The following is a 72,089-nucleotide window of genomic DNA, read 5'->3' on the forward strand; positions in this document are numbered from 1 at the left end:
GCGCGCGTACGTACCACTGGGACGTGACGGACGACGGACCGGCCGGTGCCGGTCAAAGAAAAGGATCGACCGGCCGGAGGGCCGCCGCATGAGCTAGCGCATCCATCGTCGATCGCACGCGTCCCATCACCATCGCCCATCGGTTACGTCGTCCATCGTCCTCGTCTACACGCACCTTTTTGGTTGTTCGTGGTTGTAGTTGTAGCTTGTACTTGTACGAGATGATCTGGAATCTGTATGATGCATGTCTGATGGATGGCGCGCGGCTGCTGGCCGGCCGTGCAGTGCGCACAACAGGATCAGCCGCAGACCTAGCTATTGGTTGTACTTAACCTACAGCGCGCAGACAAGGACCGTGCACTCGTGCAGTGCGTGCTTATGGTACGTACACAGTGCTCCCTCACTCTGCTGGTCATCGACTGCTTTTCGGACGCTGGCCTGGTTCCTTTACCTTTACGGAGTGTTCCGCTGGACTAAAATGGATATTGTTCATACTGGATTTTACTGTTGATAGCAAAATTTTATGAGAGAAAAATACTGTTTTGACCGGAAAAAAGAACGACCAGCCGAGTACAGAGTGTGCGGCTTGGCTGAAACGGGCACTGTTCACGCTGGATTTTACTGTTTATGTTGAAATTTTGCGATGGAAAAAATCTGCTCCGGCTAGAAACTACCAGCCGAACACACCTTTAGCTGTTACTCCTATATACTCCTATATGTCTATGATTTGCCGACAGTTGCCATGCATGCATCAGAAGTGGCCATCCGGCCAGCCGGGAGATCGATCTCAGTAGCAGTAGTAGTACGTGGTAACAAGTTGGCCAGCAGGTCGATCGGTGGCATGCATCGTTCGTGCGTCCACGTACGGCTCCGCGCACGTCTCTGCGTCCAGGCCACCAGGTAGGTCGTTGCACCGCGAGTGACAGCTACAAGCCATGACGAAAGAGATGCTCGAACAGCGCGAGCCGGCCGTTCGATCATGATTGCATGGTCCCATATATATGGCCATATGCATTATGTACGCATACATAAACAGCACGGTCGACCCGTCGCTTTGGCCAGCTGTTGATGATTTTGATTTGGAGGAGGGGCTAGCAGCCTGAGCGCGATTGACGAAATTGAAGGAGCCTCGATGGCATAGTGTGTTGTTTGTGTCAGGTTAGTAAAAGTTTGGTTTGGCACGGAACGGACACACAGATTCTGGTGGAGTGGACGTGGAAGAATTATCCTCCCCGTGAAACCTATGGCAATCCTAGAAATTTCTGACTTGCGGGGTACGGCACTCGGCACAACGGCGCCGCGGACGTGACGGGTCCCCAACCAAGAGGCTGTTGTTTTTAATTTGTTTGGGAAGTAGCCCATCCGGCATCATCAGCACGTCCACTACTATCTGAGGGATGAGTCAATGATGTGATTATGCTCGTGGAAGATACGATCTAATGAAGGGCGGGTTAGTTCAGTGCGTCAAACCAGAGTGGGTCTGTATTAGAGGTTATGCAGCATATTCTTTGTCTGGACAAGGCAATGTAACTTGGTATTATTTTTTTTAAAGGTCACCAGGGATGAACTATCCTCACCTGAAATTTCATTCCACAGATGCCGGACAAGCCGGGAGGTGGAAGGGCGTGACGCCAATCCAGATACAATGAGTCCAAAGAAGTACAATGGGGGAAGGAGAGATTACAACAACGACGACGACAACAACGACAACAACGACACCCCTTAACATAAAACAACGAGAAGAACCAACATGAGGGCGCAAGCCGAAAGACCCAACCGATGGTAGATTTGTGCCACCGCCGAACAGCATACTCGCCGGTTTCGCCATGGCCATTGTGCCCTGCACCACTCCTCGTAGCTACGCCACTCCGCTGCCGCCCTCCATCTGAGCACCAACCAATGGAATGGAGACTAAGAGTGGTGACGGACACACAAGCCCAAGATCACCGGACACGACGACCTCCCTTGAAGTTGATGGTGACACCTACAGCACATCCGGGCTCACGTACCACCATTCAACGCCGTCCACAGGAAGGAAATCTTGGAGGGGAATGGCAGCAGTAGTGGAAACACCACTCGGCATTAGATTTTCTGGCACCATCAAGGAGAGCGCCGACGGAGCAGAGACGCCAGAGGAGGACACTCGTCAAAACATCGGCAACGACTGACAGCCAGGGCGAGTCTCACCCAAGAGGGGAGCAAGGAACAAGGAGGCACAAAGGGTGGGGGAGCAACAAGAGAGAGCACAAGGTCGTGCTTGTATCGATGCCTTCAAGAAGAGAAATGATGTCCACGGACACCATCATTAATAACCGAAGCACTAGGCTAGTAAGGGCTTCCGCCACGAGACCTACAGACGACGAGTTGAAGCCAGAGTTGAGCAGTGGAGCCGAAGCTTTTGGGGCAGGACATGGCAGCTTGAGCATTCCAGTGACGCCTTCAGCAAGGGACTGACATCCGTAGACACTATCGTCATTGTAAGAGCACTTAAGAAGGATTTTAATCCCAGAATGCTACCCGTGCACCCACGGCCCCGGCCGCGACTGCAGCGTCTGTCGCCGGTGTCGTGGACGCACCCAAACGCGACACGCTCCTGGCGCTGCCCGTTGCGGCGTTGGCCGTGCGCTCGCGCGGTTGCCTACTGTATCGTCACCGCCTGTCACCAGAGCAGCAGCTCCCGCAGCAGTGGCCAGGGACACACACGCCAGCGGTCCTACTGCCAGCAGCTAGTGCCCAACAGCTGGGAGCCACCATAGGGATGCGGCACGTCACGCACAGCACGTGCCACAACCGAGCTCCGGGTCACCACTGTCCAAGCCCCGTGGGCGAGCCCTGCAGTTGCGCTTGGACCCACGAAGAAGCCCCGTAGCTAGAGCCCCATGCACGCATGCTGCCTGGCCCAGCCTGCCGACTGTCGGCGCAACAGGAGGAGCCGCGCACTGCCGTTCCTCAGCCACCTCAGCGGCGGCCGCCGTCGCCGCGACGCCAACAACACCGTTGCCTGCTCCTGGCAAGGGCAAGCCACCTCCAGGTGAGCCGCGCGCGTCGTGCAGCCGCATCCATGGCCGGGGGCGCGGGATCCGAGCCTAGAGTACTTGGATCCGATGGCCTTCCAAGCGTGGGAGCCTAGCGCCATGGCCGCTTTGGCGGCAGCGGTGCAACCATCCTCCACCGGTCACCACACTGCCACGGCCGTTCGAGGATGGGAACCAGTAGATCTAGTCATGTAGACACCAGATCCGCCCTCAGAGGTCGCTAGATTTGGCTCGTCCCCAGCCATGTCGGCCACCTTGGGGGTAGAGAAAAGGTCGAGGAAGATGCGGAGAGGGAGGAAGACGATGCGGCCGCGGACCTTTTTTAGTGTGACCACGGGCCGCCGTCACCACTCGTCGTGAGCAGCAGCGGCGCCCAGGAGGCTGACCTGCACTGGGGGCCTCCGATGGCGGAGCGGTGTGTCACCCCCGAGCCGCCTGGGAGACGACGTGGAGGCTGGCCACACAAGCTGGACTCTTTTAGTGTTTGCAACTTGATACTCCCTCTGTCCAGTAAAGATTGCAAATGGAGGGTGGGAGAGTTGTCCGTGAAAGAATGCAAACGGAGGGGTGACAGGTCTATGAATATGACCCGAGTAGCTGTCGTTTGTGTCTCTTGATCCCACCATCCAAAAAAATCTCCTTCCTTGCCCTTAAAAAAAATCTCCTTCCTTAGCACTTTCCTCACTACCACATGTTATACCTCGCATGTCATCCTCATCCACTCGACTCTCCTCCACCGCCCGCAACTCCATTGACCGCGTCGCCTCCCTGTACCAACGCGACCGATCTGAGTCTCCTGCGCTCTCACTACCTGTGCGTCGTGCTAGGGCTAGCCGTACGCCTCCCTTCTGCTGCTACCGCTCGCCAGCGTCGGAGCCACGTGCCCACCATCAAACCTCCATTGTCGTGCCGTGTCTCTCCCTGTGTTGGAGATTGTGAGACCAAAGCGCCCGCTGCCGCCGAGCCCTTCATGGTCCGATAGCCGAGCACACGTGAGCCTGCTTGCCGCAGCGCGACGACGCACGGCAGCCAGACCCGTGAAACCATGAAGCCTCCATCGAAACAATCTTTCGATGCATCTCCCTTAGCTTGCTTGACTGCACCACCTCCTCCATCTTCTGTTCCATCTCCCTCTTCCCCTTCTCCATCCTTAGGCCTCACTGTCTCAATAGGGATGGTTAGATCTTGACGTCGCCCTTTCCGCACTCGTGGGAGCTAGATCCAGCGGGTTAGGCGCTCCACGCATTGAGGTACGAAGCTAGCTAGCAGCAACAGCGATGGGATCCCCGAGTGCCCAATTAAGGTGTTGGTCGTCGATGCCAATGCGGGCGGCGGCGCTAATGGGAGCCCCATGTGCGTCCCTGTGTTTGGGGGTCGGCGATGGAATCCCAAGATCCATCGGCAAGATTGGGGAAGGCGATGTCTCCAACATGTGCTGATGGGATTGGGAAGGAGGCGCGAGCTCCGTGCCTATCCCCAAGATGTGCGATGGTGGTACAAGACAGAAGGAACCCATGAAGCTGGGGGCCGGTGGTGGTGACGGGAGCCCGGAGCACGTCCTCAATATTGGGCGTAGTCGCCTTCGCGTCGATCACCTCGGCCAGTTGTATGTCCTTGACACCGAAGATGAAGGCATCGGCATGGAGGCGGGACTTTATGTCCCTGATTCGGAGGAGGAAGATGGACATGGCTGTGGTTGTGAGCGTCGATAGCTTCGTCGATGTGCTGGGCTTCCCAGAGGTGATGTTGGTGGGCGCTACAACTATGCACGTGCAGTAGGTGGCGTCTACAGCCAGCAACAAGTCCGAGAAGATGACCATGGCCACAAATCTGGTCATCAAGGCTGCCTCTGTCCAGGCTGCTGTGGATGTCCCTATGGGGGGATGTCGCCACCGTCGCTGACGAACTACACTAGAGATGGTTCAACACTTGAAGGTACAACTTGCCAGGGATGGAACCCCTCTTCCACGAGACCTTTCTCAGTATCCTTAAAATTTATTTGCCTACATGCTTCCAACAGTAGTGAAATGTGCATATTTGTGACGATCAAGTGTTGCTTTTGGGTTGATCTGTTGGTCATGTGCATATTTGTGATGATGAAGTAAGTGCCACTTTGTGTTAATCAGTAGGTCATGTGTGACGATGAAATGATATGTAGGTATGCTGGTGTGCATGGTTTGGTTTGAACTTGCTAGAAAAAATGTTGGCTTTTGGGTAGGAGTAATGCTACTGATCTAGTATGTGGTGACCAACCTTGTGGATTTAGTTGTAATTATGATGGGGTTGTTTCCTTGTGAACTATGCTACTAAATTAACTACCTTAATTTCAGCTTTAGTTTGTGGTGACTAGCCTTGTGGCATTAATTAATTGTATTTGTGACGAGCTGTTCTGTTTCAAATCATTCTACGACATTAACTACTTTGATGTTGGATTATGGTGAACGCACATTGCAATTTAACACCTTTGTACATGCAACCTAGTAGTAGCAAACACATTTGTACATGCAGCACACTACCAACAAACACCTTTGTACATGTAGCACACTAACACTACATTCAGCAAAATGTTGAGTTCTAAACACTAAGAAACTAGGCATTTAGGGACTCTATCACACTCTCATATAGTTGACGGTCACAATTGAGGCTCTTTGGAAGCATGCCTAGGGCCTCCAGCCTATCTTTGTTCATGTGAGGGATCTTGTATTTGTTCCCTCCATCGGCCTTCATCACCTCAATCATGCAACCTTGCAGTGTTAGGAAGACATTTCTAATTGCTCTGTGGTCATAGTTTTCATATTTATTCTTAACATTGGCAATTAAGTCATTCATATTGTTAGAGATCGTTGTATATGTCAACGACTGTAGAGATGCAAAGAACCCTAGATCTAAGACATTCATATTAGGGGAGTTAGGGGGTTGGTTCATGAGGCGAATATCAAGCCCAAGGTGGGCTACTGCTCGTGCAAATTCCTCATCATTAACTGGGATATGAGTCCTAGCATTGTCCTACTGAATCCAAATAGTTTGGTGGCATTGATCTCGAGGCCAACGATCTCTAATTGCTGGTAGGAGTTTAGTAATCATATAGGACCTTATTATGACTCTATCAACCTTCATTGTCTTGTTGATTGGTGTCCCCCTTGGTCTGTTACCACTTCTTCTTTTTGCTGGTTCCTACACCAATTGACAAACATGTTAGCTTCCAAAGCAAACCATAGAAACTAATTGAAGAAAAAAACACATAAGTTCAGGTACCTCTCTTATAAAAGGCCATATGCCTAGTTTACCATCAAAGGTGAAGTTCCCTTCATCATCATACTAACAATCTGGGCACAAAAAACCGAAAACCAAGAACTGAACTGAACTAACCGGAACCAAAACCAAAGTAACCGAAATCGAACTATTTGGTTCCAGGTTCGGTTCCAGATTCCTAGGAACCGAAATTATTATGGTTAATTCGATTCCAGCACTCGATTAACCGAATTGACCTGAAAGAACCGAATTGAAGCTAAAGGTAGCTCTGCCTCTGCGCTAGTTGATGGCCCCTAGAAAGAATACAGCCCAGCCCAAGGTAAACCCTAAGTCCTCAGCGGTCACTCACTCACTCTCCTCAAGTCCTCAGTCACTCTCCTCAGTCCTCACCGGTCACCACCCTCGACCCCACCACGCCGATCCGCCGTCCGGTCTCTAGCCCTCCCCTCTGATCTCTGGCCCTCCCCTCCCCTCTGTGACCCCGACAGGCCGACATGGCCAGCCCCTAGCCTGGCTAGGCATAGGCGGCTAGCAGTCCAGCACTAGCACAGGAGGCAGGACGCACCCTGCACCCACCCTGACCGCCGGCCCTAAGCCACCGTCGCCCGCTGCCACTTCTTGTGATCTACTCCACAACGGCTACATCAATTGCATCCTACAATGTGACTGATTTGTAGTTGATAACTTAACTACATTTCTTCAGATGTCTGACGAGGACATGGACCAAGACTTGAGGGATTAGGAAGAGACCTATGGTGGTAAGTGATGGGAATTTCAAGGATGATAGTGATGCAGAGAAGGATGGTGCTATTACTGGGGCTGATGGTGATGCAGAGAAGGATGGTGCTGCTACTAGGGCTAATGGTGATGCAGAGAAGGAGAAGGAGGTCATTGATGTAGAAGCTGAGGAGGAAAAGAAGAGAAAGCCGATGGCAACTAGATCTAGCATGTGGGATCACTTCACCAAAATCTACCATAAAGGTCAGTTGGTCATGGGAAAATGCAATTATTGTAGTAATGAAATTGCAGCACATCTAGTGCTCAATGGTACATCTGCTATGCGTAAGCATTTTAACACTTGCAAGTGTAATCCTCATAGAGTTAGTGATGATGCAAAACAAGGTGTTTTGTTAGTAAATCAAGACACTAGTGTAGGAACTTGGAAGTTTGATCCTAAATTGCTTAGGTCTGCTTTTGCTGAAATGATCATAGAAGATGAGGAGCCATTTGGATTTGGTGAGAAGCCTAGTTTTAGAAAGTTCATGTCTCTTGCGTGCCCTAGGTTCATTATCCCTTCTAGAAAGACATGTACTAGGGACACTGTGCAGTTGTACTTTGTGCAGAAAGCAAAACTTAAAATTTTCTTTCAAGAACAATGCAATAGAGTTTGCCTCACAACCGATGGTTGGACATCACAGCAACAAGATAATTACATGACTGTGACAGCTCACTTTATAGACAAAGATTGGTGCCTGCATAAAAAGATAATTAGTTTTTTCAAGGTAAAAGGTAAAAAGGGGGATGATATTGGAAAACACCTGCATAAAGTATTTGCTTGATTGGGGGTTGGACAAAGTAATGACAGTAACAATAGATAATGCTAGTGCAAATGATAGTGGTGTTAGTTATTTGAGAAGACAAATGAACAGTGTGAAAACTAGCATAGCAGGGAGCAAATACCTTCACATGAGATGTGCTGCACATATACTTAATTCGATTGTCCAAGATGGTTTGAAAGAAGTAGACCAGTCTATCAAGCGTGTACGAGCTGCGATTAGATTTGTTAGGAATGGTTCATCAAGATTGTCCAAATTTAAAGAGATTGCACAATGGGAGAAAATGGACAGCAAGGCATTCTTGAACCTTGATGTGTGCACTAGGTGGAACTCGACATATGATATGCTAAAAGCAGCTTGCACATATGAAAATGTGTTCGTAAGGTATCTAGATGAAGATCCATACTATACAATTGAATTGCTTAGTGACATTAAGCCAGGTGTTCCCGGTATAGGAGTTCCTGATGAGCATGATTGGGATAATGCAAGAAAACTAGCTGAGTTTCTAGGGCATTTTGCTGAAGTAACGAAACATGTTTCAACATCATTAAGTGTGACTGCTCACACTTACTTTCATGAGATTGGAGAGGTCAATGAATTGGTGAATGAATGGATGAGTAGTTCTAATTCTGTCTAGCAAGAAATGGGGAGAAGAATGAAAGACAAGTATGATAAGTATTGGGGGAAGTGTCATGAACATTTAGAAATGCAAAATGACAAGGCAAAGGGAAAGGATAAGGAGAAGGAAAATATTAACTTGCTGATTTTTGTTGCTGCTGTACTTGATCCTAGATACAAGCTTTCACAATATACAGAAATGGTAAATGAAGAGACGTATGGTGACGGTGTTGGACAGAAAGTTTGGGCTGCAATTACCAAATGCTTGCAAAACCTTTTTGAAGAATACAGGAACAATAGTTCTCCAAGTGATGTGCAGCCCCAACCAAGTGAATCACTCCCATGTAAGCAAGGTGTAGAGGGTGCTAGAAAGTTGAAGACTAAGCTGACAAAGAAGATTAAGCTAAACAATGGAACAAACAGTTGTAGCAAGGACTGAACTAGATAAGTACTTGGCTGAAGAGTGTGAAGAAGATACCAAAATGTTTGATATTCTTGCTTGGTGGAAGGGGCAGTCCACTAGATTTCCCATATTGTGTACATTGGCCCGTGATGTGCTCGCCATTCCAATATCCACAGTTACTAATGAATCGGCCTTTAGCACTAGTGGGCGTATTCTAGATGATTTTAGGAGTTCACTCACTCCATTTACGGTTGAAGCTCTTGTTTGCACTCAAGATTGGCTTAGAAGAGCAACTCCCATCAACTTAGTAGAGAATACAGAAGAATTGACCAAACTAGATGAAGGTGACCATTTATTGTACCATTTCTTTACTGTTTTTAACAATGAAAAAATATTTAATGTTTTCTTTGTTTGCAGTTTTCTATTTTTAGAATTTATTAAAGAATTCAAGGACAAAGCCATTGTTAATGCCCATGCTGCCAAGTCACAAATCCAAGGCAGCAAAAAGAAGATGGTTACATCCACCAACATCAGCTCATCACAGCCAAGCAAGTCCTCCAATCTAAGCAAATCCTCAAAGGAAAGCAAGAACAAGAAATAGTCTAAAGATAAATGACCACGTGAGCTATATTGTGGTATGCATGTTTCTCCTTGGCGTAATCTTATTTTTTTTCCAATCTGCATGTTTCAATTGTGATTTGTGTTCTAACTAGGCCAAGGTTAGAATGAACTTAATTATTTTTACAAGAAACTAGGTCACTTGTCAATCTCACTTATCATTTTGTAAGGTTGCGACTCTGCTAGTTGGTAATTAGAGGACGTGATTATTGTGGTATTTGGAATTGTAATTTATGACCAACAACGAATTCGATACACATTGTGGTGTAAACTTCATCACTGAGGTTCCATTGTATGCGGTTTTAGCCTTTTAGGACTCAAAATGTCCCTTATTGATGATACAGTGTCAGTTCTAATAATTTGTGACCAACAACGAATTCGATACACATTGTGGTGTAAACTTTATCGCTGCAGTTCCATTGTATGCGGTTTTAGCCTTTTAGGAATAAAAATGTCCCTTCTTGATGATACCGTGTCAGTTCTAATTTCTAGGTTTAATGTGTTATTTTGATGTGATGCATTTATAGTAGTATTGTCACTCTCTAATTATTTCAGAGCATAGTACTTACTGCATTTGTCTGCCAAGTTTTTACTTGTTCATGTGTATAAGCAAGTCCAATAGTTTCCAGCTAGTTGCAAAGTAGTTATAATGCTTTCTATCTATCTATTTTCCAGACTGAGAAGGCTTTCCTCAAGCAGCCTAAGGTTTTCCTCAGGTGAGACTGTGAGAGCTTCTTGCCTCTTCCATGCTTTCTATTCTCTATGAGCAATATACATTTCTTGACCGTAGATTTCTTCTTAATTTTATAGCTCGAAGAAATCTGGCAAGGGTAAGAAGCCTGGCAAGGGAGGCAACTGGTTCTGGAAGAGCATTGGCCTTGGCTTCAAGACTCCCAGGGAAGCAATTGAAGCAGGCAAAATGGTGGACTTCTTGTTTCACTTGTGCTGTTGGACTTGGACCTCTTGTTTTTTCATTGCTCTATATGCTTAAATATGTGTGTGTGTGTGACTTTGTGGTGCTGGACACCTAGAGGCTAGAGCTATGGAGCATTGCTATGCTGTTGCCTGTTGGACCTCTTGGCTCTTGTTTTCTTACTACAGTCTGTAGGCTTGAATATGCTTGACTATTTGAGAGAACAATAATATATATGTGTTGTAATGTTGTTTTATGCTGCATTGCTGTTTAAATTGTCCCTTTTGATTGCATGAAAATCAGACAAAATGCTGCTGAAATTTGTAATTGAATGGGGTGTTTCCTGGTTCCTGAAAATTCGGTTCCATCGGTTAGAACCGAAACCGAACCGAATTACCCGAAACCAAAATTCCTCGGTTCCATATTTTCAAAGTAACTGATCGGTTTCTTCTTCTCAGGTAACCGAATTATCCGAAGAACCGAACTGATCAGTTTCGCTTAACCGAACACCTAGGCTGAATAATGAGGATTGGCTACTGCACAGAAGAACATTACCTTTTCAATGTAATTCTTGTTCCGCACAGTCCTATGTGGGTCCTCTTCATCTTGAGTCATGTAGTAGGTCACATCTTTTCTTGTTCCGTTGAACCACTTCTCATCTTGGTGTATGATGTTCTTCATTTCCTTGAACTTTGGCTGAGTTTGCAATGTATGCTGCTCTAACATTGAAATACACCACCACAACCTTTCTTTTTTGTTTTCCTCCTTTAAATATGGCTTCAATGAGTTGGAGTGCCGTCTAGGAACCCATCTTTGAACATATGATGTACTGTGGTTTTTTCATACCTAGAGCTTGAGCTAGAGACCTTATGGTACACCTTCTATGCAATGGAATGGTCTCTACTTATGAGGTGTCGATTTCAACCTTTTTGCGGCCACAATTCTTGGGCTTTCTTGAACTAACATCAACCTGGCACTCCATTAGCAGGACATTGATGTGCTTGTCGCCAAATACGCCACACTGCTTGTTGATTGACATGAAATAATTCAGCAACCTTAGTTGTAGTGTTTCTCTTTAGTTTTCCTCGGTTGCTTTTCTCTAGTAGTGCTTCATATATCTGTTGCCTTTGAGCTGTAGTAAGATCCTTTGACCTTGTCCTAAAATTCCCATTTACTGGTTCATAATCTTTGTCACTGGAGTCAGATAACTCTTCCTGATCAAAGACGATGTCCACCTCATTGGCATAGACACCATACTCATGCATTTCCTCCATGGTTGAGATGTAGTCATCATTAACTACAAAAAAATATAGGTGTTGATTGTGTTCATCTGAAACTAAACAAATGCACATCCATTTATTGTTTGATGGCTTAGTTTAACTTGTTTTTAATCATTGTAATCTACATTTGTGGAATGTGAAATTTATTAACAACTAATAGCTAAATGTACATTATTCGTATATTTTGCAGGAACTTCTCTACTGGACATGGTACTACATGCAGTGTGGACACTGGTTGGAGGTTCTATGTACGTAATTCTTCATTCTAAAGTCTTTATTGGACATGGTACCACATTGATCCACTAATTCATCAACAAATAAACCTTGAATATGAGATAAATTATGTCTAGTCCAATCTGATTATGTGCTATAGCTTTCAATACAATGTCATATAGTCCTTTGATTAAGTAACTCTACATTGAATTTATTCCTGAGCATGCATGTATGTACCCAATGGCTCAGAAAGGATCTTAACTTGTAAGCCATTGTATTTTCTATTAAGCACTAATAAAAAAGCATGTAGGCAAACTATAGAAGAAAATACATACAGACAAAAACACTTACAATGGTCTAGATCTAGTTGATAGGAAGCATGTAAGTTGAGATCGAAAAGATCACCATAAATATCAAAGTTTCCATTTTCATCTGCACTAATACCTTCTGTAGCTATGTCATCATCTCCAACAAAAACATGGAAAGGCTCTTCATCATGTGTAGGCTGCATATTAAGGTCTGGTATGGCTTCTTCTCCCCCATCTGGTAGGTGGTGTTCATCAAGAGCAGGTGAGTTTTGTGAGGTTGGAGTACTTCAATAACTTAGATAAGTGAAGAGACAAGTACCTGGGCTGATTATTTGGTTTTGCCCTCCAGTAATCTCAACTCCAACAAGATCATCTTGATGTGCATCATGGATCTAGAATAGATCATCCTCATCTTCAGGCTGCTTCTCATTGAGGTCTGGTAAGGTCTCTCCCTCGTCAAGTGGTGGATTGTTCAAATCTAAAGCCATGGGTTCAAGGAAAGGGGTGAAGAAAGATGGTGAGGCAGTCATCGCCAGGCTTTTATAAGCCAAGGAGGAGTAAATGATGGCATCTAAAATTTTGTAATCTTTGCTTTCAGTCACTTGAAAATGGCGCCAGCTGAAATGGCGCTGCAGAGAATTTGTACTTGCTGTAAAAGAAATGAGCTGCCCACTTGTTGGTGTGATTCTATCCACACGTTGCTCTCTCCCCATCCGTCTGCACTCCTCATGGCAGGCTGCAGGCTTTTTCACTGTCAACACCACTAGGGGTACATGCATAATCGTCCAATCCTGTTGAGTTCACACTGGGAAGCTAGAATAGCTTCCTTTCCCAGACAGAGGGAGTATTATTTTAGTTTGTCTGGACAGGAAGTCGTATAGTGTGGGGGTATTAACCCCTATACCCTTATGGCTAGGCTTGGGCCGGCCCGGATCAGTGGGTCCGGTCCACCAAAAGACGACGCGTAGCCCGGCCAACCTGATTGGAGTCCCGCGCAAGGAGTCAAGGCAGATTTGGCGATCAAGCAAGATCCTGGTCGGTTAGAATAGGAATCCTTATCCGGCCACATATGGCAATTGTAACTGGCTAGGATTAGTTTTCAGATCTATAACCCTGCCCCCCAAACTATATAAGGTGGGCAGGGGACCCCTCTAAAAAACATCTCTCATTGATATACAGTAATACAAATTAGACGCAGGACGTAGGTATTACGCCTTCTTGGCGGCCGAACCTGGATAAAACCTCATGTCTGTCTTGCGTCACTATCTTGTTTGAGGCTTGCGCATTTGTCTATCGACAATCTACTACCTTGGGCATACCCCTAGGTAGACTACCGACCATATTTCATCAACAGTGGCGTGCCAGGTAGGGGGTGTGCGTACTGCTCTCCAAGCAAACAAGATGGTCATCATCTCTAGCTCCATGGCTACGCTGAACGGCCTCACGTTCACCATTGGCTAGATCACCTGGACCATCGGCTCCGACGACTTCATCGCCATGACCCCGAAGGAGGCGTGGATTCAGTCTGCGCCGACCACTGCTTCACCTGCATCGGCTACGGCTCCGACCACGGCAGATATGGCTCCAACCATGGTGGATATGGCTCTGACCACAATGGATACAGCTTCGACCACGATGGATCTGGCTCCGACCATAGTACATCTGGCTCCGACCATGCCTGCATCATCTTCAGCCACGCCGACAACTCATCATCCGCTTCCCCGCTACAAAGGGAAGCAGATCAACAACACTGACCTGCTCGACTCCATTGATCGAGTCAGCACCAAACTCGCTGAAACCCTAGCTCTGGTAAGTATGATTCAAAGTCAACCTAATGAGCAGGTAATCGCTCCCCACAACAGATCTACCCTGACCAGCTCAGACCAGTCATCCTGCATGACTTGGTACAGATCTCGTGGTCCTATCTACTCCTGAAGGGCGCTCCGCTCATCGCCGGCCAGCCTTCGCGATGGGTCTTTGGCTCTCCAAGTACGAAGCCTCGATGGAGAACCACTAGGTCCAACCCTATGGCCTACAAAACGTTGTATCTAGCTACACGTATAACCTACAACGCCGCTTAGATCTATGTTTTATGCACCGATCTCGGCCGAAGCCACGCAACTTCATCAACATGATCCGGATTGAAGATTATCAAGAAGGATCCATCCACACAGTCCAAGAGGGTGACTCCAGCTCCTCGTCTGGCATCGCATCTAATGCATCTGTCCACACTGAGCTTCAGCATCACAAAGATGAAGGCGTCAAATACGATCTACATATCCCAGACCACGCCCTGGGGTTCTCACAATTCCCGTCTTTCCCGCCAAGACGAGGGGATTTGATCCATGTTGTCAGCAATGATGAACCGCCAGCAGTTGGCGAAACAGAACAAGAAAGGACTGCACACGAAGCACGCAATATTGACCGATTTAATCACTGACAAATCAAAGCCGAAGCAGACCAGGAGGCATGACACATAAGGGTCCAGCCATGTGACCTCAATGATGCTTTTGATAGGGTGGGGGACAAACAGGTCTTTAGGACTCCAAGCGCCAACGTAGCCGTCGCCATGGCGACAATGCAACGGCTACCCAACACCCCGGAAACCCAAGCAGTTTGCGATGAAATACAAGCCTATCTGATGGCTGCTATGGCCTAGACCGCAGAGATTGTAAATCAAGCCCGGGCTCCATCCGTCTCAGTCGAGTCAAGCCACAGCTGCCAGCACCCAAGTCGCTCATAGCCACTCAACCAACGTGGCTCGTGCAACAATGACCCATCAGACAACCGTCAAGGCAAAAACGGTGGCCATGATGGTGGCCAGGATGACAACCGCCGTCGGGACAACAACCGCCGTGACGTCTGGGACGATAACTGCCGAGACAACCGCGACAATCGCCGTGATAACCACGGTCACAGGGCTAATCCAGATGGCAATCGAGATCACCGCGATGGCAATAATGATCTCCACCATTACCTCGGTGGACGCGATCTGCACGCTCGCATCAACCAGAGAGCCAACGATCGAGCATCCCACGAAAGTTATCGTCGTATGGAATATGACACTACCCACGGCCCGTCGGGTTTGAAGCAGTTTACTCCACACCTTCGCCAAGTCATATGGCCCAAGAATTTCAAGCTCGAGAAACTTTAGAAGTATGACAGCAAGGAAAACCCTGAATTATGGATCATGCTCTACGAAACTACATGCAGATCAGCCATGGCTAATGAGCACGTCATGTCTAACTATTTCCCAGTCGCTGTTGGCCATGTAGGTCACCAATGGCTGGTCAGCTTGCCGGCGAACTACTTTGACTCTTGGCAGGAGCTCAAGCAAGCCTTCATCGACAACTTCATTGCTACTTGTGAACAACCAGGCAACAAATACGATCTGTAATGGATTCGAGATCGAAAAGATGAGCCACTGCGCGAGTACGTCTGACGTTTCTTGGAGATGCGCATCAAGGTCCCATCAATCTCTAACAACGAGGCAATCGAGGCTTTCATCACTGGCCTTCGCTTCCACGACGCCCTAAGGGACAAGCTCCTCTGCAAGAGACCTGAATTGATCATAGCGCTCCTGACCACCGCTAAGAAATATGCGGACGCCAACGACGCTAAAAAGACAATTATTGAAGAAGCAGCAAGGGTTCCATGATCCGACCACCCCCCACACCGCGACGACTACTGTAGCAACCATGGTCGGAACGATAATTTTGATCGCCGCAACCAGCGCAACAACTCCCACGACCACCATGACCAACGTAATCAGCGGCGTAACCGCCATGACGATTATAGGAGCAAGCGTGCTCGGGAAGACGATGGCAAGGTCAACACCGTTAAAAAGGGTGGCAAACATCATAACTACGAAGATGACTACGCCAAAGCATTGAAAGGGCCCTACCAGCTCCATCCTAAGTCAAACCATACCATGAAGAATTGTCGCATTCTCAAGTCTATCTACACGCGTCAACAGGCTCTGGATACATCCGACAAGCCTAACGACGCAGGGGAACAGCGCAACGAGGATAACGACGACGACGATGCAGACCCTCATCACAAGTACGTCAAGCCAATCGATCGTGTACACACCATCATCGGAGGCAAAGTGTCCATCGAGACCAAATGAGAACGCAAGCTGCTCGCCCGTGCTTGCTTGAACGTGGCCAACACCGATAACCTCCTCACCGATCCGTGGCTCTCTCCATGGTCTCACCGCGAAATCTCCTTCAGTAGAAAGGACCAATGGGCTACAATACCTAAGCCAGGGCATTTTCCCCTAGTCCTCAATCCTTGTATCAATAAGGTTCAGTTCGATAGAGTACTGATCAACAGCGGTAGCTCCATTGATATACTGTTCAAGAACAGTCTGCCCGCCCTAAAGATAGCTCAGGCGGACCTCAAGCCATATGAGGCATAGTTCTGGGGTGTTCTCCCTGGATAGAGCTCTACACCTCTTGGGCAGATCACGCTACCTATGCAGTTTGGGACCCCGAACCACTTCCGCATCGACTACGTCAACTTTGTGGTCGCTGACTTCGACAGCACCTACCATACTATTCTTGGTCGACCGTTGCTCACCAAGTTCATGGCCATACCTCATTACATGTATCTGGTGCTCAAGATGCCTACCGAGAAAGGAGTTCTAACCCTCTGAGGCAATGTGTACACAGCTTATACCTATGAAGACGACAGTTTCAAAATAGCAGAGGCTCACGACCTCTCTATTCACATGGCCGAGACCATGCTCGACGCCAAGAAGACCTTGACCGACCACCTAGAGATCCTGGAGCTCGAGGCTCCACGCAAGAACATCAAGTCCAAGGAGCACAAGGTGATCCAGCTGGTCGACGATGATCCCAGCAAAACGGCCCTTATCGGGGCCAACCTGGATCCCAAATAGGAAGATGCGCTTGTCAGGTTCTTGAGGAGCAATATGGATGTGTTCGCATGGAAACCTGCTGACATGCCCGGTGTACCTCGGAACTTGATCGAGCACTCCTTGAATGTCAACAGCAAGGCCAAACCTATCAAGTAGAAGCTACGACGGTTTGCTCGCGACAAAAAGGAGGCAATTAGGGTAGAAGTTACACGGCTTTTGGCAGCTGGATTTATCAAAGAAGTGTATCATCTGGAGTGGTTAGCCAACCCGGTTCTTGTACGCAAAAAGAATAATGAATAGAGAATGTGCGTTGATTACACTGATCTCAACAAACACTACCCTAAGGACCCCTTTGGCTTACCTCGTATAGACGAGGTCATAGATTCAACTGCCGGTTGCGAGCTGCTTTCCTTTCTCGATTGCTACTCTAGTTATCACCAGATCGCTCTAAAAAAGGATGACCAGATCAAGACATCTTTTATCATGCCCTTCGGCGCCTACTGCTACATGACCATGTCGTTCGGGCTCAAGAACACCGGAGCTACCTACCAACGCGCTATATAAGCTTGCCTCAAAGACGAGATAAAAGATGACCTCATCGAGGCTTATATTGATGATATAGTTGTCAAAACCAAGGAAGCACATACCCCTGTTGACAACCTAGAACGCACCTTTGCAGCCCTTAACACATTCTAGTGGAAGTTAAACCCAAAGAAGTGCATCTTTGGTGTTCCTTCTGGCATACTACTCGGCAACGTCGTCAGTCATGATGGCATACGTCCTAACCCAGAGAAAGTCAAAGCTGTCTTGGACATGAAGCCACCCAAAAAGGTGAAGGATGTTCAGAAGCTTACCGGATGCATGGCCGCCCTCAGCCGTTTCATATCAAGATTAGGCGAAAAAGGATTACCGTTCTTTAAACTACTCAAAGCATCCAAAAAGTTTGAGTGGTCGAAGGAAGCAGACGCTGCCTTCACATAGCTGAAACAATACCTTACGTCACCTCCGGTCCTCACTGCTCCAAGAGAAGATGAAACACTCCTGCTTTACATTGCGGCTACTAATCGAGTGGTCTCCACGGCCATGGTGGTCGAGCGAGACAAGCCCGGCCACGTCTACAAGGTACAACAACCAATCTATTTCATCAGTGAGGTACTTAATGAGTCCAAGACCAGATACCCACAGATTTAGAAGTTGATCTATGCCATACTGATAACATCTCGAAAGTTGAAACACTACTTCGACAGATATCATGTGGTGGTCATGACTGAGTACCCTCTGCGAGACATCATTAGCAACAAGGATGCAAATGGGCGCATTGTCAAATGGGCAATGGAGCTATGCCCCTTCTCCTTGGAGTTTGCAAGCCGCACTACAATCAAGTCTCAGGCACTCGTCGATTTCATCGTCGAGTGGACAGACTTAAGCACACCTGCCTCTCCCGAATCTGACGAGTATTGGACGATATACTTCGATGGCTCTCTCAACATTGATGGTGCGGGAGCAGGAGTCCTTTTCGTGTCACCATCCAAGGAGCAGCTTCGGTACGTCCTCAGGATTTATTTCCCAGCATCTAATAATGCCGCTGAATACGAAGCATGCCTACATGGTTTGTGCATTGCGGTTGAGCTTGGCGTTAAACGTCTCTATGTCTATGGAGACTCTACTCTGGTCATCAACCAACTCAACAAGGACTATGACACAACCAGCGAAAAGATGGATGCATACTGCAAATCGATCAGAAAGCTAGAAGGTAGGTTCTATGGCATCGAGTACATACACGTGGTTTGGGACAAGAATCAAGCAGCGGATGCACTGTCAAAGTTAGGATCATCCCGAGCAAAAATCCCACATGGCGTATTCGTCCAAGACCTGCTCACGCCTTCCATCGAAGAGGAAGATTCCACGGCAGACAAGCCTCTAGACCAGCAATTGGTGGCTACGGTTCCGGCGTCAAGCACCACCGAGCCACCTCCGACCACTCATGAGCACGACTGGAGAATACCTTTCATCAAGTACCTAACAGATGGCAGCGGTTACACTAATCGGATAGAAAACGAGCGCCTGATGCGTCGCAGTAAGCAGTACCTACTCATCGATGGCAAGCTATGGCGCAAGAACGCAAAGGAGGAAATCTTGATGAAGTGTATAACCTAGGAGGATGGCGAACATCTCCTGGACCAAATCCACTCTGGCTCCTATGGCAACCACATGGCCTCAAGAATGCTGGTCGGTAAGGCTTTCCGAGCAGGGTTCTATTGGGCGTCAGCAGTAGCCGACGCAGAGAAGCTAGTCCACCACTATGAGGGTTGTCAGTTCTTCACCAAGAGAATCCACGTACCAGCACATGAGATCTAGACAATACCAGCCTCCTGGCCCTTCGCATGCTAGGGACTAGATATGATCGGGCCCTTCAATCCGGCTCTAGGGAAATTTACATGCGTCTTTGTGCTGATCGACAAATTTTCTAAGTGGATAGAATACATGCCTTTGGTATAGGCATCCTCAGAAAAGGCTATCACATTCCTCGACTAGGTCATCCACCATTTTGGCATACCCAACAACATCATCACTGATCTGGGTACTCAATTCACCGGGAACGCTTTTTGGGACTTCTACGATGAAAGGAGCATAGTAGTAAAATATGTCTCAGTGGCGCACCCTAGAGCTAATGGACAAGTCGAGCGGGCAAATGGCATGATCTTGGACGCATTGAAGAAGATGTATAGAGAAAATGACAAAGCTCTCGGAAGATGGCTCAAAGAGTTACCAGCCATGGTCTAGGGCCTCAGAACTCAGCCTAGTCGTAACACCAGCGTCTCGACATACTTTATGGTTTATGGCGCTGAGGCAGTCCTCCCTATAGATATAGCTTTCAGATCAGCACGGGTAGAGAACTTTGATGAAGGCAAGGTCAATGAAGTACGGGAGCTAGAAGTGAATAGCGCAGAAGAGAAGCGGCTCGATTCTTGTGTACATACGGCCAAATATCTTGCTGTTTTGCATAGGTACTACAATAAGAACGTTAAAGAGCGGTTCTTTGTGGTCGGGGACCTGGTCCTAAAGTGAAAGACGAACCAGGCTGGTGTCTATAAACTCGCAACCCCATGGGAGGGGCCCTTCATGATCAAGGAAGTCACACGACCAACGTCTTACAGGTTAGCTCACCTGGACGGTACGGACGTACCAAACTCGTGGCACATCGACAAGCTTAGACGTTTATATGCTTAACTATTGAGATATGTACTCCTCTTGTACTTTCAATTTACTTCAATAAATCTATTATGATTCCTCCGACCACTCTAATGTGCCACTTTGAATTTTATGGTTATTCTAACTTAGCCAGTAAAAGCCGACTACCACTCCTTCTACGGTTTTTGGAGCAGGCCCTGTCTCCGGTTCCTCCCAACACGTGCATGGGATCCGCTCTCTACGTTACGGGTGATCAGCAGGTCCCCCTTGGTTTGACTTGTCCACGTCTACGTGTGCACAGGTCATGCACCTCACACTCTGACCACATGGCAAACTAGGGCTGCACAAACTTTTCGGGATGATGTGTCGAGCAAAATGGTACAACTAAACAGAACGTTAACATGTTCTCACTTAGTTACACCAACATTAGTCTCAAGCTTAAATACGTTTTATACAAAGCAAACAAGCTTATGATGATATACAGTTACGTTATTACAAGCTTGCCTGAAGAGGCCCAAGTTTACAATAACACAACTATGTCCTCCTTCTACAGCTCTAAGTCTATTACATTGGCTGGTCGGGGCGCGCGACACCTACTGCTCGCTGCTTCTGATATCCTACTCGAGTCTCGGGGACTCTTGTGCTGGTCGAGCTAAAGGGGATGGCCCTGTCGATGCCTAGCTGGTCGAGACCGCAGGCTTCGTTGTTTGGTTTGCAACTGATGGCGTTTCCAGTTGACTTGTCGATGGCGTACCCTATACAGGTGCCGTCCCACCTCCACATAGGTTAATGTTGCCAATTATCTTTGATGACAGGTCCAGCTGGGCCATCCGAAGCTCCTTAGCCTTGTCTGGGTCTACCTCCTTTGGGTATCTAGCCTCTAGGCGCTTGAGATCGATTAGGGGGTAGTGGGCACGCACCATGCTTAGCACATGGGCACCCATGTACTCACCTGCCTCCTTCACAAACTCTTAGAACCATCCCCATGCTTTTCTGCATCTCTCGACCAGTCCGAGCTGGGGCGTCCTTGGCTCTTTCTTTGTGAGCGCCGGGTCAATAAGGTCGAGGACGGGCAAAATGCCAGTTGCCACTTCTTGGCACTGGTTCTTCCATGTATCCCGATCCTCGATGGTCTCTAGGCATCGTGCCTTCCAGCCATCATGATCTTTCATCATGGCTTCTAGATGTTTCTTGGCATTGACTTTTAAAACTGCAAACCATACAAGACATCAAAATGTAACAGCACAACAAGATAAGGCGGGCAACAAAATGAGAAAGGTGGTCTGGAACACTTACTTTTTAGTTCCTCCTTCATCTTGGTTGTGCGGTCCTAGAGTTGAGACTGGTTGCGCGCCAGTTTCTCATTGTCCTACTTCAGGCGACCACACTCTGCGATCACACGGCTATTCTCCTCCTGGAGGCGGGTTACTTTGGCTTCTAAGCCTGCACTATAGCTGTCACTACCAACAATACAACAACACGTGTCTTGCACTTGCTATGATAAGATGAAAACTTACTTGTTTTTTCCTGCTCTTTGTTACTGAGCTGGCCGACCAGGTTCTGGTTCTGTGCCTCTTGCTCCATCCTCTCCTGGTCGGCGGCTTCAAGTTGGCGGCGCAAGCGTTCCACCTCGGCCGCCAGTTCTCTATTGTTGGCCGTGAATCCCTCAATCTGGTCGAAGCACCTCTTTCGATACTTTGCGGTCTTCATCAAGTCCTGTATATAAACAAACTAAGTTAGACAGTTCGACTAAATAACAGGATCAAGTGGTCAAGCCAAACATACCTGGACTTCTGTCACTAGACGCTTTGCCGCTCGTTCAACTTTTAGGGTCTCTTCGACCTCTGGGATTTCTTCATGCATAACCCACTCGTCGTTCCGCCAGCGCGACACATATACATGTTGTCGTTTGTCTTGGGGATGGCCCAGGATCTCTTCTACTTCGTCCTCTTCGGCCTCTTGTTCAGGAGGTGGCACTGGTCTAGAGTCTGTAGTCTCTGCGACCACTATGGCTTTCCCACGAGCCGTAGCATCGGCAAGCGTGCTCTGTGCCACCTCCAGCTGCTGTTCCTTGGCTTGGTCTGGCCCCCTTGGCGCCAAAGTGTCCCCCTTAGCAGGGTTAGTGCTCAGAGCACTTGTACTTGGCTCAGCTCTCTTCTCGACCAGTTGCTCGGGGACTGTCGCCTGGCCACTCGTCTGCTGAGGTGCCATTGGATTTTCTTCCATAGGTTCCTCCATGGCTGGCTACTGGCCAGTTTTTTCCACCATTGCTGGCAATGTCGTACCACACCCGGCTAGCTGGTCAGGATTTTCGGTGGACGCCGACCTAATATATCAGAGAAAAGTTCAGAAGACATTATTATTCAATACAAATTGTAAGCTTACATCAAGGTTACAAATACTTACAGCTTGGAAGCACGGAATGACATGGCAAAGGAGCGTCTCTTCGGCCACGCTTGCTCCACGTGCTCGGAGGGTTCCACCGGGTCTTTTTCCACGACCAGTACTGGCGCCGGGGTTTGGTGTTCGACACTTCCTCCGCTTGTCCTCTGTGTTGTAGTGGTCGGTGATGCGATCCCTGCTGGCATAGAGGAGCCACCCTGCTCTGTCGACTCCATTTGTCTCCTCCTCTTTCGAGGGACTGAGTCAGAAGATGTCCGTATCCTCTAGTTTCATCGTCTGAAAGGGGGAAGATGGCCTGACGACGTTTGCTGGCCGCCGGCCGCTTGCCAGCAGCCCTGGCCGTTGCCTCCACCCCAACCTCGAGTATCGCCCAGTCGACGTCTTCGGTCTTGGCACTGGTCTGGGCGGTTGGGTCGGCAACTTGCAGCCAATCCACACTAGGGGGTGGAGACACGAACACTGCTGCCCGATCACGACCATTACTCTTGGAAACATAAAGGCGAAAACACAGTCAAATTTTGTTACAACATAACTCTATAGGTACAAGGAAGTATCATTTACCTTTGGGGGAGGTCGGACCAGCTTGAAGGCGTGCTCGATGTCGCTTAACCTGACATAATTGGGATCAGCTAAGTTGAATAGCTCCCCAATCATGGCCTTGACTTCGATCTTGTCAAGCGCCTCTTTCCTAGTCCTAGTTGGATCTGCGCTCCCCTAGTATTTGTATCCAGGATGTACCCTCTTCTAGCAGGGCTGGATCCTTTGGCTGATGAAGTTTCCGACCATGCTTGGACCGTCTAGCTTTTCCCATAGGATCATCCCAAGCAGTTCTGCGATCTGCTCCAAGTGCTTGGGCTTCTCTAACTAGCTGTTCTTCTTCTCTGGAATCAACCCCACATCGCACAGGGTGGTCGTGTTCGGCTCTTCGTGGATGTAGAACCACTTCTTGTACCATTCGTCTAGTGAGGTGTTCTAGGGGCAGTGCAAGTACTGGGCCTTCATACCGTCACATAGATTGAAGTATACGCCTCTGGCTATCTTCGAGTCACCGCTCCCTTTCTTCCGCAGACAGAACAGATGGCGAAAGAGGTCGAAATGGGGCTGGAAGCCACCATAGGTTTCACAAAGATGGATGAAGGTGGAGACAAGAAGAATCGAGTTGGGATGCAGATTACAAATCCCAATCTCGTAATACAAGCAGAGCCCCTAAAGGAAAGGGTGCACTAGAACCCCAAAACCTCGCTTGAAGAAATCCTCGAAAACCACAATCTCACCTGGTTGTGGATCGGGGAAGTTTTCTCCTTCCGGCGCATGCCATCCCGCGAGTGCCTTGTTGTGGAGCACTCCCATGGTGACGAGGTCTTCGATGGTCTGCTCATTGCTCCTTGACTTCCACCACTCCTTCACCATGACTCTGCCTTTCTTCTAGGTGTCTCTCTTTGCCATTAATCTGCCCTTGCTAAAGGGGTGGATGCGGTGGAGGGGGGATTGGTGATGATTTTTGGAGGAATAGGGTTCGGCAAGAGGAAGAAGAAGGTTGCGGCGGCGAATGATAATGGGGATCGGTAAAAAGTAACTTACCAGTTCTATATTATAAATAACCAAGAGCTCTGTCGTTTTGTCCGCCCGAGATTCTTGGGAGACGTGCGCACGCGCCGTAGACGGTTGTTTTCACAACCTCAAGATCTACACCAATAAACGCGCCCCTTCGTTACCAGTGTACGCGCCCCTTCGTTGATAGTGTGAGAGGGCCCACACTGACACACCTCCATACAGGTGCCAAGCGACTGTTTGCCAGAAAGAGCAAGAAGACAGAGTGACGTGTTATACCCGTCTGCTTTTTTGACCAGACGTGTCAGATTGGACTTGACAGAGTAAGGAGATAAATAAATACACCAAATAATAATACAAGCGGCGTTTGTTTTTTCGCTGCATGTCTTGTGCTCAAGGATGGACTAGACCACTGCCGTGATCGAGGACTGCCCAGACCACTGCCGTGCTCGGGGACTGCTCAGACCACTGCCATGCTCGGGGACTACTCCGACCACTGCCGTGCTCGAGGACTGCTCCGGCTACTAATGTGCTTGGGGACTGTCCCGACCACTGCTCGGAGATCGCTTTCCTCGGCTACATGTGATTTGTACTCACATACAGTTGAGAGACATTTATTTAGACCTTGCTACAAGGCTCATACTTCGTCTTCCAGCAAGCTCGGGGACTACATCGGTACGATGCACCTGCCGGTGCATCTCGTATCGTCTGCACGACGATTGGATTCTTAACTTCAATAGAAATTCTTTTTTTAGACCCTGGCACCACGTGCCTACGTCACCTACTACCAGGCTCGGGGACTAAGTGGGCACACTTCACCTTGCGGTGAACGTGTTTATTTAATCGACCCTTATGCTTTGACTGATTATAAGGATTACTATCGTGCTCGGGGACTGTCCCGACCACTGCTCGGAGATCGTTTTTCTCGGCTACATGTGATTTGTACTCACATACAGTTGAGAGACATTTATTTGGACCTTGCTACAAGGCTCATACTTCGACTTTTAGCAAGCTCGGGGACTACATCGGTACGATGCACCTACCGGTGCATCTCGTATTGCCTGTACGACAATTGGGTCCTCAACTTAACTGGGAATTCTTTTTAGACCCTGGCACCACGTGCCTACGTCACCTACTGCCAGGCTCGGGGACTAAGTGGGCACACTTCACCTTGCGGTGAATGTGTTTGCTTTTCGACCACTACACCTCTGATGATCAAGGATGCTACGCTTCAAGATTCACTTACATTTTTTTCACAAATACAAGTGGGCACACTTCACAGGATGGAAATCTTTTTCTTTTTTCTTAAGAGCGCCATATATTCTTCGGACAACCTACTTCTCCGGCGACAATGGTGGTTAGGGATGTCAAGGACTCAAACCTTACTTGTCGGAAAAGGTAAAAATAGCGTGTCGCAGCATAATACATGGTGCTCGGGGACTAGCTGTGGAGGATATTAACCCCTATACCCTTACGGCTAGGCTTGAGCCGGCCCGGATCAGTGGGTCCGGTCCACCAAAAGACGACGCGCGGCCCGGCCAACCTGATCGGAGTCCCGCGCAAGGAGTCAAGGCAGATTTGGCAGGTCAAGCAAGATTCTGGTCGGTTAGAATAGGAATCCTTATCCGGCCACATATAGCAATTGTAACTGGCTAGGATTAATTTCCAGATCTGTAACCCTGCCCCCCGGACTATATAAGGCGGACAGGGGACCCCTCTAAAAAACATCTCTCATTGACATACAGTAATACAAATCAGACGCAGGACGTAGGTATTACGTCTTCTTGGCGGCCGAACCTGGATAAAACATCGTGTCTGTCTTGCGTCACTATCTTGTTTGAGGCTTGCGCATCTTTCTGCCGACAATCTACTACCTTGGGCATACCCCTAGGTAGACTGCCGACCATATTTCAGTCGACATATAGTGTTATGTGTGTGATTGATTTCTCGTATAAGTTGCTAGAAAGGGTGTAGTATGAATGGTGCATAGCTGGATACGCATGATTTAGTTGAATAGTAAGATGTAGACTGATCTTGCTTTGAGGACAGTGCTAGCCTTCCATATGAGCCTGTGCGGTGGTCTGAATAAGGCAACAGACAAACCCAGTGTGTTTAGGATCGTATGGCTCGGTACAGTGCCATTACGTCACCAAACACGCTTCTCTCAAGTCTGAACTCTGATCAGCTGCAGCCTCGCAGCGTCGCTCGCCCGCGGTCGGGTATCCTGGGCCGCCGATTATAATCTAAGCAACCAAAAAGCCCATCGCGCTGGTCCGTGAGGGGGCCACGACGACTTAGTGGCCCGGCCCACAGAGGCCATTCGATCCCAGACCGGCAGCTGAACGCCTGAACCGCCCGTCCGCCTCCCGCGACGGCCACCACACGCCGGTGTCAGTGGTCACGCTCACGCACGCCGACTCCCAGCTCCAGGGCGCCGTTCTAACCGGCGCTGGCTGCCATGCTGCCGCTCGCACACCCCGCCGGCCACCGCCATCTCCACCTCCCTCCCGCAGCGCTGCAGCGCGCTCCGGCTCCGGGTCGAGCTTACCTTCCCAGTCGCCGCGGCGCCCGAACCCTCGCCGGAGCGCGCCCTCCCAGTCCCAGCGCGGGCGCGGCCGAAACTGAAACCACCTCGACGACTAGCGGCAGCGTGTTGTCGTTCCTGTGCCCGCTCCTCAAGCTCCTCGGGGTAACTAGTTAACGTCGGATTTGTCGGTTGCCCAACTTCGGGCTTGGTTAGGCTGGGAGATTGCTAAAACTGGCGTTGCTTTGTGTGAGTTTGTGTGCAGGGAGGAGATCCTTCGCAGCAACGGAACGACGTTGTTGAGGTAAATCTCATGGCTGAGCAATTACGAACCCTGAACTGATAATACTAACTTGGATTAGAATTCGGAGTTCTGAACCCAATTGGATGCTGAATCAGATGGCTAGATTAAGTACACTCTGCGTAATAAATTCACAAAAGGGAACCTGTGACCAGTCCCATTATTTGCTGCTTCAGACATCGTATTCATTAGTTTTCATTTCATTTTTACTCTGGGTCATTTTTTTGATAAGTACGCTGGGTCATCTACTAACAATGCAAGTCTTTCTGATCATGCTGGCTGTTCCTTTATAGCGTAATCTTTCTTTTTGGTTGCCCTCCATGTCTTGTGCATATGTGGCTACTTTTTGTTCCCCAGGTCACGACATCTTCAATTTCAAGTTTAGCTAGACTGCCATGGGGATCAAAAGTGGCTACTAGCAGCGGGGAGAACATAGATTTGGCAATAGGCACTCCAACTCTTCAATTGTATGAGTTTGGTAAAACGATAAATTCTGTTACCTATGGTTGGAGGCTGGTACTTCTGGTTTCTGCAATGTACTGATTGAATCCCTTGTTATTGTTCCAAAGAGGCATGTCCCTTCTGTAGGAGAGTTCGGGAGGCCATGACTGAGCTTGATCTTTCTGCAGAGGTGCTGAACCTTGTCTAACAATGCTCCTTCAGTTCTGCAATTGAAGCATGATACTGTGAATTACTAGTACTTAGGAAAACCATGCAACCATTTTAACTGCACCGGCTCTACTTGCATTATAGTTAGTGCTGGCTATTGATGTAACATTCTGATGCTGTCTTCTCAATGGCACCAATTTTTGTTCCTAATGTTTCAGGTTTATCCTTGTCCAAAAGGGTCACTAAGGCACAGAGATGTGGTCAAGAAAATTGGAGGGAAGGAGCAGTATGTCTTTGCCTACTAAATATTACTATTTACTAATAGATGTGGTAATGCTTCAAGTGAATATATCTAGGAAAGTTTCTGAATTCTGTGTTTGTTCATTAAACATTGTTGGCATTACTTCACAGAGTCATAAACATAAATCTTCTGATACACTGCTTACTGTCACTGAACTGTAGTATCTGTACGCAGGTTTCCACTGCTTGTTGACACTAGTACTGGTATCTCAATGTATGAAAGTGGTAAGTTCCGATTAGTTCTTTTGGTTTGAAGGGAATCCAAGCACACTTTGTTCATGCTGTTCTAGTTTGCTATCCGCTACAATTCCATGACTCGGAGTATCTGAAACTTTTTGGTCTGCGGTCAGAAAGACAGCTATAAGATAAGATTTAGATTTAGGGTCTGTTTGGATCCATTAGCACTAAAAATTAGCTGCTAAAATTAGTACTAGTGGATCCAAACAGACCTTGCTAATAATTCTGCTAATTATTAGCTAGAGGGCTGCTAACTATTAGTTCCATTAGCAGGTTTGAAGTTGCTAATTGAAAGGTCCTAATGGCTAGAGGGGGGTGAATAGCCTATTTAAAAATTTCTACAACAACACTTAACAAACCGGTTAGACAATTATGAAGCGAAGCGAGTGTTGCGCTAGCCTACTAAAAATTCAAGCCATCTACCACAATTCTAGTTTATGTAGTTTCTATCCACACAATAACTATGTCACTACATTAAGTTAGCGTGCTCTCAAAGGCTAACTAAAGAGTCACACTAACCAAACTAACAAGCTCTCACAACTAACTACACTAAAGAGTTTGACAACTAGTTTGCGGTAATGTAAAGAGAGAGAGCAAGATAGTTGTACCGCCGTGTCGAGGAGTGAACCAATCAATCACAAGGATGAATACCAATGAAAACCAATCACCTCGGAATCAAATGATGGACACAATGATTTTTTACCGAGGTTCACTTGCTTGCCGGCAAGCTACTTCTCGTTGTGGCGATTCACTCACTTGGAGGTTCACGCGCTAATTGGCATCACACGTCAAACCCTTAATAGGGTGCCGCACAACCAACACAAGATGAGGATCACACAAGCCACGAGCAATCCACTAGAGTACCTTTTGGCTCTCCGCCGGGGAATGATCAAGAATCCCTCACAATCACCACGATCGGAGCCGGAGACAATCACCACCCTCTGCTCGACGATCCTCGCTGCTCCAAGCCGTCTAGGTGGCGGCAACCACCAAGAGTAACAAGCGAATCCCGCAGCGAAACACGAACACCAAGTGCCTCTAGATGCAAACACTGAAGCAATGCACTTGGATTCTCTCCCAATCTCACAAATATGATGCATCAATGATGGAGATGAGTGGGAAGACTTTGGCTAAGCTCACAAGGTTGCTATGTCAATGCAAATGGCCAAGGGGGTGAGCTTGAGCCGGCCATGGGGCTTAAATAGAAGCCCCCACGAAATAGAGCCGTTGTACCCCTTCACTGGGCACAACACGGGGTGATCGGACGCTCCGGTCATATTGACTGGACGCTGGACCTCAGCGTCCGGTCACGCGATGCGTGCCACATGTCCCCTCTCTTCAAATGTTGATCGCCCGATCTCAATGGTCAAGTGACGACCGGACGCAGCAGCTTAAACTGACCGGATGCTGAACCCCAGCGTCCGATCGTTTCCATTAAGCATCCAGAGACGACTTTTCACGACCGGACGCGTCCGGTCATGCTTGACCGGACACACCCAGCGTCCGGTCACACGGTGACTCCCCTGTGCGCTGCCACGTCAGCGGGACCGGACGCACCCTGTCAGCGTCCGGTCACCAAGTGACCCAGCGTCCGGTCAGAGACCGACGCCAGCGTCTTTGTAGCTTCTACTTGACCGGACGCGCCGATCCAACCGAGGCCAGCGTCCGGTCACTTCCAGTGACCTCCGTCTTTTCTGTATAGGGCGGACACTCCGCCGGTGAAGTTCCTAACCCTTGCTCAAATGTGCCAACCACCAAGTGTATCACCTTGTGCACATGTGTTAGCATATTTTCACAAATATTTTCAAGGGTGTTAGCACTCCACTAGATCCTAAATGCATATGCAATGAGTTAGAGCATCTAGTAGCACTTTGATAACCGCATTCCGATACGAGTTTCTCCCCTCTTAATAGTACGGCTATTGAACCTAAATGTGATCACATTCTCTAAGTGTCTTAACCACCAAAACAAAATAGTTCCTACTATTTATACCTTTGTCTTGAGCCTTTTGTTTTTCTCTTTCTTCTTTTCAAGTCCAAGCACTTGATCATCACCATGACATCACCGTCATCATGTCATGATCTTCATTTGCTTCACTACTTGAAATGTGCTACCTATCTCATGATCACTCGATAAATTAGGTTAGCACTTAAGGTTTCATCAATTCACCAAAACCAAACTAGAGCTTTCATTAATATGTGCTAATAGTTCATATATATCTTCCACTCACTATCCAACCACCTATTAGCAGGTGGATCCAAACAACCTCCTGCTAAAAATTAGCTAGCTAAAAACTAGTAGCTATTAGCTAGCTATTTTTTAGTGCTAATGGATCCAAACAGGCCTTTAGTTCTTTTCTAGTCCTAAAAAAAGATTTTGTTCTTGTCTGTAACTCTGTATAGTGCAGTGCAAGTTCACTACTCTAATGGCCTAATAAATTTGGATGCTAATATGCTCTTGGATGTGCAGGAGATATTGTGAAGTACCTGTTCAGGAATTATGGACAAGGAAAGAGCCCTTCTCCTGGACTTCTTGAGAGGTATCCAGCTTTGCTTGTTTTGAGAAGCTTATGTTACCTACCTTATGTAACTGTGGTGATATGCTTCGTACTTGATGATGTTGAAATTATTTTCCAAGGAAGTATGATACAGGCCTTACGGGGATGAGTAAAATGAAAATACTTTCTGTAACGGGTCTGGACAAATTTCTTTTCAATGTGTGTGATTCTCAAGCCTTCCCTCTCCATCTCTGCAGTACAATTTTCACAGGATGGGTGCCCACTCTTCTTAGAGCTGGAAGAGGAATGACACTGTGGAACAAAGCTGGTGCTGTACCTGCAGAGAAGTTGGAGCTCTTCTCATATGAGAATAATTCTGTGAGAAATCGCTGCTCTCATTGTTGTCATGTTACAAGGTAGTTGTATTTTCTGTCTCTGATGGTGGTGCCCTCTCCCTTGGAACGTTATGGATTCAGTATGCCAGGATAGTTCGAGAGGCTCTCTGTGAATTAGAGCTTCCTTATGTTCTCCAGAACGTTGGAGAGGGATCATCAAAGACGGATTTGCTTCTAAGGAAGTCGGGCTCTAAGCAGGTAATTATGCTAGGCATATGGCGCAGCATGAGAAGTAGCAACTGACCATTTTCATGATAGGATCTGAATGGCTGATACTCAGAAATGTTGTCTGTCTACCTCTATTATTATAGATATGCTTTCTTAGGTATATCAGCGTGGCTATTATTTGGTTATACCAGCAAATTGTCTTTGGTATCAGATTTTCTCTAGTTACCGGTGCATTATCTAACTTAGCAAGGCAATTTTCTCTTCCTTTTATTTTCTTTACGGGGAACATTATCTACCTGTATCAGATTTTTTCTAGTTACCGGTGCATATGTACCTGTTTAACTGCATCTATTCTTGATAACTTTACCTCTCCAACAGAAAAAGGGTGAGGCAAGGGTAACTTCTAACTCACGAATAACCATGGTGTTGCAGGTGCCATATCTGATTGACCCTAACACTGGATTCCAGTCGAGCGACCATAAGAAGATACTAGCTTACTTATTCCAGCAGTACTCAATTAGTAGCTAGTAGCTAGTAGAAAGCAGACGTCCACAACTTAACTGTATGTTTGATATGATCTTACATATGTGCTGGTACAATGTATCAGACGTGGTTTGTACATATACTTTGGCTGCTGCATTTGTGTTCCTCACATGACACTACATTTCTTTCCCAGCTAAAGCCCCAAAGCAACGTTGTTCGTACTAGTACTTTGGGGAGCAGAAAGCTACACTTCGCTTGCGGGCCCATAGTCTCTGGCAGGCCAGGGGCGTGTGCACGTGCCGCGAGCGGCCGGTGCGGCGCGCCCGTGAATCCCTGTCATCTCATAAAAAAACTTGAGAGAGAAGGGAGCAGTCCGATGTCACGACGCTGCGGAGTTCGATAAAAACAAATGCATCACCGGATCGGTTGCTAGTTTATACACCTGCGGTTTCTCGAGGTGCGTGAGAGAGGCGACTTCTGCATCTTCTCCCACGAGTCCTCACCTTCCCCTCGCAGAAGCATCTCCATTCTTCACTCCTCTAGTCCTCTTCTCTCCTCCGCATTGTTCTTGGAATCCAAGGTTGGAAGAGCAATGAGCAACGAATTGTAAGTTTGTCCCCCTTTCTTCTTTCCTCTCTTATTTTCGCTTTCTTCAGTGTACCAAAATTTTGGTCCTGTTTGCTTGTCCTTCGACAGCGATTACCTGTTCAAGCTTCTCTTGATCGGCGATTCCTCGGTGGGCAAGTCCTGCTTCCTCCTCCGTTTCGCTGTGAGTCAGGCAGTGCCGACTGATGCCCCACCATTTGCTGCAGACTAGTACTCCGTAGATCATACGGTTCTGTGGTCATTCACCCCTTATTCTCTTCCCTTTGTGTTCATCTAGGACGACTCCTATGTGGACAGCTACATCAGCACGATTGGTGTTGACTTTGTGAGTTGGTTCCTCTTGGAATGTTGCATGCATTCTTGGTGTTTTTTCTCCCACCTGAACTTCAGCGCATTTGGGGTGTTCTTTGATCTACTGACGATCCCATTTTTCTGGTTCTGCTTGTGCAGAAAATCCGCACGATCGAGATGGAGGGCAAGACCATAAAGCTGCAGATTGTAAGCGGATTCCTCAACGCTTTTATAAGTACCACCTGTGACAATGTTTGGGAGCAATGGAACACGTTAGAGCATCTCCAAGATTTCCCAAAATATTCCTCCTAAAAACTCCCATGTTTTCCAACTCCTGGAGATGCTCTTACTTGTTGTCAATGTTTGGTACACGGAAGTCACATAGAAAAAGCTGGATGCAATCCAGTCTACAGTTCGTTTTCCCGGAGCCAATTCAATTTGGTTGAGAACACACAATGCCATGGTGGTAAGGGACATAACGGCCCATGATGTAAAAAAATGCCTAAAATCATTTAGGTCGATACAATTTCTTGTTCTTGAGCAAATTAATGATGATAAAAGGGTTGAGATTTAACTCTCTGAGTCTCTATTGAACAACATGTATCGGCTAATTCCTGGCATGAAAGAAAAGCTTAAGACTGAAAATGTCACTGCTGATTCGTCTTGGCTTCTGATCTTTTTATTTGGGATTTTTTTTATTCAAAGCAGCAACTGTAATATGCAATTTGGTCAGATGTTAGTTGCACCTGATGACTGATGCTGCATGTTTCAACAGTGGGACACAGCAGGGCAGGAGCGGTTCAGGACCATTACAAGCAGCTACTACCGAGGAGCTCACGGGATAATTGTAAACAAATTACTCAACCTTCAAATAAATTTCCTAAAGTTTTAGACCTGCATTTCAATGAACACATCTTTGTTGCCCAAATGTCCCCAGATCGTTTATGACATCACAGACATGGAGAGCTTCAACAATGTGAAGCAGTGGCTTAGTGAGATTGACCGATATGCAAATGACAGCGTATGCAAGCTTCTTGTTGGCAACAAATGTGATCTGGCTGAGAGCAGGACTGTCAAGACTTCAGTAGCACAGGTCAAAACTTCCAAGTAGCCTATAAACTCATTAATACTGTAGTAGTTTAGCAAACAATGGTTGACCTTTGTAAACTTTCTTGAGCTAAATTGGCAACAGAAATAAGTGCAGGCTTATGCTGAAGAGATAGGCATCCCAGTTCCTCGAAACGAGTGCTAAAGACTCGATCAATGTCGAGGAGGCGTTCTTGGCAATGTCTGCTGCAATTAAGAAAAGGTATGTCAAAGCGGTTTTCTGGTTTCACTCAAAGGGATTATCCTGAGCTGGAAAATTCCTTGTCTCATCTGCAGTAAAGCAGGGAGTCAGGAGGCCCTGGAGAGGAAGCCCTCCAATGTAATTCAGATGAAAGGGCAGCCAATTCAACAAGAGCAGCAGAAGAGTAGATGCTGTTCAGCATGAGGCACAACAATGTCTGTCTTTCAAGAATCAGTAAAATGATATCTGCTACATATGTTTCTCTGCCTTCGTTTGTTTTGAAACACATATATAGTTGCAAAAATGTGGTGGTCAGAAACTCGAAATGAATCTGAGCCAGAACTCAGACTGCCAAATTTCATCATTATATTCACAAAGCTCTACCATATTGAACAGAGAGATAATTCAATCTTAAAAAGTAGTTTATTTACACATGCAGAGCTTGCATAGACACAAATACTAATTTTTTCCAAGATGGAGTGGCAGTCAGGATCTGATTATGATGTCCTCGCATGGTAGCCTAGTTGAACTGGAAACATAGCTTATGAGTTACTATATCGTTGTGTTTAGTTTTGTCCCAAGTCAAACTTTTCGAATTTTGACCAAGTTTGTACAAAAATGCACCAACAGCTACAACATCAAATTAGTTAATTAAATCCACCATTAAATATGTCTCAATAGTGCATTTATTTCATATTGTAGATTTTAGTATATTTTTCTACAAACTTGGTCAAGAAGTTTGACTTGGAACAAAATTGAAACACCATACAGTTTTGGAACTGAGGGTAAATCCATAGGATGGCAGCTTTGCCTACAAATAGTAGTTTCTCTCCATGGTTAGCGGGAACGGTGCTTGCGGTGTCATCGCCGTGTTGCTGAAATTTATAATCCCATTCTGCTCAATTATCTGCATCCACAAGATTAAGTCAGCGATGTGCTGTACCCGACCGTATGTCTGTTATGGTTGGCCAGAGGACCAGCGCATCTATCCTTCACACCAAGAAATAAAGATTATAAGAGAGATTATATCAATTATGATAGTTTAGGGTTGTTATCTTCTAGATATGGTTTGCTAGAATTTGGTTGGATATTACCTAGGGGTCAAGTAATCATGTCTTTATAAAGGAAGGCAGTATCTCAATCAAGAATCAAGCAACTAGGAAGAATTAATCCCAAGTCTCCTAAAAGTCTAGTTTGCATCCAAGCCACTTCGGTCCGGCTATCTTCTTGGCAGTGTTCATCCCTAATGACCTATGGCTCATAACAATGTCTGGCACTCTGGCCTTTGTACAGATAAAGGGGCAGCCAGGTAGGCCTATTGTCAATTCCTAGATCGGTAGATCCTAATGTGATCTTTCAGAGAGAGTGTGCTTTAATCTTTATATATATTAAAAGAAAGGACATCCAGATTTGCAGTACCCTTTCCTGAAGCACGCCATTGACGGTCTGCAGCATGGCTTCCTGCAAAACAGAAACGCAAAGAACCATTGGCGACGGAAATTGCTAAACTTGAGTTTGTTGCAGGAACAGAGCGACAAATACTGAACCAACCTTGTTCCTGAGCATCTCAATCTCCCTAGAGATGATCTGCATCTGTTCAACATATGAGAGCAGTACATCAAAATACTATTTTTCTTTTTGGAAAAGATTTCATCTGTGTGTATCAAGAAGCCTATGAACCTTACCTTCTGGGAGCGAATGTTATTTACCCACATTTCAAGATTATTTTCAAGGGTTTGGAGCTTGTCAAGATTCATGTGGTTTATATCATTCTCTCCATTCTCTCCATGCATGTACCTGCATGGATGTGCTTAGATCTTTCATGAGTCCTGCAATCAATACTATAATTGTTTACCAAACACGGAATAGTCTGGCACTTTTTTGTGATTTGCGGATTCTTGGTAGTTCAACATGACCCATCAGCTCATACTGGTAAGTTGTTGGAACATAAATATTACTATGAAGCTGCATCCTCTCCAAAGTTTATGCAGCTGTATAGCGGTGTGGGTTTTGTATGAGTTTAGAAAATAAAAGAAATAGGAAGGTAATGGACGGAACATCTTTAGCTACTCACAAATTCTTCTGAATTTACAGTAGCTCTCCTGGCTACATTTATGAAGAGATGTCATGCAACTTGTGTTACTCTTATCCAACCTTCTTTGTGCTGTTATTAACACTTTCAGTTCTTTTCCTAATGCTGCATGCCATACACACTAAAGGGCGTACCCAGTGCTGCCATACACACTATTGTTTGCAAAAGCATGCAGCATGCAAGATAATAAATTTTTCTCTAGTCTAGAAAATAAGTCACTATGCAGAGTTGGTTATGTTTTTTTACAGTATAAATGAAACACAGTTACTTTACCTGAACCCCTTTTGAAGCAAATCAATTTCATGTGTTAACGCTAACACCTCTTGTTTTATTATCTGCAAAAACAAGAGAATATCAGCGTACAGAATGATTGTTACTGCTTGTGAAGTCCTGTTAGCATCACGGATAAACAAATGCCAAGGGCAGGTGCACTAAGCAAAAGTTTGCTCCTAATCTTTTTTCTGTTAAATGTTCTAAACTGCGGAGCCACATCACTTGATGCATACTGTCAGTTCCTGACCTGAGTTTTGTTGTGGTTGCTACTTTCACCGTGCATTTCTGAATAGGTTCTCCTGTACCTCTCGATCAAACCTTGCATGTTCCTAACATCAATTTTTTTTTAAAGAAATGAACAATGATCACTGTGCATAGTAATGTTTGCATCAATAAACATGAAAGAAATACAGACCCATTGGTGGCTAAGTCATAAATCTTGCCATGAGGGGAGATCACGATGACACCGATATTAGCATCACATAGAACAGATAACTCCTTAGCTTTCTTCAGCAGGCCCATTCGCCGCTTGCAGAAGGTGACCTGCCGGTGCACCGGGTTTTCTATCCTCCTCATCTGAACCTTACCACGAGCCATTCGATCTTCAAGCCTTTTTCTTTTTCTACTAGTTTTGTGCACACAACCTCCCACTAGTTTTGGCTAGCTTCAGAGACTGCTGTGACCAATTTTATCTCTTGCACTTGAGGCAAATGGCGACTTGGACCACCAAGGAAGTGAGCATTTTATTGTCGCTCCTGACTCGTAAGGACAAGGAATAACTGGTAGGCCAGTCCTTCCACTCTGTAAAGGCCTACATACAGGATCTGAAGTGTCACCCTTGTATAGATCATTTTTCTTGAGCATGAAGGGGAGATGTGTATCTTTTATCTGAAACCCTTACAACACACCCACACCACACATATCACCAAACTTTAAAATTACTTTAGTGCCTGTACTAGAGAGGCCTGTGCTAAAGAGAGAAAACTACCACGACCAGCAACTCTATTAACCTTCTTCTCTTGGCTGGGCAGTCAGGTATGAGACACATAGGGCCCCTGCCACACTCCACAGTCTCATATCTTCTGTAGCTAAGGATAAAAGGCTCATAAGATTGGTCACCCTTGTATAGAGATCATACCCAGTAAATACTTATGGCCCTCTGTTTCTTGCAGTCTTCATTAGTTTTCTCTAGATCAAGTCCTTATTACTACGAAACACCCTTGGACCTTGTTGCATAAAAAAATGTTTTTTCCAGAAAGGGGCAAAAGAAATACACTAGACATTTTTCATTGAGTACCTGAACTAAAAAATATTGTTTTGATAACAGCAACAAAGTCTGACACTGACATATGAAACCTTCGCCCTGTTTGTTTGGGCTTATTTGGCTTATGAGCCGTACTTTTTCAGCCAACGAACGGTATTTTTCTCTCACACCAAATCAGTCAATAGTACTTTCAGCCATGGCTTATAAGCCAAATAAGCCCAGACGAACAGGGCGCCTGCTTGGGAAGCCGCCAAAACCACTGGGAAACCATTCTGTCATTTCAGGTACCAAGTTGTCTTGTTTCATGTTGATTCCCAACTGCCTCGGGAGTCACAGTTTCTGTAGCTATAGTAGCTTGCTAGCAAAAGTGTATAGGTAAATACTAATTGGTTCAGTGCGCATAAAGTTATTTTCTAAATGAATAAATAAATTCATGTCACCTGTACTGCCCCAAACTAAACAATCAAGTTGTCGATGATCATACTGAATATTTAGTGAGGAATATATCCCATGTAAAGACATTTTCACTTTACATTGTTAAGAATTTGTTCTATTTTGAAAGGTCAGACTAATAAAAATTGAAAATCTGCACCTACCTTTCTTCTAAGCTCATATTCTTGATGCCTGCCATCTGATTCAAATTACAAAAAACAATATTGGTCAGATGTGTGCTCTAAACTTATTTCTAAATAGCACAAAGTAGAAAAGGTGCACACTTCTTAGCTGTTGAGGTGCCACTACATACACCACATTTGTAATAAAAAAAAAACTGTTTGTAAACTTGGCTTCTGGACCTCTGATTTCTATGTAAACTCCAACACAAACCAAAAGAGTATCAAACGGAGCTGTCAGAGGCACAATCTGTTCTTTTGGCATCACCGACTTGAACAACCAAATCACCTGCAGCAGGTTTCAATTTGCTGCTTGGCACTACAATTTTGTTTAATTGAGGAGAATGCATTAGTTCACTCAAGAGCCAGAACCTTATCATTTGCACATTCCCAAATAGGTAAGTACTAAAAGAATAAAGCAATAACATGCTTTAGGAATTAGGACCACTCCTTTTCTTGCTAATAAGAAGCTTTCAGCAGGCGTACATATAATAAAGAGTGAAATACACTGGCGGTTCTTTAACTTGTCGGCCTGTGCCAGTCCGGTCCACGAACTTGCAAACGTGGAAAATGGGTTCCTAAACTTGTCAAGTTGTTCACAGCAGGTTCATTTTCCATCCGGCGCGGCCTCCAGGCGACGTGGCAGCGCTAGCGTGGCGGACGAAGCACGGCGACCAGCTGCTACACCTGTCCCTGCTCCTCGCCGTGCGGGGGCTCCCCGTCCACTTCGCGGCGCCGGAGCCGCACCTCCAGGAGGCCCGCGCGCGCCTGCACGGGGGGACGACACCCTCCCCGCGGCAGTGTGCTTCCGCGCGCTGGACGTGCCCACGCACGAGTCCCCCACCCCGGACCCGCACTCCCTTTTCCCGGGGCACATGCCGCCGCTCTTTGAGGCCTACTGCTCCGGCGCGCGGGCCCCGCTGGCAGCGCTCCTGGCGGAGCTCGCCGCGACCCACCGCCACGTCGTTGTCCTCCACGACCGCATGGCAGCGTTCGCGGTGGCCGAGGCCACACGCTTGCCCAGCGCCGAGGCCCTCGGCGTGCACTGCCTCGCCGCCTCCTACAACGTCGGGTGGGCGGACCGGGAGCACGCCCTGCTGTGCCGCCACAGCCTCGTGTTCCACCCGCCTGACGCCTACGCCAACCCGGAGTTCGTCGTGCTCGCCAGGCGGATGGGGCAGGAGTGCCGGCGCGCGCCCGGCGCCGACATGGTCGTCAACAACTGCCGCGCGCTCGAGGGCGACTTCCTCGATGAGCTCCAGGGGATCCTGTCTTATGACGGCCGCAGGCTGTTCGCCGTCGGGCCTCTCAGCCCGGTGCTCCCCGGTGCCGGCGCGAGCAGTGGGACTGGTAGCGGGAGCTCGCAGCGGCACGAGTGCCTAGACTGGCTCGACGCGCAGCCGCCGTCGTCGGTGCTGTACGTCTTGTTCGACACGACATCATCGCTGCGCCTAGAGCAGGTGCGCGAGCTGGCCACTGCACTGCGGGAGAGCGGGGCACGCTTCATGTGGGTGCTGCGCGACGCCGACCGCGCGGACCTGCGCGGTGGCGGGGAAGGGGATGCCACGGTCGAGACCCTTCGTGCCGCTGCGGCGTCCGAGCTCAGCCCTGGCGACGCCCGCGCTGGCGTGGTGGTCACCAGGTGGGCACCGCAGCTGGAGATCCCGGTGCACGACGCGACGGCGGCGTCCATGAGCCACTGCGACTGGAACTCCACCGTGAAGAGCCTCGGCCACAAGAAGCCATCCTGGCGTGGCCCATGCACAGCGACCAGCCCTGGGACGCCGAGCTCATCTACAAGTACCTCCGCGGCGGCGTGCTCGTGCGCCCCTGGGAGCGGCGCCATGACGTGACCCCCGCGGCCGCGATCCGCGATGCCATCGATAGGGTTATGTCCTCGGAGGAAGGCGCCGAGATTTGGCGGCGGGCGGCCGTGCTCGGGGAGGCCGTCCGTGGCGCCGTGGCCGAGGGTGACCTGGACGAGCTCGTCGCGTATGTGACGAGGTGATCCATGGTCCGTGCGGCGACTGTGCCGCGATGTGGCGTCCGTGCGGCGACTTCGTCCGCCACGCTGGCGCTGCCACGTCGTCTGGAGGCCATGCCGGATGGGAAATGGGTCTGCGGTGAACAACTTGACAAGTTCAGGGGCCCATTTTCCGCGTTTGCAAGTTCGTGGACCGGACTGGCACAGACCGACAAGTTAAAGGGCCGCCAGTGTATTTCACTCTATAATAAATTTGTGCACGCACACCAGAAACAAAATCTTAATTGACCAAACTATCAAACTAAAGAAAAACTATATGGTTCCATGTGAACCATGATTGCAGTTTACTAGGACCACTCCTTTGATAAGCCCTTTAATATTGCTTTAGATATTATATTCTGAACCAATTATGTTCAAGTATATATTGGAAGTCGTCCCAGCAGCGAGTCACAGCAATGAAATCATATAAATCATTCAGCAAATCCTGAGAATTCCTATGAACCTTAGAGTCAACAACTTTAGTTGCGAACCGAGCGTAGCTCGGCTAGTTGGATTTCTTGTGATGGAACTTGTCCTATAGGATTCAATTTTTGACTTGACGCTGGTTGTGGGGGTATAGCCCCCCGGTATCCACAAGACAAGACATGGGCCGCACCATCGGAGGTGGCCCAACCCACAAGATCAAGACGTGCACGGCGCTGCTCGGCGTGCACCGTAAGATATTGTATAGTACCAAATATGCTACTTTTCTTGTAACCCTGCCCCTCCAGAGTATATAAGGAGAGGCAGGGGTCCCCTAGCGGACAAGATACATGACGATCGATATATCTCAATGCAATACATCAGAACACAAGATGTAGATATTACGTCATACTGATGGCCAAACCTATCTAATTAAATCTTGTGTCTTGGTGCTTATATTACCATCTCGCTCCTGATCTCGCTCACCTCTACGACAAATTTATCATCATGGGATACCTCTCGGTGGACTGCCGAGCATATTTTGTCAATAATTGGCGCGCCAGGTAGGGGTGTGTGCTTGATCCATGGCGGGCCAGATGGGATCTCAAGATCGACGCCGCTCGTGGCAACCTGACTTCCTACGGCGACATACTTCAGTAGCCTGACATGCTCGATATCACTCGGCGACGGAATCAATCTACTATGGTGGCAACCCACGGCTTGACTGATTAAATCCTGGCTCTCCTGGATTGTTTCCGAAGGCAACACCGAATCATGAGATCAACAAAAGAAAAGAAGGTCTTCGTGACTAACCGCTTCAACAAGCATCGGTTTTGGATTTGATCCAATCTTGCAACAACGATGACCACGTGCATCTATAGCACCATGCATACGAGCGTGCGGCCAAGGAAGGGGTGTAGGGTCAAGATGGCGGACTAGAGGGGGGGTGAATAGTCTTTTCAAAAATTAATTGCGTCGAATAGCCGAAACAAGTGCGGAATTAAAACTATCGGTCTAGCCAAAACTACACCCCTCTATCTATGTTCTCTAGCACCTTACAAAGATACTAATCAAGCAACAAAGGTGCCAGGCTAGCTAAAGTTCACCTAACCAATTCTAGGAGCAAGGTCACACAAACCTATGCCACTAGTACTTTAAGCAACAAGGGAGCTCCTACACATGCTAGTAAGTAAAAGCACAAAGCCAACTAAGCTCACTAGCAATGCTCAATAACAAGGCAACCAATGCTAAATTAGAGAGCGCAAATACTTAGCTACACAAACTAAGCAAAGTGACTAACAAGGTTACACAAACCTAATTAGACATGCAAGGGAGCTACTTCTATGCTACACAAGCAAGGAGGTAACTAGTAAGCTACACAAGCTAACTAGTTACAAGAGCAACTACACAAGCATAATGTATACGAAAGTAATTACAAGCTTGTGTAACGAGAATGCAAACCAACGGGAAGAACAAGGTTGACACGATGATTTTTCTCCCGAGGTTCACGTGCTTGCCAACACGTTACGTCCCCGTTGTGTCGACCGCTCACTTGGTGGTTCAGCGGCTAATTGGCATCACCCGCCAAGCCCGCACGTCGGGCACTGCAAGAACCTACCCCGAAAGTGAGGGTACCTCAATGACACGCTCAACTAGAGTTGCTCTTCACGGCTCCCACGGGGCGAGCACAATGCCCCTCACAAAGCTCTTCTCCGGAGCACCGCACAAGCTTCTTGCGGGCTTCAACGGAGACCACTACCAAGCCATCTAGGAGGTGGCAACCTCCAAGAGTAACAAGCACCACCGGCTTGCAACTCAATCACCTAGTGCCACTCGATGCAACCTCACGATACAATCGCACTAGAATCGCTCTCTCAGACAATCGAATGATCACTATCAAGTATATGTGAGATGGAGGGCTCCCAAGCACTATTACACAAGCCACCAAGGCTCTAGTGTGCTCAGCTGCCGGCCCAAGGCCGACCATGGCTTCTATTTATAACCCCACGAATAAATAGAACCATTACCCCTTCACTGTGCAAAAGTCAGGACAACCAGATGCTTCGGTCCGATCGACCGGACGCTGGACCTCAGCGTCCGGTCGTGCGATGCACGCCACGTGTCCCCTTCTTCAAACGCTGTTCGCCCGATCTCAACAGTCATCTATCAACTGGACACAGCAGCTTGAACTAACCGGACGCTGAGCCTCCAGCGTCCGGTCATTTCCAGTAAGATTCCAGAAATGACATTTCATGATCGGACGCGTCCGGTCACTCTCCAGCTTCTGCTCTGCCTACATCACCATACGTCAGCCCTGACCGGACGCACACAGCCAGCGTTCGGTCACTTCTAGAGCCAGCGTCTGGTCAATTGACCGACGCTGCACGCTGCCTGCCACCACTCCGGTCACTATGTGACCAGTGTTCGGTCCACTCTGTGAGACCCTATCTTTTCAGAACAGGGCGCCGGTGGCACCGTCGGACTATCCGCACTCTACGGGCGGACACTCCGCCGGTGGAGTTCCGAACCCTTCTCACCTCCGTTCCATCGCCAAGTTGATCCATATCAACTCCAACTTCATCTCCTTTGTAAATGTGCCAACACCACCAAGTGTACACCACTATGTGTATGTGTGTTAGCATTTTCACAATCATTTGTTAAAGGATTAGCCACTCAACTTGCCACGCCACTCAATTCTAGCGACGATGCAAAGTTAGATCACTCGAGTGGCACTAGATGACTGATATGCAAACAAGTTTGCCCCTCTTGATAGTACGGTCATCTATCCTAAACCCGGTCATCAACTTCTCTACACACCTATGACCGGTGAAATGAAATGCCCTAGGTTATACCTTTGCCTTGCGCATTCCATTCCATCTCCTCCAATATTGATGCAACACATGCACCAACACGATCAACAATGATATGATCCACTTCATATCATCATGTGATCATATCGGTTCATCGATCTTGACTTCACTTGCTTTTCACCGTTGCCTTCGTCCATCGGCGCCAAGTCTTGCTTAAGCTTCACCGCCACGTGGTCCATCGCTCCAAAGCCTCCGACTTGCCCTTCACGCTGGCAACCGGTCCATCAAGCCAAGTCTTGTCTTGATCTTCTCCACCTTGATCACATGACTCAATATCATGTATCATGTGCAATGAGCTCCTTTATCATCACATGTGTGAGCTTTGCAACATCTCCAAGCCATTTTCACCTTCATGGCATATGTTGCTCACACATATGTACCTATGGACTAATCACCTGTGTATCTCACATAAACACAATTAGTCCACCTAGGTTGTCACTCAATTACCAAAACCACACAAGGACCTTTCAATCTCCCCCTTTTTGGTAATTGATGACAACTCTACAAAGATATGAAAATTAAGCTCTTTTGGATTCATGTTGCTTGCCCAAGCAATTTTACCATATGAAAAATGATTTTGGACAAGTACCACAAACCCAAAATGGTAGTATTAGCTCCCCCTACATATGTGCTAGAGTATTTGATTTGAAGCTCGCACATATGCATTGATTAGAATTGTGGGAGAGTAATTACTACTAAATGATGCTAAGGTGTATCGAATAAACCTTTGAAGCGTGTACCAATCGGAGTTGCACCTTTAAGTTCATCCTTAGCACCATGGTTAGCTAGATGTCACTTGGAAATAAAAACACTAGATACCTTGTGGGATCAACATTAAAAGCAAGGTACTAGCATTACTTGAAAAGCATACCAAGTGTCTAGCTATCATTCTATGCATGCTAGTTATCAAATCATCATTCAAGTTCTACAACTAGCATACACCACACAAGCATGCATATTGAATTTGAAAGCTTATACAATGCAAGCAAGCACATGAATATGCACATATCAAATGCAATCAAACAAAGTTCATGAGCTTACTCCCCCTACTTGTGTGCTTCTCTTGTCCAAAAATTTTGATCCATCTCTTTTCTTCAATGTTGCTCCCTCTTTGTTATATCCATGTCCAACCTCTACTTCTTTGAGCTTTTATATCTTATCTCTCCCCCTTGTATACTCTCAATCTCAAAGCTTTCATATCTTTGTACAATCTCTCCTCCTTTGTCATCAATTTCCATAAAAGGTGAGCTTTTCATTGATGCAAAGGTATACGCTTGGGGTAGATGGTTGCGGCTTGAATCTTGTATTTTTACGACATCACTTGATTGTTGGAATGACACCACTTGTAGATACCACTTGTAACTCATACCACTTGTATCTTGTGTAGAGCTTCTTGAGATACCACACATAAGATTTTTGATTTTGAGATCAATTTGTGGGATACCTTCCCCTATGTGATAGCATGGGTCATCCATTTGATACACTTGAGCTCTTGTAGGTGAGGGATGCATTCTTCATTTGATGATCACTTAAAGTTGAGGATCACTTGTGCAACCATCATCTTGCATGATTGATATTATGTGTAGATGTGATATCACTTGAAAGAATCTTCTAGTATGGAACCACTTGTTGGATTTTTCAATAAAAACCCTTTCTTGAACATTTGCTATCTTCATGAGTACCACTTATAGGATATCACTTGTGAGTTGATCTAGACATCACTTGTAGATTCTTGATGAAATACTTGAGTCTAGATATCACTTGTAACAAATAAACTAGATATCCATTTGCATTGTTGTCTTATGCTTATACTCTTATCACTATCATGAGCTTCTATGGTTGACTTGAACTAAATTGATTTGCTTAAGCTTCCAAGTTCGGTTTGAACCAATGACAAGCTTCTTCACACCTCTTGCAAGGGTTATCTTACCAATGTTGTACTTGTCACTTGTTAGCAATCCAAATTAGATCAAGTACTTGGGATCACTAGCTCATGAACAAATTCATATACTAACCACTAGATCAAGTAATAATTCAAGCAATAGTGGTAGGTTATGAATTTAAACATTTCATTTGTTATGCATGATCCTATGAAGTATGTACTATATGCACTAATCACATACTAGTAAGGGATGAAATGATCATGCACATTATAATGATACCTTTGCTATGTTGGAGTAGAGGATAGTCACATAGATTCTAATTCATTACTCCAATAGCAATATGAAGTTCAATTATAAGCTTGGTGAAGACCAATAGATACCATTTTGAATTCCACTCTTCACCCATATGAAATGAATACCACTTATGATCAAGTGCACTTTCTTGTTGTGGTTGGCTTGCTTCATCTTTTGATCTTTGCTTGCATGAGAGAACTATTTAGAATACCACTTGAAATATCATGACTAGCTCTCTTTTGGGTGTTGCTTGCTTTTCTTGATCAATCCTTTTGATTGCTTCAACTAAGCATCTCAAATGTTTCGCGGATCACCACTTCCATGTTAGTCTTCCAAGTACCACACTTGGTTTACCTATACATAGGCAGCAAGCCCCTACACTAGGGAGAAGTGACCACTCTCCAAGAGTCATTCTTGACACTCACTTGAAATAACTTGATTGATTGATCCAAGTGATGGACTTAACTTGATGAGTAACCTTGATTCCTTATTTAAGTCATTTTCTTTCTACTTGTTTAAGTCCCTTTTTTTACCAAATGATCTCCAATCATATCTAGAACTTAAACTTCATCTTCAACTTGAGTTTGATCTTAATCTTCATCTTGAGTACCAAAAATATGCAAAGTACACTCCATAATCAAATGGCCTTGTACTCTTTGCTTGTTATGCTTCTAGATCATCTCAAAACCTAAACTTAGGTAACTCAAACACTTGTAAACATGTTTCCAACTTGAGGACCTTTCAATCAAAGTGACTCTAGATCAATCCAATATTTGTCACTTTTCTGACAGATTCTATACCCTTCAAAGAAATATGCATATTTCCCAAAGTACAAATCCAAATACCATGAAATTTGGTGGAGGTGTGCATTACTAAGTTATCTAGTATCTGTAAAAATTTGAGATTCATTTGACTTCTAGATTGCTACCAGATTTCAATTCTTCTATCACTGCTATATGCTAAAAACTGCTGCACTATAGCTGACAAGATCCACTCCAAAACTGAGACATTTCTTATCCAATTCTCATGAAAATTTTGCAGAGTCTTATACCATAAGTCTAGAGCATGTACACCAATTTTTATGCCAATCCAATAAGTGTTGATTACTCAAATATGGCTAAGATCACAGCTAGCTCAGATTCTCAATTATAGGACATATTTCAACAATTGAGCTATACTTCATCATGTATGAATCAAACTTGAAACTAACTTGTTTGAATACTTCCATAAGACATATCCATTCAAATCACTTACTAAAAGTCATCTCATGAATTAATCCAACACAAATCAATTCAAACTTGACTACTAATCAATTATCCATTCAACCATCTCATAGCAAGCAACATTGCATATTTATCCAATTCAATCAACTCATATGCACCCAAATGAAATGATCAACAAAAGATATACCTTGGTTAGCTTATGATCATCCAACTAGTAAGCTTCAACTCAATTATTTGCATGTCATCAAATATATCCAATGAATCACCTAACAACTTGAATTATAGCACTTGTATATTGATAGCGCTTGGACTTCACTCAATTTTCTCTTGGCATTGGGTTCGGATGTGCACTAAGCTTCATAACTTGATTCAACATATGATGAACTAATGTGAGATCAATTGAATCAAGTCTCCAATGCCGATGGTACCTATAAATAATCATCCACTTTTTGATGGTACCCAAATAATCTTAGGGTCCTCTCAAGTTAGGTGCAACATACTTAGGCAACGCCTTAGTATGAGTAGCGGGATGTTTTACAATAGCAACCATAGAGGTACCATTACCATCCTTTCTAAGTATATTATTATCAACAATAGAAATAGGCTTAGAAATGTCACCTAGGGGACATGAATGTGCCATGTGCTCCCTTTCTCAGCATGAGTAGCACTTTCTCTTTGCTTGAGCCTTGTCTTCTTTGCTCATGTGGTTCTTCTCATTGCCTTGCCTCTCATGGATTGCTTGAGCCTTCTTCTCAAGATTGGTAGGACACTTAGAGGCAAAGTGTCCCACACTTCCACACTTGAAGCACTTGATGTGAGCATAATCTTTCTTCTCATCTTCATTCTTGCTCATCATCTTGGCATCTTGAGTTTGCATTGGATGCCTTGCCTTTCCACCCCTTCTTGTTTTCTTCTTCTTTATCATCAAGTCACCACCATCTTTATGGTTGATCTTGATTTGCTCTTGGGGTGTCTTCTCTTGCTCAACTTGTGACTTTGGTTGAGGCTTCACTTGTTGCTTCACCAATTGCTTGGTTGGGCACATTGAGGTAAGATGACCCCAAGTGCGGCACTTGAAGCACTTGACATGCTTGAGCCTCTCATCTTCTTTTATCTTCTTGAGCTTCTCAATGTTAGGGCAACCATTTGCAAGGTGTCCCGCTTCATGACACCGGTAGCACATGGTATGAGAAAGCTTTCTTTGTTGTAGCCTCTTCATCTTTCTTTCTCTCTTTCTTTCGCCCTTTGTCATCTTCTTGAAGCCAAGACCACACTTGTCACCATAGTTTCTTTGAGTCTTCAACATGTGCTCAAAGGTGACTTTTGAGTTGTAGCACCTCTCTAGCTTGTTGCTCAATTTCTTTACTTCATTTTGAGCTCATTGTTCTCCTTCAAAAGGTTAGTCTCACAAGACATAGAAGTAGAACAAGCATCTATATGTGAAGAGCATGGCATATCTAATAAGTCATCACAAGAGGTGGATACATGCTTCTTGCCTACATCACAAGGGTTAGCAACAATTTGTGATTTATCATTTGATCCATGTGATGAGCTCTCATTATTTTTAAGTTTCTTTGTAAACATTTTAATGAGAGAAGCATGTTGTTCTAATAATTCATCATGAGATGCAAGTAGTGTCTCATGATTCAATTTTAGCTCATCATATGAAGATTTATAAGCATCAAGTAATTTCTTATGTTCTTCACAAGAGTTCTTTAGAAATGAGTTTTCATTTTCTAATTCCAATGTTTTAGCTTTTTCATTTTCTAAAGACATGGTCATTCTAGCAAGTCTACTAACAAGCTCATCATATGAATCAACATGATCAACCACATTATCATTTGTTACCTTGGTATCACCTTGTGACATGAAGCAATGTGGTGATGTAGTTGGAGAGCTTGTAGTAGCATCTTCATCAAGGCTTAAGCATGAACCATCATCACCATCAAGTGTGCATGGGGTAGCATCATCACTTGCAACACTTGTGGCATCATCATCAACCTTGTCAAGTGAACTTGTGGTAGATCGATCATCATCATCATCACTTGACCATGAGGTGGAGCAATCTTCCACAATCACCAAATTGTGGTTATGCTCAACACACTCATGTGCCTCCATCTTGGACTCATCATCATCATCGGAGACCGTCCCATATTTTTCATTGAGATAACTCCAAATCTCATGGGCGATCTTCATATCAATGATCTCTCCAAATATACAATCATGCAAAGATCTATACATGATGTCAGTAGCTTGGATATCGAGATCTAGGCATTTCTCTTATGCTTGAGTTAGATTATCTTCATCCAACATATGAGAAAAGCCTACATCTACCATCCACCACATTTGAGAGCAAATAAACTTAAAATTGCATATCATCCAATTTTTCCATCGTGTAAAGTGTGTGCCATCAAAAATGTGTGAACAATCAACATCTAGCTCATAAGCCGCCATCCTCTCGGATCGGTGAAGACCACAAATGAGAGACCTAGCTCTGATACCACTTGTAGGGTCGAGATGACAGACTAGAGGGGGGGTGAATAGTCTTTTCAAAAATTAATTGCGTCGAATAGCTGAAACAAGTGTGAAATTAAAACTATCGGTCTAGCCAAAACTACACCCCTCTATCTATGTTCTCTAGCACCTTACAAAGATACTAATCAAGCAACAAAGGTGCCGGGTTAGCTAAAGCTCACCTAACCAATTCTAGGAGCAAGGTCACAAAAACCTATGCCACTAGTACTTTAAGCAACAAAGGAGCTCCTACACATGCTAGTAAGTAAAAGCACAAAGCCAACTAAGCTCACTAGCAATGCTCAATAACAAGGCAACCAATGCCAAATTAGAGAGCGTAAATACTTAGCTACACAAACTAAGCAAAGTGACTAACAAGGTTACACAAACCTAATTAGCCATGCAAGGGAGCTACTTCTATGCTATACAAGCAAGAAGGTAACTAGTAAGCTACACAAGCTAACTAGTTACAAGAGCAACTACACAAGCACAATGTATACGAAAGTAATTATAAGCTTGTGTAACGAGGATGCAAACCAACAGGAAGAACAAGGTTGACACGATGATTTTTCTCCCAAGGTTCACGTGCTTGCCAACACGCTACATCCCCGTTGTGTCGACCACTCACTTGGTGGTTGGGCAGCTAATTGGCATCACCCGCCAAGCCCACACATCGGGCACCGCAAGAACCTACCCCAAAAGTGAGGGTAGCTCAATGACACACTCAACTAGAGTTGCTCTTCGTGGCTCCCGCGGGGCGAGCACAATGCCCCTCACAAAGCTCTTCTCCGGAGTACCGCACAAGCTTCTTGTAGGCTTCAACGGAGACCACTACCAAGCCATCGAGGAGGTGGCAACCTCCAAGAGTAACAAGCACCACCAGCTTGCAACTCGATCACCTAGTGCCACTCGATGCAACCTCACGATGCAATCGCACTAGAATCGTTCTCTCACACAATCGAATGATCACTATCAAGTATATGTGAGATGGAGGGCTCCCAAACACTATTACACAAGCCACCAAGGCTCTAGTGCGCTCAGCTGCTGGCCCAAGGCCAACCATGGCTTCTATTTATAACCCCACAAATAAATAGAGCCGTTACCCCTTCACTATGCAAAAGTCAGGATGACCGAACGCTCTAGTCCGATCGATCGGACACTGGACCTCAGCGTCCGGTCGTGCGATGCACGCCATGTGTCCCCTTCTTCAAACACTGTTCACCCAATCTCAACGGTCATCTATCGACCAGACACAGCAGCTTGAACTGACCGGACGCTGAGCCTCCAGCATCCGGTCGTTTCCAGTAAGGTTCCAGAAACGACATTTCATGACCGGACACGTCTGGTCACTCTCCAGCTTCTGCTCTACCTGTGTCACCATACGTTAGCCCTAACCAGACACACATAGCCAGCGTCCGGTCACTTCTAGAGCCAGCGTCCGGTTGATTGACCGACGCTGCACGCTGCCTGCCACCACTCTGGTCACTACATGACCAGTGTCTGGTCCACTCTGTGAGACCCTATCTTTTTAGAACAGGGCACCGGTGGTACCGTCGGACTATCCGCACTCTACGGGCGGACACTCCGCCGGTGGAGTTCCGAACCCTTCTCACCTCCGTTCCATCGCCGAGTTGATCCTATATCAACTCCAACTTCATCTCCTTTGTAAATGTGCCAACACCACCAAGTGTACACCACTATGTGTATGTGTGTTAGCATTTTCACAATCATTTGTTAAAGGATTAGCCACTCAACTTGCCACGCCACTCAATCCTAGCGACGATGCAAAGTTAGATCACTCGATTGGCACTAGATGACCGATATGCAAACAAGTTTGCCCCTCTTGATAGTACGGCCATCTATCCTAAACCCGGTCATCAACTTCTCTACACACCTATGACCGGTGAAATGAAATGCCCTAGGTTATACCTTTGCCTTGCGCATTCCATTCCATCTCCTCCAATGTTGATGCAACACATGCACCAACACGATCAACAATGATATGATCCACTTCATATCATCACATGATCATATTGGTTCATCAATCTTGACTTCACTTGATTTTCACCGTTGCCTTTGTCCATTGGTGCCAAGTCTTGCTTAAGCTTCACCGCTACGCGGTCCATCGCTTCAAAGCCTTCGACTTGCCCTTCACGCATGTTGTGGGTCCATCAAGCCAAGTCTTGTCTTGATCTTCTCCACCTTGATCACATGACTCAATGTCATGTATCATGTGCAATGAGCTCCTTTATCATCACATGTGTGAGCTTTGCAACATCTCCAAGCCATTTTCACCTTCATGGCATATATTGCTCACACATATGTACCTATGGACTAATCACCTGTGTATCTCACATAAACACAATTAGTCCACCTAGGTTGTCACTCAATTACCAAAACCACACAAGGACCTTTCAAGGGGCCTGGGCAATCACCGACGGAGGCAATAAGCATCGGCCATGCAAATTGACTTGCATGTGCTCATGTATGTGCGTATACATGCACATAACTGCTCCTACGACTACGACCAGATTCAAAAGATCCAATCAAGACTACGCGTTGACTCCATGCAGAAGACGAAAAGCATCACTGACTTGAGTTGAAGCCATATCCTGACACGAATGAAGTTGTTGCCAGTGGCTGGCGGCGCACGACCACGACTCCAAATTGACTGCACGTCTTCATATGTGAACTGACGCCGCCAAGCTCCGACTACGTCCGTCCTACTCCAACACTAGATCAACTCCGTTCCAGCCAACAAGCGAGCTACCCGCGTCGCTGACCAGATAACATCACATGCCACGACCAGATGTTCTGTCTAAAGCTAAGTCACGCTTTAATATTTTTCTAAATATTCTTCAACCTTCGTATATCGCCATAATGTTTCTCTGAGCTGTTTTCTCTATATTTGCTCTCCAAACGATTTTCTGAACCCTCAAACAGTCCTGTTGATGCTCGAACGCTTCCAGAGATGGCCCTGTCTCTGGCTCCTCCCTACACGTGCACGAGCGTCTGCCGTCTGCATTATGGGTAGTCGGCAATGGCTCCTTAGCAACGCTTTGTTCTTCTTACACGTGCACAGGCTCTGTGCCCCGCGTTATGGTTAACGGGCTAGCTAGGGCTGGAGACTCAACTACACACTAACTATTTGGGCGGTTTGTATTAAATATAAATACATCATCACACCAACTAATCACTGAGCTGCATACGTCGTTTCATCACCATTGCTGATTTTCTCCAGAGTTCATATCTTTTTACATCATGTACTACCCATTCTACATATTTGTATTATAGGATCATCGTCCAGGTGATCAGACCACCTGGTGCTCGGACTTCTCCACCGATCAACTGGTTAGACCGCTTAGTTCATGGACTCCGTCGCTGACTAGTTGATCGCACTATTCACCGGTCGCTTCTACTAAATGCTCACTTCGTCGCCGACCAATTAACCAGACTGTTCGTCGCTCGTGCTTCATCGCTAGCTACGCCGATTACTCCTCGGCGCTCGGATTCTTCTTGCTCGAGGACTAAGTGGGCACATTTCACCGCACGGACGTCGCCAGCTACGCCGGTGCTCGAACCTCGCTAGCTTTGTAGGGAACTCTTCGGTGTTCAGACATCGCCACCTACGTCGGGAACTCCTCGCTGCTCGGACATCTGAAAGGTCCTAATGGCTAGAGGGGGGTGAATAGCCTAATAAAAATTTCTATAACAACACTTAACAAAATGGTTAGACAATTATGAGGCAAAGCAAATGTTGTGCTAGCCTACTCAAAAGCAAGCCACCTACCACAATTCTAGTTTAGATAGTATCTATTCACAAAATAGCAAGATACTACTCTATGTTAGTGTGCTCTCAAAGGCTAACTAAAGAGCCACACCAACCAAGCAAGCAAGCTCTCACAACTAGGTACACTAAAGAGCTTGACAACTAGGTAACGATAATGTAATGAGAGTGATCAAGAAGGTTATACCGCTGTGTAGATGAATGAACCAATCAATCACAAGGATGAATAACAATGAAGACCAATCACCTCGGAATTAATGATGAACACAATGATTTTTTACCAAGGTTCACTTGCTTGCCGGCAAGCTAGTCCTTGTTGTGGCGATTCACTCACTTGGTGGTTCAAGCGCTAATTGGCTTCACACGCCAAACCCTCAATAGGGTGCCGCACGACCAATACAAGATGAGGATCACACAAGCCATGAGCAATCCACTAGAGTACCTTTTGGCTCTTCGCCGGGGAAAAGTCAAGAACCCCTCACAATCACCATGATCGAAGCTAGAGACAATCACCAACCTCCGCTCGATGATCCCCGCTGCTCCAAGCTGTCTAGGTGGCGGCAACCACCAAGAGTAACAAGCAAAATCCACAACGAAACACGAACACCAAGTGTCTCTAGATGCAAACACTCAAGCAATGCACTTGGATTCTCTCCCAATCTCACAAAGATGATGAATCAATGATGGAGATGAGTGGGAGGGCTTTGGCTAAGCTCACAAGGTTGCTATGTCAATGTAAATGGCCAAAGATATGAGCTTCAACCGGCCATGGGGCTTAAATAGAAGCCCCCACGAAATAGAGCCGTTATACCCCTTCATTGGGCATAATGCAGGTGTCGATGTTTGACCATCGATAGCCTGTCACAGGGGTCCCCGGGGCAGTATGTTTAGGCTTCAGCGTATGCAGAACTCGATAGTTAATGCAAGAGACAGTTGATTTATCCTGGTTTGGGCCCTTGGTCGTTGATCGAGTAATAGCCCTATGTCCAGTTCAGCGTTAGCCTTTTGCATTGGATTGATCGCAAAGTGTTGTGTTATACATTTGCTTTCTGAACTCTCGATCCAAGGAGCCCTGCCCTCCTTTATATAGTTAGGAGGCTAGAGTCCTAGTCGATTTATAATTAGAGTTCCTAGTAGGATTACAGAGTAATACTACTACTAAGATTACAGGGGAAGAATCCTAGTTAGACTAGTTCTCCCTTCCGTGTGGGGTATCCCATGGGCCCTGCATCGACAAGCCCCCGAGCACTTCATGGTTGAGTTCTGGAAGCCTCATCTTGTTCCTTTAGGTCTTGTCGAGCAGGAACAAGCGTCGTCTAAGTGCTTTCTTGAGTGAAACCGTGTAGCGCTTCATGAGATGTTCGCATGGTGTGTACCTTTTTGAAGGAAAAAGTACTCCCATTTGGATGTAGCCCCTAAGCCTCTTGCTATTTGGCACAAGAAGCTTGAGGGTCTTTTCTTGAAATCGCCTTGATTCTTTGTTGAAAGGCTCCCGAGCATGTATCTGGGTTCTTTGTCGAGAAGAGCTCGAATATAGCTATTTCTAGGTTCTTTTCATCATGTGTCCTTGAAGTCGTCTATCTTGAAGAAGTCTTCTGAGTGATGTGCGCTTTTTGAATAAAAAAGTGCACTCACTGAGTGTAGCCCCAAGCCTCTTGCTATTTGGAACAAAAAGTTGGAGGGTCTTGAATTTGAGTTGTTCAATGAATTGAAAACGTCCCCTGTTGCAGCCCCTGAGCATTGTTCAAAAAGAGCTCGGATACAGAATCTTGGCATATTCTCTGGTAGTCTGTTATTGTTAGATGTAGAGTCTGCTATTGTCAGGTGTAGTTGTATGGTGGTGGTTGAGTGTAAATGCCTTTTGTTCACGGGTTGTACTGTGTTGGTATATTCTCCTGAATATGCTTGTTGTTGAGTACTGTTCCTTCACGCCTGAGTTCCCTTTCATTATTGAGTTCTGTCTTTTCACTGTGTCCTTTGTTAGGCTTGTTTCGTTGGTGCTCTTGGTCCATGTGCACCGCTCCTTTGTTCTATAAATAGCCCCCTAGAGTGATGTTTTGATTCATTGAGCATTCTGTTGCTTGTTCTAAAGTCTCTGTAGTCATGAATATTGTAGTTTGCGAAGTAGAGCAGCCTCCGGGTGCATTTTGTAGTTCTCATATATCTTGTCGTAGCTGGAGGAAGTCTTGTGATAGGGATTAGAGGTAGTCTAATCCCGCAGCAGTAATGTACTAGGATGTACGTGGTAGTAGTTGGAGGAAGTCTTGTGATGTGGGCTTCGTTCCTTTATCTGGCAGTTCTGGGTTGATCCTCATCGCTTGTCTTGAGACTGTCTGGTGCAGATCAACACCATATCTAGCATCACATCAGACTTGGGTAGACAGATGCCTACTGGCCTTCTCTGCTCCATGTTGTCCTACCGTTCTGCTGATTTCCGCCTTGGGTGCACTGCGTCCGTCCTTTGAAGAAAACAATGTAGCCGAGTGCGGTTTGTTCTACCGAGTAGCGATTTGGAATACGTAGTCGTTCTAGAGCCTAGTTGTTTCTAGGTTCCTTTTTGCTACTTGCCCGTCGTAGTTCCGAGTTTGTTGGGTATTGTAAGATGTGTAATCTTGTATCTTTTGAAGTTATTTGTAATAGAGAGAATCTTGTCTTCTGAGTTGTTATTCTTTATTCTGCTGATGTCCTGGTTGTCTATGAGATTCCCGAGTTCTTTATGTTAGAATCGGGTTGTTATGTTCCTTGTGAGGTAACCTCTCGTTGCTTCATGGCTGATGAGTTCTTTTTGCAGCCATATGGTAACTGCCGTTTTGCTGGATGGATAAGTCTAAAATCTGCCCGTTAAACTGTACCATTGTGTGGATTTGTACCTTCTGTCATTTTAGCTATGTCAGTAAATGGACCATTGCGTTTCCACACCGTGTTTTAATGGGCCTGGTGGGCCACGTTTTTATCGGTGTAAAATCTATTTAAAGGCCTTTGTCCTCCTTGTCTTTGGTACTCTGCCTTTGCCTTAAAAAACCTTAGCCTTCGCAACTCCACCATCGCCATTGCCGCCACCATCTGAGCGCCGCCGTCCGTGCCTTCTCTTTCCCTAGTGCCTTTTTGCCCCCATTAGTACATGGGTAGGAAGAAAGCTACGAGCAAGTCCTAGGCAACCTTTGTGGATGAGGAGTCATCCCTCTCCGTGATCGAGAACCAAGAGTTCATAGCCATGAGGGCTACCCAGAAGTTTTGGTCGGCTCCAACAACAATAGAAGACCAGCTTCACGAGCTTGTCAGCGATGTGATATGACCACATCATCAACCAACATGTTACAACCTCAAATTCAAGTAACACCAACTCAAGTATCACCTACATCGATACCAGCCCAAGCCTTTGATGGTCCAATTACACGTAGTCGAGCAAAGAAGCTACAACAAGAGGTGAACGCGCTACTTTATGAAGTTCAATTTAATATTAATGAGAATTATATACTGCCTAAGTTGTGCACATTGTTGTTGGTCAGGTTCACTAAAGAGTATGGCAAGAACACACAAGGTGATGACCACAGAGAAGAACCACACTCGAACCAGACCAGTCCTGCAGAATAGTCGGAAAGAAATATTCATAACTTTTGATTTCCAGAAGCTATGAAGGTGAATGAGCACATTTTGGAAAGCTTGTCGAGTCTACTTTCCAATGATGCTAATGCCAACCAGCTTGGACTTCTAACTAATGAAATCCGACCAGCTTAGTATATACTGGTCAGACCTCTTGAAACTGACAGAACTGTCAAGAAGAAAATATCATAACTTTTTATTCCCGAAGGCTATGGAGGTCCATGAGGACTTTTTGGAAAGCTTGTGAAATCTAGTTTCTAATGCTTCAAGGCTGACCAGATCTGACCAGTTTTAGTGCAGATCCGACCAGCTTTAGTGAAGACTGCTCAGAGGGTTAATAGTCTTCTTAGGACATGATATTGGTACAACTTCTCATATTAAACCGTACCATTCTACAATGTTTCGTGGTGCATGCTATACATGGTGTGAAACCTTATCAAGTTAGCTTTCCAACACAACCAACCACACGTCTTTTGGATTTTCCAAGATGGAGTTATTACCAAAACATTGGAGACTGCGCAGAAGACCAACAGTTACGCGGAAACTACTCAGAAACCCATTTCGTGGAAGTCTGTTCACATAGCCTACCCTTTTGTTTTCTTTTCGTGTTTATACCTATCTAGGAGGGTTGTTCCTAGTATAAATATCCATGTACTCCTAAGCAAAAGAAGACTTGATAATCGAAATACAGAACCCCCCTTTGTTCAGCTGTGTGCTAACAAATATTGAGAGTGATCTCTACCCCTTTGCTCTTGTGATTTCCTTCGCGGGATTTACAGAAGCGGCGGCTTCATCCGCTCCCAATTGGTGCTCCTACTCCCTTCAAGGTTTGCCTTGATTGATTGTAGGTTGTGTTGGTTGGTTCTTTGAGAGTGTGGTTGGGCGAATCCTCGATTCAGGTTGCCGATTAAAGACGGTGGTTGGCTTCGAGTTTTATTTGCCAGGTTGCACTAGTTATCGCTGCCTGCAGCAAGTTATTCGGCTGTTTTTCAGCTAGTTATCTAGTGATTGATCCTATATCATGAAGATTGGGACCTCGTATCGTATCATCTAGTATCAGAGCTTTCGTTACCACGGTAGAATTCTTTACCCTTAGCTACATATATTTTGTGTTCGTCCTATCCACTAAAAAGCCACAAAAATATTTGCCATAGCCCTTTGTTTCAATCTATTATTTTAGTGAGTTTTGTTAAGTTTTAGTCCATTAGAGTCTTGTTTTAGTTGCTGATCATATTTTCCTTCGCGTGTCCTTTGTGCCACTTTCATATATCTGAAAAGTCCCACAAAAAAAATCTGAAACCCATATCATCTCCTTTGCGTAAACTTTGATCCTATCAAGTTATAGCTACTAATTGTATTTTGTTTTTATCCTTAAGTGTGCAAGTATTATATTTGATCCCTGTAAAAAAGTAGAAAAAAGTGCAAAAAAAAAGAGTTGAGAAAAGTTGTGAAAGAAAAATTGAAGATCAGTTAGTTTATGTGCACAAGTGCTGAAAGTTTTTCATATCAAGTGAGTAACCAGTTTACTATCTTTGTTTGGTGCAAATTTTGGTTGGGTCTGATCGCAACACTTACATCCCAATCATACTCCTTGTTTGCATCAAATCTGAAATTTCTTTGCACGTGTGTTTGATCTATTTACATCATTCATATCCTGTGGTTGGCACTAGGCAGAGAACTTCTAGTTTGGATTGTTATTTAACTTTACAACAACTAGATTTTAGATTGCATTCCTTGTGTATCACTCCCTACCAAGCTCCACATACAAGCCATCGTAATCGGTACTCTCTGGTCTTGTATTCGCCTTGCCATCACTTTCGTTACCACCACACTCTGTTTTTTTTCCTGTAACCCGCAGGGAATTCATAAGAGCTTTGGTTGGTCAGAGAGGTGAGGTTGTGAGAGCTCCACATATTATCATATACCACATATAACTTGTTTTTTTGTATCTATATTAACCATGATAGGTCGAAGATATACCAAGCTTCCTTTCTATGGAAGTACTAATCCAGAGGAATTTCTTGATTGGCAAGAGCAAATGGAGATTGAATTTGAAGTCCAAGAATTTTCTAGAACCAAGAAGATATCACGAGCCATACTTGAATTTGAAGATTATGCTCTTGATTGGTGGAAACAATATCCACATAAGCATCTCATCAAGAATTGGGAAGATTTGAAGAAGGCCATGAGAAAGGAATTTGTTTCAAGAAAATATGGGCTGATTTTGCTTTGTCGTTTGGAGAATGTGAAGCAAGGAAGTAAATCTGTCCAAGCATATTATGATAAGCTAAATTCTTCCTTACATCGAGCAAATGTGATTGATGACATGAATGCAATGACATACTTCAAGAGAGGCCTTAATCCTAATATTGTTGCTGCTATTGAGAAAAAATATTTTAGAGGCATGCAAGATCTTTTGAGTTGTGCAATTAGAGAAGAGAAGAAAATTATGAAGGTGCAGCAAGACAAGATCACAAGGTGCATTAATTTGTGTGAAGACTTGTGTTCTAAGCTACAGCCCAATGTATCTTCTGTTGCTAAAGAGAAGCAAGCATCAACTGCATGCAAGAAGAGAGGACATGTTGTCCCAAAAGTTTCTTCAGTTGATTCTAGTGCTAAAAGAAGTGAACATCAGCAATGCAACTCCAAGAAGAACTCTATTAAGCAGCAAGAAGACAACATTGTGCCTCAAGTTGATAAGAGAAATGATGAGGTGTGTAACGTTACTGTGGATCATAATGTTACACCAACTCCTGAGAGAGTTGCTATCCCAAAGTGTCGTTTACAGTCTGAAATTGAGAAGAAAGATGCATCTATTGTGATATCTAGTGGAAGTGACAAACCTGTCCAAGATGAAGTTTATCATGCTCCAACAAATCCAAAGATGCAAATATGTGTTATATCACCAATTGTGGAACATGACAAATTATTGGACAGTTCTACTAAAATTATGTGCTCTAACATGCCACCTAATGTTCAGATTGAAGGCAAGATCAATGCACATGAATCCACTTCAACCAATGCAAGTTCAATGTCTTTTGAGAAGTCAAAAGATAGTTGTTGTGCTTTGACTATTGCTATCACAATGCCACTGGAAGAGACCATGAATGATGGCACCTATTCGTATGGTGCTCCACCAGCCAACGAAGTGATTGTGCATCAATACCCATGTGAGAATGAGAGCCACATAGCCAAATTGAGTGAGAGTGAAAATAAAAGTAAGTTGTGTGATTCCACTAAATGTGAGGCTGAGAGCATCAACAAATGGAGTGTGAGGGATACATCACACAAAGATAGAGAGCTTTATTGCAAGACATGTGAGGATAATTTTAACACTAACCCACTAAACTCTACTTCTAGTGTTGTCTCTGAAAATGTGCAGGTGTGCAAGGAAAATGAGGAAGAGATGGATGCTCATAACTCCACCATACTTGACAAGAGAAGTGAAAAGGTAATCGATGTTGATAACCAATTCATTGCTGCCCCAAGTTTGAATCATAGCAATGATGGAGGTAAAAATCCAGAGATACAATCCACCGTTCATGCACCATCATCAAACCTAAAAGGTAATGAAAATAATTTGAATCTGAATTTACAAAATAAATTGGTGAGAAATTGTGATGATCCTTTTGTTTCAAGTGGAATTGAGCATACACAAAATCTTTGTGCTGATTTGATAGATTTACATGTTAATACAAGTGCTAAAAATTTGCAAGTTTATAACCATTGCTCAATCATGAAAGATCATTGCCATGCTTTGACTGATATAAGTAATACTTTACATGCCAATAATGTGGACCATGTGAAATTGCTTACTCATGCTGATTTTTTCACAAGAACATCCCCTACTGAATGTGTGTGCTATGTCATGCTTGATGAATTTGTTGAGATTGATAAAATGCTTGAAAATGTTCTTGACATATCATTTATGAAATCCTTCAATAGTGCATATGGTTGCAGGTTCACGTTTAACGTCATTGGACATCATGTTGTAAATCAATTTAATGTTTGTGCCCTTTGCATAACATGCGACAAGTTTGCTGAATTGAAGTTGAATAGAATGAGTCGTACACCTTGCGAACCCTATTTTTCTAAAATTGAGATGAATAGATTCATTAATGCTTATTGTTCAGAATTACCAATTGTGACATCTTAAAATTTGCATTCTTTTAAAATTAGTAAATATGATTTATTTAAACAAATGTGTGTGCATTAAAAGATAGGGAAATAATAAATTTTGTGGAATAAAAATTTAAAAATAAGGATAGAAACTTTTTGATGCATACATGTTGCTGCATATCATTTTGTGACTGCTTGGAATTTGTTAAAGATTTCAAAAAGAATTGAAATTTGAATTTAAAAAGGGTTTTGGAAAATAGAAGAAAAAGAAAAGGAAAGAATCATTTTTTCCCTCTCCCTTCTTGAATTTTGGCCGCTGGCTTTCTCTCCTTTCCCCGCGGCCCAGCACCGTGACCCAGCCCTACAGCCCAGCGCCAGCCCCAGACCAGCTCGCCTCCCCGCCTCGCTCGGCCCAGCGCCGCTGCCGGCCCACCAGCCAAACGGCCTGGCCATAACCGCCGCCCACGCTCCTCCCCTGCCGCTGATGCCCGAGCCCCGCTTGTCGGCGCCGTCTTCATCGCCGCACGGCTCGGAACCACCCGCGCCCGGCACTACAGCAACCGCCGCCCACGACTGACATCGTGGGAGCGCCCCCTCGCGCCCTGGCCGCTACAAATAGCAGCCGAGCCTTCCCCCGCGCACCCTGCTGCTCCTCGCTCTCTCCTTCGCACTCGCCAAGCACCGAGGAAGCCCCTGCAACCGCTGCTCCGAGGTCACCGGAATCCGCCGGCCGCCTTCGCACGGACCGCCGCCGCCGAGCTTCCCCGTCATCCTTCTTCCCCGCGGTGAGAATCCCCTGGACTCCCTCTATCTCCCGGTACCCCTACTTTCATTTTTCTTGGCTTCTCGTGCCCTGGCCACGAGCTCCGCAAGCCATGGTCGCCGGCCATGGTGGCCACCCCGCTACCCGCTGTTCCCGGCCGCCGTATCGGCATGGCCAAGACCCCCTTCTTCCCCCGCATTCCCCGGTGCGTTCGATTTTTCATTTGGTGAACCCTGGCCCCTAACCACGTGCGTCCGAGACCTCCACGCCGCCGGCAATGGTGCCTCACCACTGGCGTCACTGTTCTGGCCAGAATCCTTCTCTCTCCCTCCCCAGGTCTAATCCGAGCCCTACATCCTTGATCCGATGGCCGAGATCGTCCGATACCCTTTCGCGTGGTTGATTTGCAAAAGAGACCCTGGACTTTTCTAAGTCCTAACCCACAGTCCAAGGCGTAGTTCCCCGAATGCGCAATCTTGTTTGGAAAGCGTAAACTTCATGGTTTAAATCAAAAATACGTTTTCAGTATTTACAGAAATGTCATTCGAACTGTTTTGCTCATAAAATTGTCGTATTAGCTCCGAATTGATCCATTCAAATCGCGTTAGTTTCGTAATTTCATAAGCTACATGTTGAAACTACTGTTAGTCAAGTATGGAACTTTTTAATTTCATGATTAGATTTAATTAAATATATGGCTATAGGAAAACCCGTTTAAATCATAACTTTCGCAATTTAGCTCCATTTTTCGTGAACTTCGCGTTGACATGATCATAGCGAGACGTAGATTATATTTACAAACATTTTATCTTGTTTTCAATACTGTTGGTGTACTGTTCTAATGATAGGAATGTTTGCTTTACATGAATGCTTTTGGAATGTTGTATGTTGCTATGTTGGTCGCGTTCAGACGGTGAGGAAAACGTTGGAGACCAAGAACTCTTCGACGACCAGCAGGGCCAGCATGAGTTTGTGAACCAAGGCAAGTATAGCATGGGCCTTCCTTGATATCCTATTTCACTTTAATCAATTACTCATTTGCATGTGTCTAATTTTGATACCCGTAAGGACATCCTAGTGATTGTTTATCCTGTTCCTTGTCTCCTATGGGTTAAATGCATATGGGTAGATTGCTAGTGCTCTAACGGAACTTGATATACATGATGATGAATGATTCTATGGAACAAAGTGAGTAACATGATTTATAACAACTGTTCCATAGGGCGAAAGTGCAAATGACCTTTGTTCATGTTGCTCCCAGCCCTCCATAAGGACTTATCTGTCGGCAAAAGCTGGGACTGACAGTGCAACCGGGAGAGTCATATGGCTCTAACTTTAGCTCAGTAATAGGATCTTTCCTAGCTAGTTAGAGGTTACTTTTTGGCACAAATGGGGCTTGCCACATTGGGTATAGGGCTGCCTCTATTCCTATGAGTATAGCCACGATGGATATGTGCCATAGGAAAGGGGGGTTCCTACATCTGCCTACCAAGGAAACCTAGCGGCCCTAACTTGTTAGGGAAACCTATGAAATGGCTTCATAGTGTACCCTGCCCGCTCACCTTGGTAGTGATATGGGAGTAATTAACCCGGGCATATGGGGATCACGACTCGCGGTGAATGTGCACCACCTCTGCAGAGGGTAACAAACTGTTATAATAGCCGTGCTCATGGTTATGAGCGGCCCGGAAAACTCACAGAATAACTGGATACTTGATGATGTTCAATTAAGATGTTCTATGATGATATACGATACACTTTACACTGATATATGTTCATATGGGATTAAATGGGAGCTTAAGCATAATTTGATAATATCTGATAATAAAAGCTTGTCGTACTAAAAATGCTAACTGCAGTAAACTAGAGTCAACCCTTTTTGAGCTTCATAACCCCATGTTAGCTTGTTAAGTACAGGATGTACTTACACTTGTTTATTTTCTTTATTTGGATAAAAATCCCGGATGGGTAACAGATGACAACATGTATGAGGATTTCCCCGAGGATTTTTAGGCTTGTGGTCAACCAGTTGACCTTCCCTGTGATGGTGTTCCACGAGAGTGTTATCCTTTACTATTCTGCTGTGTTGTGTAAGACTACTTAATGTTATTATTTGTGATGTAAGAGACACCATGATGGTACTTTATATGATTTGTCGACTTATGTGTGTGACTGATTCCTGGGCACACATGAGCATTGTGCATTCAATTTTATCCTTAAAATTGGGTGTGACACCAATGTTATTCCATTGTTCATATTTTTCATCCAAAGAAAGAAATCTTGTGCAAACATGTTTTATTCATTCACCCAAAGTTTTTCCATCTACATCTGGAACCATGGAGTTTGAAAGGTACATCTCTAAACATTTGAATACATTGTGCCATATGAATCTTTATAATGCCATGAATGTTTCACTCCCATCATTTGATATGATTGATCTCCCTATGACAAAACATGATACCATGAATAAAATAAGTGGTTTGGAAGAAATTTTTGTGCTACCATTTTCAAAGCTAATTTCAGGTTCACAAAATTTGAGAAACTATTTCTCTCACCAAAAAAGAAATAATGTGCATATGAATTGTGAAGAAGGCAATGAATAATCTTCAATAAGTGATCATAGCAATTGGCATTTGGATCCACTCTCTATTTTCTTTCGGTTGTTTTCAGGAGAACAAAAGCCGAAGATGGCTTTTCTTGAAGTGAGGGAGGATGATATGACCATGCTAAGGACATCAATATTCATTCTTAATCCTAAGCATCCATTCAAGGTGAAAGCTAAACTTGATTCTAAATCCTTTTGGTTTCCACCTACAAGACTAATACTTGGTTTATATGATTATAAATTCAAACACCTTGCTGTGATGGAAGAAGTAGATGGTAATAGAGACAAAGCATTTAGCCCTGTTGGCCTAGCACAGTTATTGGGCTTAGACAGATTAGAGTCGAGGATGACTCCTTTTCAAGGGGAGGAGGATGATATGACCACGTCATCAACCAACATGTTACAACCTCCAATTCAAGTAACACCAACTCAAGTATCACCTACATCGACACCAGCCCAAGCCTTTGATGGTCCAATTACATGTAGTCGAGCAAAGAAGCTACAACAAGAGGTGAACGCGCTACTTTATGAAGTTCAATTTAATATTAATGAGAATTATATACTGCCTAAGTCGTGCACATTGTTGTTGCTCAGGTTCACTAAAGAGTATGGCAAGAACACACAAGGTGATGACCACAGAGAAGAACCACACTCGAACCAGACCAGTCCTGCAGAATAGTTGGAAAGAAATATTCATAACTTTTGATTTCCAGAAGCTATGAAGGTGAATGAGCACATTTTGGAAAGCTTGTCGAGTCTACTTTCCAATGATGCTAATGATGACCAGCTTGGACTTCTAACTAATGAAATCCAACCAGCTTAGTACATACTGGTCAGACCCCTTGAAACTGACAGAACTGTCAAGAAGAAAATATCATAACTTTTTATTCCCGAAGGCTATGGAGGTCCATGAGGACTTTTTGGAAAGCTTGTGAAATCTAGTTTCTAATGCTTCAAGGCTGACCAGATCCGACCAGTTTTAGTGCAGATCTGACCAGCTTTAGTGAAGACTGCTCAGAGGGTTAACAGTCTTCTCATGACATGATATTAGTACAACTTCTCATATTAAACTATACCATTCTATAATGTTTCGTGGTGCATGCTATACATGGTGTGAAACCTTATCAAGTTAGCTTTCCAACGCAACCAACCACACATCTTTTGGATTTTCCAAGATGGAGTTATAACCAAAACATTGAAGACTGCGCAGAAGACCAACAGCCATGCGGAAACTGCTCAGAAACCCATTTCGAGGAAGTCTGTTCACATAGCCTACCCTTTCGTTTTCTTTTCGTATTTATACCTATCTAGGAGGGTTGTTCCTAGTATAAATATTCATGTACAAAAGGAGACTTTTGATAATCGAAATACAGAACCCCCCTTTGTTCAGCTGTGTGCTAACAAATATTGAGAGTAATCTCTACCCCTTTGCTCTTGTGATTTCCTTCGCGGGATTTACAGAAGCGACGGCTTCATCCGCTCCCAATTGGTGCTCCTACTCCCTTCAAGGTTTGCCTTGATTGATTGTAGGTTGTGTTGGTTGGTTCTTTGAGAGTGTGCTTGGGCGAATCCTCGATTCAGGTTGCCGGTTAAAGACGGTGGTTGGCTTCGAGTTTTATTTGCTAGGTTGCACTAGTTATCGTTGCCTGTAGCAAGTTATCCGGCTGTTCTTCAGCTAGTTATCTAGTGATTGATCCTACGTCGTGAAGATAGGGACCTCGTATCATATCATGATGGCTTGATCCTGAGCAAGGACATTACTGAATGGAGAGCTCTAGGTGAGCATCGGGTCCCTGCTCTAGGTCCTGGTGAGATCATTCTTTTTGTCTCCTTTAGCCGTGCTGGACTTTGTCTTCCTGCTTTCGCCTTCCTTCATTGATTTCTCAATTATTTTGGGGTTAGCTTGAATCATCTTGCTTCTAATGTCGTCCTCCATCTTTCTGTTTTTGTACATCTCTGTGAAGCTTTTCTTGGAATTCCTCCTTCTCTTTCTCTCTTCCATCACTTCTTTCGTCTGAAGCCTCAACCCCGCCACGAAGACACCAATGTTCTCGACGGCTGCGGGATTCAGTTTTACCAGGGTCTTAAAAGCAAGTTCTTTGACTATGACCTGGTTGATTCTATGAGGGATTGGCATGCTGACTTGTTCTATGCCGCCAATTTGATTCCTTCTCTTGCCGTTCATTCTGGATCTGGTTCCTCGGTTAACGACCGGTGGGAAAAGAACTCTCTGACGTTGGACGAGCTCCAGGCGATCTAGCCATTCCTTGAGCGAATAAGCACTCTGAAGCAGCAGGGCTTGACCAGTTTCAGAATCGCCTTGAGTTTTCTTCGCCGTCGTGTTCAGCCTCTGAAGGAGCGAGAGAACTTTGGCTTCGAGTACTCTAGGGTTGAGGATCCTTCATGCATGGTCCCTGCCCTTGAGTTGACCGACAAGGAGGTACTCGAGCACCTTTAGAAGATGCTGAAAGGAGCAAGCGTTGTCCCGCTTACCATCTCTGAGTACTGTGCAAAGAACCCGCCTCCAGCTATAAGTTGTTTTCTCTTTGTGCGGGTACTTTTTGTATTTCTTTTTGCTGTAACTATTTTCGCTTAATCTTCCTTGTCTTATTCTTTTTGTAGGAGTTGGGGCATAACTTCATTGACCCAATTCCCCTTCATGACCTCCCTACCATTATGGGGGCTGGGGGTAGTCTTGCTGGGGCTTCTTTAACCAGTAAGTCGCAAACCGCCGTAATGCTTCCTGGTGTTTCTTCCGCGAACCCTAATGTATATGTAGAGTACGTTCCTTGTTCAGTTCCTCGAGCTGCTCGTAGCGTCGATAAGAGGGGGCGAGTGGCTGGTTCTTCTTTTGGTGTGCCCGTTGCCAAGAAAGCTCGCCAATCGAGTACTTCTTCAGGTACTCAAGTTATAGCTAGCATGCTCTTAGGTGAGCACATTAATACGCTCTATCCTTCTGTTGCTTGTCTTCGTCTTTAACCAAGTACTTTTGTCCTTTTTCAGCTGGTGCTATGGTGGCCTTGGTCAAGACCGAGGAAGAAGAGGATGATGATGCACCCCTTATCATGCGGCGGTGAGTTGTTTTCTTATTTTCCTATAGTTGAAACCTTCTTTTTGTTTTGACATTGGTCTTGATCTCTTTGTAGTAAGTGGTCGTTGGGTTTTAGTTCTTCTGAGGCTCCCGCACTGGGTTCTTCCATAGCTCCGGTACTGAGTTCTTCCGTAGCTCCGGTACCAAGTTCTTCCGAGTCTTTGGTACCGGCTACGCCGCTCCTACCGCCAAGTGGCGGGGACGTTTTTGCTACCGTGGTTCCCCCAGCGAGGTCTTCTTTTGGTTTAATGAGGAAGAAGATAGCTGAGTAAGTGAATTCTAGTTTTATTTCTCTGCTTCTGTCCTTCTTTTTTCTTATTCTTTTTTGACGGGTTTCCTTGTCATCTTTCAGGCCTTCATCTTCCCCGAGCCTCTAGTTGACTTTTTGTCAAACCTCTAGTGCGCCCTTGCGTACTGAGTCTCAGGACTCAGAATGCACGAGCACCGAGGTGGCTATGAGGGGGATAGAGTCCGCAGCTGCTGATTTGCTAGCTCCCAAAGTGACTGTGGCCATGGCGGCGGGTCCATCTGAGGGATTGGCCTTGGCTTCCCAGGAGATTGCTCTGGTCGTGCCTTCTTTGCCTTGGCTGACTTCTCCTTCTCCTTCTCTCACCTCTGGTGGTCCGCCTTTTGCTGATGACGTGGTGCAGCAGTTTGATGCCACTCATCGGCTGTCGGAGCTAACTGCTGCCTGGGGAAGCTTATCGACCCTTGCGGCTTCTTTTGGGGAAAAGCTCCAGGTAAGTTTTTCTACCGTTCCATCTTTGGATGTTCGTTGTTCTTCTATTCTTATGTCTTGTTTGTCTTTGTCTCTTTTTGCTCAGTCCTTCTCTTATGATCACACTGGCTTCTTTTTCTCGTCTGAAAATGAGAAAAAGTTGTCTTCTGAGGTGAGCGCCCTGAAGGCCGATCTTGACCTCCTCCGGGCCGAGTTGGAGACTGAGCGCCAAACACACCAAAAGGAGGAGAAAGCTCTTCGTGCCCAGGTGGTGGAGGCAGAGAAGCAAAAGGATGCTACGGTGGAATCCATGAAGAACGAGTGCAAAGGTATCGCGTGTTCCGCTTGTTTCCTTTTGTATTCTGACTTCCTTTTTTGCTGACTTGTTTTTGTTGCTTCACCTAGCTCTCCGAGTTGAAAAGCAGAAGCTCTTGGAGGGTATCAAAGAGATGAAAACACTCGTCCGCACTAACCGCAACAAAGCTGAGGAGGTAATTACTCGAGCTGAAGAAGAACTCATGCTTGCTAAGTTGATTAGGCGTGGAGCTAACAGGGATCTTATGTAGGCCCAAAAGACTATTCAAGACTTGACTGGTAGGTTGGCAATGGCTACTGATAACTGGAATGCTTTGTGGAAGTCTTTTCGGTCAGTAGCCGACTTTCTCCGGACTCCAGCGGATGACGGTCAATCTTGGGCTCAATTTATTCCCCAAGTGCCGACTCATTTCTAGGAGTTTGTGAAGAGGTGTGCTCATCTGTGTACCAGGAACGTCCTTGCCCAGGTCTAGGTTCTTTCTCTAGACTTTCCTTTGTCCAAGGTTGCTGATGAAGCCGAGAGCCAAGAGTACTTGGATGCTGTTGAGAGGTTGGAGCCTGAAGTTGATGACTTAGCTAGGAAGATTGTAGATAATCTTAACATTGATGTTTCTTCTCCTGATGCCTGATATAATCGACTCTTGTATTCTAGCTTCTAAAACAAAACACTATACTTGAAAACTGAAATGAGATTTTTTGTTCTTTGTTGATGTCTTCTTTGTTTGTATTTCTTTGTCTCATAAACAACCCGTGTTGGGTAGATCATTGTCTTGACCAGCCCTATTGATCTGTCGTGTTCTTCTTTGGCTTTAGTTTGTGCCTTGTAAACAACTCGGTATATGTAGGTTGATGTTTTGGTAGGCTTCCTTGATCTGTCGAGTGCTTGTCTATGACTTATAAACAACCCGGTGTAGACCATTGTCTCGATAAACTTTGTGTTCTTGTTAATACTTAAAAGACTTAGGATATCTCCAGCTTCTTCTTCTTGGCTTAGCTCGTAGTGCGGTTAGCATCTGGTCCTATCTCTGGTTGCAAAAATATCCTAGGACCGGCAAGCCCCTGAGCACTTCATGGTAGAGCTCTGGAAGCTTTGTCTTGTTTTCTCCAAGTCTTGTTGAGCAGGAACAAGCGTTGTCTGAGTGCTTTCTTGAGCAAAACCGTGTAGCACTTCTTGGAATCTTCTGAGTGTAGCCCCCGAGCCTCTTGCTTTTTGGAACAAGGAGCTAGAGGGTCTTGTCTTGAAATTGCTCTGATTTATGTTCAGGCTTATTTTCAGTCATTTTGCTTTTTGGTTTGGGTGTTAGCTTATTAGCTACCCTCATCGGCGGGCTCAAGCATGTTTTCAGCTCTTTTACTCTTGGCCGGTATGCTCAGGTGTCTTTTCAGCCATTTTGTTTTTTGGTTCGGGTGTTAGCTTGTTAGCTACCCTCATCGGCGGGCTCAAGCATGTTTTTAGCTCTTTTGCTCTTGGCCGGTATGCTCAGGTGTCTTTTTAGCCATTTTGCTTTTTAATTTGGGTGTTAACTTATTAGCTACCCTCATCAGCGGGCTCAAGCATCTTTTCAGCTATTTTGCTCTCGGCCGGTATGCTCAGGTGTCTTTTCAGCCATTTTACTTTTAGTTCAGGTGTTAGCTTATTGGCTACCCTCATCGGCGGGCTCAAGCATCTTTTCAGCTATTTTGCTCTCGGCCGGTATGCTCAGGCGTCTTTTCAGTCATTTTGCTTTTTAGTTTGGGTGTTAGCTTATTGGCTACCCTCATCGGCGGGCTCAAGTGTCTTTTCAGCTATTTTGCTCTCGGCCGATATGCTCAGGCATCTTTTCAGCCATTTTGCTTTTGGTTCGGGTGTTAGCTTGTTAGCTACCCTCATTGGCGGGCTCAAGTATCTTTTCAGCTATTTTGCTCTTGGGCGGGATGCTCAGGCATGTTTCAGCCATTTTGCTTAGTGAAGACAACTTCGGAGAAAGTCATAACAAGACATATGTTTTTTGGAAAGACCATCTTTATTGATCGTGAATCGTTGATAAGTCATAATAATACATATGTTGTTGATGAGCGCTATCTTTGTTGATCATGATCGTTGATCTCTTGTGTCTTGTATACATGTTTTCCCTTGAGTTGTTTTCATGTGTAGAATCTTCGTAGCTGACTGATGTGCCATGTATTGTTGACTTTTTTTTGTCTTCAGTTATCAGCTTGTATGTGCCTGGTCCGGTGACTTTTGTGACGATAAAAGGACCTTCCCATGGACTGAGTAGTTTATGGCGTCCGTCGGTTTTTTGTATTCTTCTTAGTACTAGGTCTCCGACTTGTAATGATCAAGACTGGTATTCTTGTTGTAGTGGCGTCTTAGTCCTTGGAGGTATCTTGCTGATTGAAGGGTAGCATTTACTTTGACTTCTTCTGTACTGTCGAGTTCTAATCTTTAGGTGTGTTCTGCTTCTCCTTTGTCGTATTGTTCTATCCTTGGTGACGTCCAGATCAAGTCTGCGGGTAGTACTGCTTCTGATCCGTACACCAGGAAGAAAGGTGAGTATCCGGTAGCTCTGCTTATTTGAGTCTGTAGCCCCCATACAACATTGGGTAATTCTTCAATCCATTTTGATCCATAGTCTATTAGTTCTTCATATAATCTTGGTTTTAATCCATCTAGTATGAGTCCGTTTGCCCTTTCAACCTATCCGTTGGCCTCTGGATGTGCGACTTATGCGTAATCTATTCTGAAGCTATAGTCTTGTGTCCAACTTTGGAATTCTGTGGCTGTGAAGGGAGAACCCAAATCCATGATGATTTGATTGGGCATGCTGAAGCGGTGCATAATGTCTTAGATGAACGCAACTGCTTTGGCTGCGCTGTATTTTGCGAGTGGTTTGAATTCAATCCACTTGGTGAACTTGTCAATTGCTACAAAGATGTACTCGAAGCCGCCTTTTGCTTTCTTGAGGGGTCCTACTTGATCCAGCCCCTAGCAGGAGAAAGGCCAAGCAGGTGGGATGTAGATGAGGTTGTGAGCTGGCACATGAGCCTGTCTTGCGAACATTTGACAACCTTTACATCTTCTGACGAGTTCTTCTGCGTCTTTCAAAGCAGTTGGCCAGTAGTAACCGGTGCGGAATGCTTTTTCGACTAGTGTTCTTGAAGCGGCATGATTTCCACAGCAACCTGAGTGTATTTTGTCTAGGATCTCTTTGCCCTCTTCAAATGAGATGCATTTTAGGAGTACTCCTAATGATGCGGCTCTTCTGTAGAGCTTGTCTCCTACTAGGACATAGTTCTTGCTTCTGTGAACAACTCGGGTAGCTTCTTCTTTTTCTGCTGGCAACTTATTTTCTTTGATGTAATCAATAAAAACCTGGGTCCATGAAGTGGTGATTAACAAGATCTGGGTGTCTTTGGCTGAGATTTCAGGGGTTATCTCTCTGGGTTGTTTGATAGAAGGAGCTGATAATGCCTCTATGAATACACCAAGTGGGACCTTCGCCCTGTCTGATCCAAGCTTGGCAAGGATGTTTGCCACAATATTAAAATCATGCAGGACATGTAGAATTTCTAATCCTTGAAAATGTTTTTCGAGGTTTCGTATTTTAGCACAGTAAGCGCCCATGTTTTCTTTGGTGCAGTCCCAATCTTTGTTGACTTGATTGATTACTACTGCTGAATCTCCGTAAACGAGTAAACGTTTGATTCCGAGGGTA

The 72,089-nt window shown here is 45.5% G+C and overlaps 2 protein-coding genes and 3 pseudogenes across 3 annotated transcripts; 3 read left to right on the forward strand and 2 right to left on the reverse strand.

The window, feature by feature from the left end:
• Positions 1–5,624: 5,624 nt before the first annotated feature.
• Positions 5,625–11,701, reverse strand: LOC136495815 (uncharacterized; annotated as a pseudogene).
• A 14,843-nt stretch (positions 11,702–26,544) lies between these two features.
• Positions 26,545–32,069, forward strand: LOC136497550 (uncharacterized). 2 transcript variants are annotated; one of them, XM_066493387.1, is made up of 11 exons: positions 26,545–26,913; positions 27,014–27,052; positions 27,407–27,527; positions 27,619–27,680; positions 27,877–27,944; positions 28,134–28,183; positions 30,665–30,734; positions 30,950–31,070; positions 31,169–31,285; positions 31,688–31,817; positions 31,932–32,069. In XM_066493387.1, the coding sequence occupies exons 1-10, from the start codon at positions 26,683–26,685 to the stop codon at positions 31,781–31,783; spliced, it is 975 nt and encodes a 324-aa protein (XP_066349484.1). In that variant the 5' UTR covers positions 26,545–26,682; the 3' UTR covers positions 31,784–31,817; positions 31,932–32,069. The 2 variants fall into 2 exon arrangements, with proteins under 2 accessions (XP_066349484.1, XP_066349483.1); XM_066493386.1 differs by lacking the exon at positions 31,932–32,069 and having other exon boundaries at positions 31,688–31,894.
• Positions 32,070–32,213: 144 nt separating this feature from the next.
• On the forward strand, positions 32,214–34,697 carry LOC136497551 (GTP-binding protein YPTM1-like; annotated as a pseudogene).
• An 11-nt stretch (positions 34,698–34,708) lies between these two features.
• On the reverse strand, positions 34,709–36,885 carry LOC136497552 (MADS-box transcription factor 26-like). The gene is made up of 7 exons (XM_066493388.1): positions 36,704–36,885; positions 36,536–36,617; positions 36,289–36,350; positions 35,609–35,720; positions 35,475–35,516; positions 35,343–35,384; positions 34,709–34,830 (listed from the first exon to the last, which is right to left on the reverse strand). Exons 1-7 carry the CDS (start codon positions 36,883–36,885, stop codon positions 34,735–34,737), a joined length of 618 nt encoding a protein of 205 aa, XP_066349485.1. The 3' UTR covers positions 34,709–34,734.
• Positions 36,886–37,748: 863 nt separating this feature from the next.
• LOC136495816 (putative cis-zeatin O-glucosyltransferase) lies at positions 37,749–40,171 on the forward strand (annotated as a pseudogene).
• Positions 40,172–72,089: the final 31,918 nt, after the last annotated feature.

This window comes from Miscanthus floridulus, chromosome 12, assembly GCF_019320115.1.
Source record: "Miscanthus floridulus cultivar M001 chromosome 12, ASM1932011v1, whole genome shotgun sequence".
NCBI lineage: Eukaryota > Viridiplantae > Streptophyta > Magnoliopsida > Poales > Poaceae > Miscanthus > Miscanthus floridulus.

Bases quoted from the DNA above. Each gene is read 5' to 3' on its own strand.
- LOC136497550 (XM_066493387.1), top strand. From the start codon at position 26,683: ATGCTGCCGCTCGCACACCCCGCCGGCCACCGCCATCTCCACCTCCCT. The intron at 27,528-27,618 runs GTAAAACGATAA...ATTGTTCCAAAG, and splicing joins TCTTCAATTGTATGAGTTTG to AGGCATGTCCCTTCTGTAGG. The intron at 28,184-30,664 runs GTAAGTTCCGAT...TTGGATGTGCAG, and splicing joins TATCTCAATGTATGAAAGTG to GAGATATTGTGAAGTACCTG.
- LOC136497552 (XM_066493388.1), bottom strand. From the start codon at position 36,885: ATGGCTCGTGGTAAGGTTCAGATGAGGAGGATAGAAAACCCGGTGCAC. The intron at 36,618-36,703 runs GTCTGTATTTCT...AATTGATGTTAG, and splicing joins TATGACTTAGCCACCAATGG to GAACATGCAAGGTTTGATCG. The intron at 35,517-35,608 runs GTAAGGTTCATA...TATGTTGAACAG, and splicing joins ATAACATTCGCTCCCAGAAG to ATGCAGATCATCTCTAGGGA.